This window comes from Coregonus clupeaformis, chromosome 21, assembly GCF_020615455.1.
Source record: "Coregonus clupeaformis isolate EN_2021a chromosome 21, ASM2061545v1, whole genome shotgun sequence".
Taxonomy (NCBI): domain Eukaryota; kingdom Metazoa; phylum Chordata; class Actinopteri; order Salmoniformes; family Salmonidae; genus Coregonus; species Coregonus clupeaformis.
Window position 1 is genome coordinate 50,754,408 of NC_059212.1, and position 60,948 is coordinate 50,815,355.

Genomic DNA, 60,948 nt, shown 5'->3' on the forward strand with positions numbered 1-60,948 from the left:
AGTGGATCCCGTAGGACATCTAAGGTCAAAAGGAACTCACAACTTCTTCTTCGTGTGGCTTTCCGGCAGACTAGACGCTGTGTCGCGTATTGCTGCCTATCACATGTTGGAGTGCAGATGCACATTTTGGTCACCAAAAACATAAGGGGGAAAGGGGGATGGGAAAAACTTAAATTGCACCACCATCCAACCCATCCAACCCTATCCCCAAAAACCCACCACCCCATCCCTCTACTTTGGCCCTAAACAATCATACACCAGCTGTTGGCCTGGGAGGATGGAACTCCTTCTCTCAAAACTTCCTTTAGGTCTTCGGCACTAAAATGTCTCATGCCCAAATATTTATCTGCTGCTGCAACTACCACATCTATCTTCTGTGATTTCCACTCCATCAGTGCAGTGCAGTAGATCACCATGGCTATAAACGCAAGAAATCCAACCTTACTAAAACTCATCCTTTCTGGCTCTCTCTCTTCAGGCCTACGCACCCTTGGGCTTTCCTCTACTCTACACTTAAAGCACCGAAGCGGGTTCGGAACATGGGCCCTCACAGAATAGCAAATATAACCTGATATAACATAACCAGGTAGAAACTCTGTGTCAAAGCTCAACAAGACAGACAGGGTATTCTCAGTCTCGCCATTGCCACCGGGTCTACGTCTCACCAAACGGCAGAAGTTACAAACACCAGGAATATTCCTTTTTATTTGATCCACCTCTACACTGCTACCCCACTGATCACCCCGTTTAGTGGGGCCGTGCTCCGGAGAGAAAAGCACACCACAGGTTGAGCCCCGAGCCGCGTGACTCGAATCGCCCGCTTCCTCTGCGGAAACTTTCACAGATGTAACCACTGCCAGTTTGTCTTTTACCCAGCTTGACACAATGTATGGGTTGGCCAAAAAGCAGGAATCCACTCTTTCCAAAAATACTACTACTGGTCCAAAATCATCTCTGTATAGGATTCACAGGGCAAATGTTGGAAGCCTCTACCACACGAGTCTCCGCAGGTAGGCCCACTACATCTTGTACTGGCTCAACTTCAGAGCGCTCGCCACTGCTGACTGACTCCATTTGGAGATCATCAATGTTCTCAAGAGAGCATGAAAACCTATAAGTAAGATTACTTGGTTTGTAATCAGGTGACGTAGGTATGTACAACTCGAACGAAGGTGTATACTCAGGCGATTAATCTCTGATCTTAACAGCGCCATTCTTATGCTTTCGCGTCATCGCACTTCCTCCCTGCTAAATCGTTGTCCTACGTTACCTCAGGGCAGGAACTCACAACAATAACTCCCAGGGATTAAATAACGAAAAATACTGTTTATTATGGATTTTCATTTTCAAAATTACGCTGGCATACACAATGCAGTGCATGAGAATTGATGCTCACTGCTCTCGCACGCAAATTGCACGCTGTTGACGGGCGTCTCTCCGTGTGATTATGGCTTAAGGAATACTTTTTCACCTCTCTCATTTACTTCTCGAACCCCAAACCCCAGCCTGGTCTGCTTCGTCTGTTTCGCAAGCATTCCCGGATGTCTTGAGATGCTACGTGCCTCTGCTTTCACGCAGTTCTTTTCATTGTACATTATTGCATGAGTAAATGCCTCAACATGCTTCAGTTCGGGTGGCACCGAGCCAAACTCAGCTAGGCAAACCGAACAAGCGATGCTTGCACACTCCCTTAAAAAACCTTAGCTTGGAAAACAAGAAAAAAACTGCAATATTACTGTTGGTCCATTTTGAAACGCCGTAGACAGTATACACTTCCTCAAAATAGTCAGAATTAATCTAATATAAGTTAAGAAATCTGTCATTAATTTTGAAGTTTTTGTCAAGGAGATCTTAGTAGCGCAATTTTACATCTAAGTAAGATGTTGGGTGCAGTATTTCTCAATGAAAAATATGCATGAAAACAAGTCGTCTCTCGTTGAATGACAACAAAGACTTTATTGAAGAATCCCTACTGTTGACCAATCACCGACGAAGGGGCGTAGACTTCGGCTACCGAATTCAGCTACCGACTTCGGTTTGCCTCGAGACATTTTTTGGTGTGCCCGAACATCCGAAAAAATAAATCTTACCGAACTCCAAAACAAACAACAATGTCACAGAATGTCATCATAATATACACTACCAGTCAAAAGTTTGGACACACCTACTCATTCAAGGGTTCTTCTTTATTTGTACTATTTTTTACATTGTAGAATAATAGTGACGACATCAAAACTATGGAATAACACATATGGAATCATGTAGTAAACAAATAAGTGTTAAATAAATCCAAGTATATTTAATATTTGATCATCTTCAAATAGCCACCCTTTGCCTTGATGACATCTTTGTACACTCTTGGCATTCTCTCAACCAGCTTCACCTGGAATTTTTGTGACTGCACTTGAAGAAACTTTCAAAGTTCTTGAAATGTTCCATATTGACTGACCTTCATGCCTTAAAATAATGATGGACTGTCTTTTCTCTTTGCTTATTTTTTGCTGTTCTTGCCATAATATGGACTTGGTATTTGACCAAATAGGGCTATCTGCTGTATACCTACCTTGTCACAACACAAGCTATTTGAAGTATATTTTGATTTGTTTAACACTTTTTGTGTTACTACATGATTCCATATGTGTTATTCCATAGTTTTGATGTCTTCACTATTATTCTACAATGTAGAAAATAGTAAAAAATTAAGAAAAACCCAGCAATGAGTAGGTGTGTCCAAAATTTTGACTGGTACTGTATGCATGAACCCTTCCAAACCGGTTCGGCTGGAAGGCATGCGGACACCTTGGGTACCAGGTGGAGTGACAAGAAAATGACAAGAAAATGGCGTAGTGAGTGGGTTGAGCGTTGCTAGCTATTTTATTGATATAAGTTGGGGAAGCATTGAGAGGCCAGAGATAGCCAGACTTGTAAATTGGGCTAAGTAACAGACGTTGGGTTTTGGAGAAATGCTCTGCAGGCAATACAGTGGATGAAGACGCGGCAAACAGATAGACGTGGTTATGGACAGCGAAGAAGAAGGAGAAGAGCCGAGTGCAGAGGGAAGATGTGTCTTGAGGTAAAATGGCGCCAAGTACAAATCGTGCTGTCTCTGATGGCTCAGAAATGTAACCTGACAAGAGTGAGGATGCGGTGGTAGGTATGGTGAAGACCTCCGAGTCCGAGCCTCACCCCGATGGTCATGCAAAGGACGATTCTGGCCCAGTGGGAGTGACATTTTTTGAGAGAATGGATCCCTGCCTTTTGGCTGATCTACATGTAGTATCAGGCTGGGGAGAAAATAATTTGGGTACTGTTAAATAGTTGAAGGTAGCTCGAAGTGGACTTGTGATGATTCTTCTGTGTTTCTTCCACCCAGAGGGAGCGGGAGTTTCACTTCATGCACCTCGGGACAAGACCTGTGACTTGCTTTGCTCTCTGGAACAGGGCTCCTTTGAAATTAATGATAACTGGGGTGGTGTTAATTGTTGAGGTGGAGCAACTGAAATGGAAGATTCCATGTGAATAACAGCGCCGGAGAAGATGGCTGCCGTTTTACAACCCTCTAACCAATTGTACTATTACAGTGGGGGAAAAAAGTATTTAGTCAGCCACCAATTGTGCAAGTTCTCCCACTTAAAAAGATGAGAGAGGCCTGTAATTTTCATCATAGGTACACGTCAACTATGACAGACAAAATGAGGAAAAAAAATCCAGAAAATCACATTGTAGGATTTTTTATGAATTTATTTGCGAATTATGGTGGAAAATAAGTATTTGGTCAATAACAAAAGTTTCTCAATACTTTGTTATATACCCTTTGTTGGCAATGACACAGGTCAAACGTTTTCTGTAAGTCTTCACAAGGTTTTCACACACTGTTGCTGGTATTTTGGCCCATTCCTCCATGCAGATCTCCACTAGAGCAGTGATGTTTTGGGGCTGTCGCTGGGCAACACAGACTTTCAACTCCCTCCAAAGATTTTCTATGGGGGTTGAGATCTGGAGACTGGCTAGGCCACTCCAGGACCTTGAAATGCTTCTTACGAAGCCACTCCTTCGTTGCCCGGGCGGTGTGTTTGGGATCATTGTCATGCTGAAAGACCCAGCCACGTTTCATCTTCAATGCCCTTGCTGATGGAAGGAGGTTTTCACTCAAAATCTCACGATACATGGCCCCATTCATTCTTTCCTTTACACGGATCAGTCGTCCTGGTCCCTTTGCAGAAAAACAGCCCCAAAGCATGATGTTTCCACCCCCATGCTTCACAGTAGGTATGGTGTTCTTTGGATGCAACTCAGCATTCTTTGTCCTCCAAACACGACGAGTTGAGTTTTTACCAAAAAGTCATCTGACCATATCACATTCTCCCAATCCTCTTCTGGATCATCCAAATGCACTCTAGCAAACTTCAGACGGGCCTGGACATGTACTGGCTTAAGCAGGGGGACACGTCTGGCACTGCATGATTTGAGTCCCTGGCGGCGTAGTGTGTTACTGATGGTAGGCTTTGTTACTTTGGTCCCAGCTCTCTGCAGGTCATTCACTAGGTCCCCCCGTGTGGTTCTGGGATTTTTGCTCACCGTTCTTGTGATCATTTTGACCCCACGGGGTGAGATCTTGTATGGAGCCCCAGATCGAGGGAGATTATCAGTGGTCTTGTATGTCTTCCATTTCCTAATAATTGCTCCCACAGTTGATTTCTTCAAACCAAGCTGCTTACCTATTGCAGATTCAGTCTTCCCAGCCTGGTGCAGGTCTACAATTTTGTTTCTGGTGTCCTTTGACAGCTCTTTGGTCTTGGCCATAGTGGAGTTTGGAGTGTGACTGTTTGAGGTTGTGGACAGGTGTCTTTTATACTGATAACAAGTTCAAACAGGTGCCATTAATACAGGTAACGAGTGGAGGACAGAGGAGCCTCTTAAAGAAGAAGTTACAGGTCTGTGAGAGCCAGAAATCTTGCTTGTTTGTAGGTGACCAAATACTTATTTTCCACCATAATTTGCAAATAAATTCATTAAAAATCCTACAATGTGATTTTCTGGAATTTTTTTCCTAAATTTGTCTGTCATTGTTGACGTGTACCTATGATGAAAATTACAGGCCTCTCTCATCTTTTTAAGTGGGAGAACTTGCACAATTGGTGGCTGACTAAATACTTTTTTTCCCCACTGTATGTGTGTTTTTCCGCGTTATTTGTAATTTATTTTGTACATAATGTTTCTGCCATCGTCTCTTATAACCAAAAAGAGCTTCTGGATATCAGGACAGCGATTACTCACCTCGTATTGGACGAATATTTTTTCTTCAACGAGGCGGCCGCGAAGGATATCCTACAGACACCCGACAAGGCCCAAATCCCCGTCATTCGCGTGAGGAAGAGACGGAGATATCGTGGACGTAGGTCCTTGTAAGGATCCGATGGCGAGCGAGTAAACTGCCTCTTCCATCAATCCTATTAGACAATCTTCAATCATTGGATAACAAATTGGATGACCTAAGATTACGGTTATCCTACCAATGGGACATTAGAAACTGTAATATCTTATGTTTCACCGAGTCGTGGCTGAACGACGACATGGATAACATACAGCTAGCGGGCTATACGCTACATCGGCAGGATAGAACGGCTGACTCCGGTAAGACAAGGGGTGGCGGTCTGTGTATATTTGTAAACAACAGCTGGTGCACAAAATCAAATACTAAGGAAGTCTCGAGGTTTTGCTCGCCTGAGGTAGAGTATCTTATGATAAGCTGTAGACCACACTATTTACCAAGAGAGTTTTCATCTATATTTTTCATAGTTGTCTATTTACCACCACAAACCAATGCTGGCATTAAGATAGCATTGAATGAGCTGTATAAGGCCATAAATCAACAGGAAAACGCTCATCCAGATGCAGCGCTCCTAGTGGCCGGGGACTTTAATGAGGGGAAACTTAAATCCGTTCTACCTAATTTCTACCAGCATGTTAAATGTGCAACCAGAGGGAAAAAAAACTCTAGACCACCTTTACTCCACACACAGAGACGCATACAAAGCTCTCCCTCGCACTCCATTTGGCAAATCTGACCATAACTCTATCCTCCTGATTCCTGCTTATAAGCAAAAACTAAAGCAGGAAGCACCAGTGACTCGGTTAATAAAAAAGTGATCAGATGACACAGATGCTAAGCTACAGGACTGTTTTGCTAGCACAGACTGGAACATGTTCCGGGATTCTTCAGATAGCATTGAGGAGTACACCACATCAGTCACTGGCTTCATCAATAAGTGCATCAATGATGTCGTCCACACAGTGACCGTACGTACATACCCCAACCAGAAGCCATGGATTACAGGAAACATCCGCACTGAGCTAAAGGGTAGAGCTGCCGCTTTCAAGGAGCGGGACTCTAACCCGGACGCTTATAAGAAATCCCGCTATGCCCTCCGACGAACCATCAAACAGGCAAAGAGTCAATACAGGACTAAGATTGAATTGTACTACACTGGCTCTGACGCTCGTCGGATGTGGCAGGGCTTGAAAATGATTACAGACTACAAAGGGAAGCACATCCGCGAGCTGCCCAGTGACACAAGACTTCCAGACAAGCTAAACCACTTCTATGCTCGCTTCGAGGCAAGCAACACTGAAGCATGCATGAGAGCACCAGCTGTTCCGGATGACTATGTGATCACGCTCTCCGTAGCCGATGTGAGTAAGACTTTTAAGCAGGTCAACATTCACAAGGCCGCAGGGCCAGACGGATTACCTGGACGTGTACTCCGAGCATGTGCTGACCAACTGGCAAGTGTCTTCACTGACATTTTCAACATGTCCCTGACTGAGTCTGTAATACCAACATGTTTCAAGCAGACCACCATAGTCCCTGTGCCCAAGGACTCTAAGATAACCTGCCTAAATGACTACCGACCCGTAGCACTGACGTCTGTAGCCATGAAGTGCTTCGAAAGGCTGGTCATGGCTCACATCAACAGCATTATCCCAGAAACCCTAGACCCACCCCAATTTGCATACCGCTCCAACAGATCCACAGATGATGCAATCTCTATTGCACTCCACACTGCCCTTTCCCACCTGGACAAGAGGAACACCTACGTGAGAATGCTATTCATTGACTACAGCTCAGCATTCAACACCATAGTGCCCTCAAAGCTCATCACTAAGCTAAGGATCCTGGGACTAAACACCTCCCTCTGCAACTGGATCCTGGACTTCCTGACAAGCCGCCCCCAAGTGGTAAGGGTAGGTAACAACACATCTGCCACACTGATCCTCAACACGGGGGCCCCTCAGGGGTGCGTGCTCAGTCCCCTCCTGTACTCCCTGTTCACCCATGACTGCATGGCCAGGCACGACTCCAACACCATCATTAAGTTTGCCGACGACACAACAGTGGTAGGCCTGATCACCCGACAACGATGAGACAGCCTATAGGGGAGGAGGTCAGAGACCTGGCCGTGTGGTGCCAGGACAACAACCTCTCCCTCAACTTGACCAAGACAAAGGAAATGATTGTGGACTACAGGAAAAAAAAAGGACTGAGCACGCCCCCATTCTCATCGACGGGGCTGTAGTGGAACAGGTTGAGAGCTTCAAGTTCCTTGGTGTCCACATCACCAACGAACTATCATGGTCCAAACACACCAAGACAGTCGTGAAGAGGGCACGACAAAGCCTATTCCCCCTCAGGAGACTGAAAAGATTTGACATGGGTCCTCAAATCCTCAAAAAATTATACAGCTGCACCATAGAGAGCATCCTGACTGGTTGCATCACCGCCTGGTATGGCAACTGCTTGGCCTCCGACCGCAAGGCACTACAGAGGGTAGTGCGTACGGCCCAGTACATCACTGGGGCCAAGCTTCCTGCCATCCAGGACCTCTATACCAGGCGGTGTCAGAGGAAAGCCCTCAAAATTGTCAAAGACGGCAAGCGGTACCGGAGTGCCAAGTCTAGGTCCAAAAGACTTCTCAACAGCTTCTACCCCCAAGCCATAAGACTGCTGAACAGCTAATCATGGCTACCCGGACTATTTGCACTGCTCCCCCCACCCCATCCTTTTACGCTGCTGCTACTCTGTTAATTATTTATGCATAGTCACTTTAACTCTGCCCACATGTGCATATTACTTCAACTACCTCAACTAGCCGGTGCCCCCGCACATTGACTTTGCACCGGTACCCCCCTGTATATATAGCCTCCCTACTGTTATTTTATTTTACTTCTGCTCTTTTTTTCTCTCAACACTTTTTTTTGTTGTTGTTTTATTTTTACTTTTTTGTTAAAAATAAATGCACTGTTGGTTAAGGGCTGTAAGTAAGCATTTCACTGTAATGTCTGCACCTGTTGTATTCGGCGCATGTGGCCAATAAAATTTTATTTTATTTGATTTGATGTGTCTGTGACGCCTGCCGTTTGGTGCGACGCAAACACGCTGGCGAGCGTGGTGAAACTGAGAAGCCACTGTCTGTCCTTTTGAGTTTTACCTGACAAAGTCATGTTAGGATATGTCAGTTATCCCGTGAGAGATTTTGTGCCGAACCCACTAAGTTGTTTCAGATGCCAAGCTTATGGTCATGTTACAGCAGTGGGTAGGAGGGAGATTCCAAGATGTGAGAAGTGTGCAGGAGGGCATGAGACAAAGTAATGTGTAGTATCAGTGGAAAAAACTGTGTGTGTTGTAAGAGTGCGTCAATTCAAGTCTGGTATTGGAATGAAAGACATCAGTGAAGTTATTGCAAATCAAGCTAAGTTTATTAAATGCAAATGTATAAATGATAAGTATGAGGGTTCGTATACGGGCTCACTGATGCACCACGCAGGGAGATCAGAGAACTGGCGGCTGTCTCACATGTTCTTCCTTAAATACCCTTGACAGAGATAGTTACTGTTTCTGAACAGGCCTGTCAGAGCAGAGGCTGGGCGTGGTTTAGACTTGCCGCCTGTTCATTGGCGCGCGGGTTGGTCCCAACCCCTAGGCGCTGAGTTGCCAGGCGTAGTTCTGTCTCTGGCAGATGTCCTCAAATTGATGTCCTTAATCAGCCCTGTTTCATAGCAACTTTACTCCTTGTTCTGTTCTTTTTAGTAAAACCACAGAGATACGGCCTATCGTGACTTAACAGCTGATAACTCCACTGACAGTTAGTCACACTCACCGCTTCCTTGAGTATAATATCTATACCCTGGGTATCTGATATTGAGAAACCAACAGTTTCTGTCCAAAGGTTGAACTTTTGTATTTCAACAAACAAATTAAATCCCAACAATCCCCCTTTTCACACCTGCTAGGTGTGATTAGCAAGCTTTAAGCAAAAAGTGGGAACTTTTAGAGTCCCCCTTTTGACACCCCCAAAGGTGTCACATACCAAAAATCATCACAAAAATGAGGGAAAATATAACACACCAATTCAATTAAAAATCTGTAAGTAGTAGAAAACCATCAAGTCCTCCCCTACACCTAACATGTACTGAGTTGGCTACCAGCCACCCAGGAATCCTTTACCTTCACATCAGGAGGAACAACAATTACAGTGGAATAAATATAAAAATGTTTACATTGTATCAGCCAAACAGTGATATATATTTTTAGGCAAACCATGGATCGTTCAGCTTGGTCTCAGGGTCAGCAGCAGACTCTTCTTTGTGGGCCTGTAGCAATGGCATCATGCCCGAAGCCTGCACGACGTCTACTACTGACTTCCTGAGGCAAGGGACGATACAAGCAGAACAGCACATTAACAGTAAAAACACAAGTATTAGGGTCAGGAATCCAGTAACCACCATAGATGTATACTCACCGAACCAGCCACCCATCCAGGAGAACAGCCCACCACTCCCTACACCAGCCATACCTGTCATTTCAGCTGACAGTTTGTCCAGGCCAACCAGGGCCTTCGTGATGCTTCCATCAGGACTAGTATTGTTAGGAATAAACGTACAGCATTGTTCCCCAAACATTATACATACTCCTCCCTGGTTGGCAAGCATCATATCAAGCGCTAACCTGTTCTGTCTGGCAACCCTGGAAGTGGCTTCTAGTTGTTCTGACATTCCAGTCAGGGTGATGCGGGTGTAGTTAACAAAACGCTGTTGATTATAGTAAATGTAATTTATCCAAGACCGTTGTTTGGCAGCATCAATAGCAGGACCTATAATAGGCAATAAGTGCCATAAGCCATCATTCCTGTTAAGTGCCTGGAATTGTAATGGCACTCCCACGGGCACACCCAGTATATTGGTGCCAATATCCTCTCCTGCTGACCATGGAGCACTACGCCTTACTCTTCTCGACTCCCTGTCGGGAGTTTTTTGAGAAATACCCAAAAGCTGGTCTGAGGAAACATCAATAATGGTCAGAGGTACAATTAAACTTGCCAGTGCACATGTGCCCTTCCAATCCCCCTCTAGGATTGGAGTCAGCCTTCTATTAGGGCCACAGATCCACCAGACATCAGCTACTCCCTTTGTCTGGTTCTTGCCTTCTACAGGCCACGTGCTGTTCATAGTTATGTTTACTACACAGTCCCCAGGTGGCAGCCTACCATAATTATTTCCCGCACCTGTCCCCGTGATACAACTGTAATTACCCCCATAAGCTTTAACACCTGCCGGTGCTTTCTGTGGGGGAACCTCGGGGAAAATTAAACTTAAGGTCTTGCACAGGGTTGTGTTTGGCGCTGAGTGATAGAACTCTTCTAATATGCACTGCCATCCTTCCCCTTCTCCTAAGGCGAATGGGTGGGTTGCCAACCCAGGTCTCGCATGACCACAAACAACACAATCCTGCTTCCCAATGTCCTAGCAGTATACCTCATGTATGCCAACCAGGTGTTATCATTCCCTCCATAGCCAGTCTCTGTTCCCAGCTGATCGCTGTCCGTTATATCCCTAACATTAATTACCTGTACAGGATCTGATTCCCTAGTGGGCCGAGTCTGAGTCGGTTCTGGAGTGGTGGTGCCGTTCAACTGGGTCTGTTTGTCCCTCCTCGCAGGTTTAGGCGTAACTGCAAGGGTGAACACCCCCATGGTGTCTGGTCCGGATCGCACTGCTGCTAGGGTGTACACCCCTGCATCTGTAAGTTTAATGTCTTGGATGGTTAGCAGAATTTCATCGCCTTTACAAGCACCCCCTCTGGGTCTCTGCACACCCTTTATTATTGAAAACCTTCCCGCTTTAGAAGCGTCTTTTAATGCATATGGATAACCCCTTCTCCATTCCCAAAATGTGCCAACATTTGTGACCACATAATCCCAGTATGGACACCATTTCCCTTCACACAGATAAATGTCCCTTTACAATACATATGGATATAGTTTGTTGCAGTTATCCTTCTGATTGTAAATGCAACCTATGTCCCCAGTTCCACTAGCCCTATTTCTCCATGACCAAATTTTACATGGTTCCAGGGACACCACTTGAGATTCCCCTTCCTGTAAGGTAATGACTATGTTATGGTACTGGGTGGGGGCTGTGAACACTGCTTCCCCTAGGCTCAACCCCACTACTAACCACAGTACCAGCATCACTCCCCTTCTGCTGCTAAGTCTTGTTGTACCTGATCTAGAGTTCTCCCCGGAGTTATATCTTTAGCACAATGTGTCCTGTGATACCACATGTCTTTCTTGTCTGTGTTTACCCTCAGTGAGTGGCTTGATACCCCCATTTATGGAGTTATCAATACCAGAGTTCTCAACCAGTTCGTTCGCCAGCGTGGTGATGGTCACTCAAGCGCTTTGGTCACGGGCCCGTCCGGTGCTATGTTGTTGGAGATGAAAGTACAGCACATATATCCAAACAGAACACAAACCCCGTCCCGCTCAGCCAAAAGCATATCTAAAGCTATTCTATTCTGCCATGTCATTAAGCTAGTTACCGCTGTCTGCTCAGCTAATCCCTTTATTGCATCACGAGTGTGGTTTATAAATCTTTATAATTTATCCAATCTACGTTTTTATTAATTGTTGACCACCAGAAAATACTTGATTCAAACTCAACTGCGATCTGATTCCTAGCTTTGAATTTTTCTGGAACCCCTCGAGGTGCTCCTATCCCATCACAGGATCCTTTCCTCAAAGGATCCCAGGAGGAGGTCTTACTTTCTACGTGACAACTCACCAGTCTCTGACACGTTTGATTGTTTGCGTATGTAGGTGAGTTCACAATCAGTTATCACCACACATCCATCAGATGTCAGCACGGGCCTGGTTTTGGTTCCTAAAATCCTCTGGCTCCAACAAAGAGGAGAGATTAGTCTTGGTCTCTTTTAGTTGTGACATTCTCTGTGTGGGAGCAGGAGCTAAGATGCCCTACCCTGTATCCTATCTTACTAGTCCTAGAAAAACAATTAGAATCCCCTGAGACTTCAAACTGAGGCAACCCAGGTTGGGATGACTTTGTTATCGGGGGATACAGATAGTGCAAGTTACCATAAGACTCTTCCACCACATTCCCAGGTGGCTTGCATGGAGGATAAACCTGACACAGAGTTAAAGCCTGTCAAGGGGAACGGAGTAGTTGTTAACCTTGGTTTGGCTGTCCTACAGGCATAACAGTCCTCTTTAGACCGTATACTGAATTCATTCCAACCACAGGTTAAAATCTATTTACTCCGTCTCCATCTGTACTACTTCCTTCAGGTCTATAGTTTGCACTGTCTCACTACCTCCCTCAGAGAGATTTACTCTATAGGGTGCCCCAGTTGAAGAAGATATCTCACTTGTCAGGTCTGTAATCTGTTTTAGCATAATTCAGACTTTCAGACAGTACCTACCCTTATATGGGTCGCACTGCCATTTCTGATAATTCCCTACTTTCGCAATACTACACCTGTCCCTAAACTGTGTATGGAGATTGGTGATGTCCTTCCCTAAGGTCCCTAGTATTTCCCCTTTCCCTACGTCTAGCTGTCTCCTATGCCTTTCAAACTTGTGTTAGGTTAACTACCACTTCTGGCTGAAACAGGAGGGTCCGTGTGTGTTAGGAATATGGCCCCCACAATCAGACAGCTACCTACCGTCAGGAGACCTGTGAATCCCCACCCTCGCCCTGAGAACATGTCAGACGCCAACCCATTGCTTCACCTTCTACCGAACTCACACAGGGATGATCAGACAGGGTAAGGGAATCTTCATTAAGGAGCCAACCCCTGAGCCCTAGTGGTGATCGGTTCTTTCTCCTAACTCTGTGTTTGTTCATCAGGTGTAACTGGGTTTACCTTTTTGCAGTGTGTGACATGCACCCAGGTGGATCTAATAGGACTTGATAGGGCCCTTCCCAACAGGCCTGCTTCCGGACTGGATCCACACCCAGTCCCCTGGTGAGATAGAGTGGGTCACCTTCTCCTTTAGTTCACCTGTGGGGCACAAAACCTCTGACATACGGGTGTGGTTAATAAACTATCTTCACACATACATGTTGAGCTCTCAATTTCTATTGTTTTTTATTTTTTATTATTTAATCCTATCATTATTATTTAATCCTATCACTCAACCTTTTTGACACATGATTTGCCCATGTGTCAATATTACCACCTTTCTAAACCATCCTTATGTAATTTATCATCCAATTGCCATGCCTATCATTTTTGAGATTGTCTTTTGCTTCTTTATTGCTCCTCCCACTTCCTTTGTCTTTTATGGCAGCTAAATTCAACTTTCATCCAGTTCAGAATCAATTAGTAATCCAATCAATCAATCTCTTATCTTGTAAAAACACTTATGCTTAGTTCAAACTCTGTTCTACCCAGGCTCTCCCGGGCTTGACCTGAAGACTAATTGTTGGACATGACAAGTCTATTTCTAGTTCACCTAAGTCTTCTGTCTAGCAACAAAGAATAAAAACCTCTATGTTCATGATTAACCCAGTTATATCTAATAGCCCACCAAAAAACCTCATCATCTGTAAATCACTACCAATGTCATATCCCTCGTTACTCTCTACCATTTGGATAACATCCCTGATGTATGTATGCCTCCTTAGAGTTCCAAATTACTTTACCATGGGCTGCCATTGCCTTCCCATAGATAAGATCACTTAATTTACCCGTATGCAGTACATAATGGAGTACCCAAGCTTTTACAGGAGTTTATCATTACCAAAAAGCTCATCATTTGTTTTTTGTTTTAACGGTTTAGGCGCTTCAAATATAGCAGTTTTCCTGGATGAGTTTAACATTCGCCCCTCCTGTGTTATAGTGTGTCCTAGGTAAATGACCTCGCTCTGCCAAAGTTGAAGTTTCTTTTTGCTCACTTTGTGTCCCTGTTCTGCCAGGAAGGTTAACAATTGGATTGTATCCTTCTTACATCCCTCCTGAGTGGGATTAGCCAATAGAATATCATCTACATAAACTAACATTTGCTTCCTTCCCTAGGTTCAAACTTTCCCAAATTCCTAGTTATAGCCTGGGCTAAGATTGTAAGACTTTCCGAGTAGCCTTGAGGCATCCTAACCTAAGTCCATTTCCTTCCCTGAAAAGTAAAGCCAAACCACCCCTGACTATCCGGATGAACTGGGATACTAAAGAAAGCATTAGCTAAATCTATCACTGTAAAATAGGAGTTCTCTGGTACACATGGAACTCTGGGAATGATATTTCTATTAACCCCCTGCAAGTCCATGACCATCCTCCAGTCGGCGCTAGGTGCCTCCTTTCTAACAGGAAATGCTCGAGAGTTTCATTGTACCTCATCTACAGGAATTATCACCCCTCCCTTAAGTAAATGCTCAAATGTAGGTGTTATCCCTGTAGCTCAGGTGGTCCTCTGTAGCTCAGCTGGCAGAGCACGGCGCTTGTAACGCCAGGGTAGTGGGCTCGATCCCCGGGACCACCCATACACAAAAATGTATGCACACATGACTGCAAGTCGCCTTGGATAAAAGCGTCTGCTAAATGGCACATTATTATTATTATTGTTATCCCTTTTATTGCTTCTGGTTTCATAGTATATTGCTTTTGGTATGGTCTATTATCGAATCGAGGAATCACTTGTACTGGAGCTACCCCCTTAATTAGTCCTACATCTGCTGTCCTTGTGACCATAATTTGAACGGAATTGCTGCTAACTCAGCCTCCTGTTCCTGAGTTAAGAAAATCTCTTCCTGTCATCCGTTAAAACTTATCTCCAGGTGGACTCTGGGCTGGGTTTTTGCTCTCCAATTCAACTTTCTTCTATATCTCCCAGTGGAGTGGCCATACTGATCCCCATTTGGTGTATTCTGCCAGTCAGTAATGTTTTTTTCTCTTCCCTGTTTTATCCATTTACCTAGTGATAACCATTCCTCTGAATGTTCTTTCACTAGGGCAACATGGGGGCTCGTCCTTTCTCTGTACAGCCTCTGGCTCTGTGAACCCATTTTAACCCAATTTGAAAAAACAACAATCACAAATAGCCAGGCCTCACTCAATTTGATAGCTCACTTTTATGACCTAAATACTGCCTAACTGAGATGAGCTAATCTCTTTCTCCTGGTTATAATCTAGAGATGGTGATACACACAAAACATGATATCCCCAGTCTTAACCCATCAATAATTGTTTGTATCATTCTTAATTCCTCATATCTAATTCATTAAACCACTCAAAATTCCTTGAGTATACAATGATTATTTAATTGATTACCCTATCTCTGCTACATGTGATCTCATCTCAAATGATCCATTATCAATTATTTACTCAATCCCCTAGGAAAATCTGTCTCCCTTTATATTGTTCCTGTCCTCACTGTACTACGTTAGCTCTTCCATGATAATTAGTTCAATTTAACCCTCTATTTGCTTTGTACTATATTATACATTACGTCTAAAACAACATTACTTATGGTCAGTTTATTCCGCCATCATATTATCCAACAACGCCACAATCTTAAACTCATATGGGGCGGCTGGCAGTTTAGTGACCAATAGCGCCGCGCCAACAACCGAGAGGTCGCCGGTTACAATCCCCGAGCCGACCAGGCGAAAAATCTGCCGATGTGCCCTCGAGCAAGGCACTCAACCCCAATTGCTCCCATAAATCGCTCTGGACAAGAGCGTCTGCCAAATTACCAAAAATGCAAATGTAAATATTCTCTACTTTCTCACCCATGACGCACGTCTGCGTTCGGTGAGCAAGTTTAGAACATTCTCTCGTCAGATACCCACATGCGTTCCCAGCCAACTGCCAGTCTTTTCTGGCTCCAAAAGCCACACTTTCGCTCTCTCCAGCCCCTCCCTCTGTCTCACTTCCTCTTCTATTTTCTTCAGTTCTTCTCGTCGTTTCTCCTCTTCTTATAGTAGACAAGCCTCCCCATTCTTCTTCTCTTCTCTCTTCATTGGTACTTTCTCTCTCTTCTTCACCTTCTTCTTACCTTCCGCTCCCACTTCCCCTCAGTCGGCTCAATTCCGACACTCCTTTATTCAGATCAGCTACTGCTTCCAATAGAGCACTTACTTCCTCCCTTCTATCTCTACGATTCACCCACACCCCTTTCTCTCCTTTATCTGTTCGGTGTTGATAGCTGATTTTTCCAGCAACATCGATCACGGGTGCCATTGTTTTTAGGGGCACCTCATAAGGTGGTGGAGCCGTGGGAAGTGCGGGATATAGTCGTGAACAGCCTCTTTCATCTGACATTTTCTTCAGTTTTTCAAGCATCGCCAGTCCGATTCTCTCTTTTATTCGGGCTTTCTCCATTGCGTCTTTGGTCTTCCCACTCCTGGATTCTCCTCCACTTTTCCAGTCCTCTTCTGTTTTTCGTATCTTTCTTCTCATTGCTTCTAATATTGCTTTTGGTTCCCCCTGCATAGGGATACCGTCCCTTGCATGTATCGAACCATCAGTCAGCCATTTTTTGTACAATTTTTCTCCTCTTCTTTTCCACTCCTTACCATCCTTTCCCCCATTAACTTCTAAGGTTGATTTTAAAATTTTCAATGTTGTTTCTGCCATTCTTATTAATGTTGTTATGCGTAATTAAATTCACGCCACTAGATTATGTAATCATTCGTTTTGTCTGTAGGATATATGTTAATTTTTATATTACTATTTACTAGGATAATTTTATCTTGTTGTCATAATTTTAGTCACTTATCACAATTCTATACAGTAATAACATTCAACACATACAATACATGAACACAGTTATTATTCCTAATTATGGGTAGTCCCAATAGACAGCGTATTATACTGGCTACAACCACATATAATTTCCAATTCAGTTTATATAGGCTCCAACCATATGTAAACTAATTTTGATCGTCTATATAACCACAGGGCTCCAACCCTTGTGAGTTAAACTTAATCACATACATAAACAGTTATTTCTCTCGTGTTGGCTCCAACTACACACGGTAACTTCTAAAAACTACAGGGCTCCAACCCTTTTTCTCTCGTGCTGGCTACAACCATACACGGTAACTTATAAAAACTACAGGGCTCCAACCCTTTTTTCTCTCGTGCTGGCTACAACCATACACGGTAACTTATAAAAACTACAGGGCTCCAACCCTTTTTTCTCTCGTGCTGGCTACAACCATACACGGTAACTTATAAAAACTACAGGGCTCCAACCCTTTTTTCTCTCGTGCTGGCTACAACCATACACGGTAAAAGCATTAATTATACAGGCTACAACCATATATAATTAGGCCATGGCTTTAACCCACATATTTATCAACCAATTTGCATTTGTCAATTAGTATAATAAATTTAGTTAATTTTAATGTATTAAATAGAATTCACTTACATCAAACAGGTGTTTCACAAAATAATTTGGATAATGCCAATATGCAGATTTCAGTTGTATAACAATAGGTATCTGCTAACCTTTTATAGAAGACCGGTCTCTTTGTGAAACACACCGTCCGACGACAGCGATGTCCAATGGGCTGGACGAATCCCAGCGAAGTTCCGCTACCAGATCACGTCGGGGTCACCAATTGTAAGAGTGCGTCAATTCAAGTCTGGTATTGGAATGAAAGACATCAGTGAAGTTATTGCAAATCAAGCTAAGTTTATTAAATGCAAATGTATAAATGATAAGTATGAGGGTTCGTATACGGGCTCACTGATGCACCACGCAGGGAGATCAGAGAACTGGCGGCTGTCTCACATGTTCTTCCTTAAATAGCCTTGACAGAGATAGTTCCTGTTTCTGAACAGGCCTGTCAGAGCAGAGGCTGGGCGTGGTTTAGACTTGCCGCCTGTTCATTGGCGCGCGGGTTGGTCCCAACCCCTAGGCGCTGAGTTGCCAGGCGTAGTTCTGTCTCTGGCAGATGTCCTCAAATTGATGTCCTTAATCATCCCTGTTTCATAGCAACTTTACTCCTTGTTCTGTTCTTTTTAGTAAAACCACAGAGATACGGCCTATCGTGACTTAACAGCTGATAACTCCACTGACAGTTAGTCACACTCACCGCTTCCTTGAGTAGAATATCTATACCCTGGGTATCTGATATTGAGAAACCAACAGTTTCTGTCCAAAGGTTGAACTTTTGTATTTCAACAAACAAATTAAATCCCAACAGTGTCAATTGTGGGGGAAAGGAAGGGAACTACTCAGAAATTTCCGACTTGCTGATTAATTGAACGCAGCACATGTATAACTACAACCAGTTAGCATGTCGGAAATGTCTGAGTTTCCTAGTTCCGACTAGCACGTGAACGCGGCTCTAGTCAGTTGCACAACTGAATACATTCAACCGAAATGTGTTATATGCATTTAACCCAACCCCTCTGAATCAGAGAGGTGCGGGGGGGCTACCTTAATCGACGGATGCCCATATTGCTGGAGATCAGAAGTGTCCAGTACAAGAGAGACAGGTTGAGGTTGCCAGGGTCAGAGTAGAACAGAAGGTGTCATATGCTGAGGCAGTGAAGAGAGTAGAGGATGATGGGTCAAGGGTGAGTAGTAGGCCTAAGCCAGTACAGAGTGATATAATTTGTGCATCAGTAAGGTTGGCTTCTTAGCAGTCATTGTCATGTTTATCAACTTACATTTACATTTTAGTCATTTAGCAGACGCTCTTATCCAGAGCGACTTACAGTTAGTGAGTGCATACATCATTTTTTATACTGGCCCCCGTTGGAATCGAATCCACAACCCTGGGGTTGCAAACGCCATGCTCTTCCAACTGAGCTACATCCTGCCGGCCATTCCCTCCCCTACCCTGGACGACGCTGGGCCAATTGTGCGCCGCCCCATGGGTCTCCCGGTCGCGGCCTGCTACTACAGAGCCTGGATTCGAACTAGGATCTCTAGTGGCACAGCTAGCACTGCGATGAAGTGCCTTAGACCACTGCGCCACTCGGGAGACACAACTGTACCGCAGAAATGGAACGTAAATCACAGAAAATAGATGTTGTGGTGGCAGCTGCAGAGAAGTACTTGGGTGTACGATGTTTTACTGCAGAAGAGTTAAAAGGTGTGTTGAAAGAGTCCCATCTTCCCAAGCCGTCGGCCTGGTTTAGGATCAGTTAGGGTCAATTTTTACTTTTTTATTATGAAATAGTGGTATATAGGTGTAGGATTATTCGTTGGTGCAATTTTTTCATTTCCCCCTTCCTTTTTATTTTTGTCTCATAAAATGCTACTTGTGGCTTATTTGATCGAATAGAAGTACGTAATGCTTAGGTTGTTACGAGTGACACATGACATCCCGGCAACTTCTTCTTCGATGAGGCTTAACGGCGGTTGGCATCCAATAAATGTTGCATTACCGCCACCAACTAAACTGGAGTATAACTCCCTTATAATTTGCTTGAAATAATGGGAAATAAATTAACAAATACCCTACCAGCTAACTCCACACTCATAGAAACCCACCATCCTTCTACACTATTTAAAACTATCTAGTCCTACCTCAGGCCAACAGCCTGAAAGGATGGGATACCACCACCCTGTAACTCTTCTGACGTCACACCCAAATACTTATCTGCAGCTGCCACCACAACCTCTATTTTACGTATGAACGCTAAAAAGCCAATCTTACATCACTCGTTGGCCTATACCTCTATACTGATCTACTACTCTCACAAATCCTCTCAGGATCCCTCCCCCTTCACCAATCTTACTCAACATACGACACCCTCTGCTCTATTCTAACCTCTCCCACACTGGACATTTCTGATCCCCAAATTGCCCTGGATAAGAGCATTGACTACATTTTAGTCAATGCTCTTATCCAGGGCAATTTACAGGAGCAAGTAGGGTTAAGTGTTTTGCTCAAGGGCACATCGACAGATTATTTTCACCTAGGCAGCTCAGGGATTTGAACCAGCAACCTTTCAGTTACTTGCCCAATGCTCTTAACCACTAGGCTACCTGCCACCCCTACAATTAACACATACCGCTTATTTCCCCAATGTAAGCCAGTTGAGAACAAGTTCTCATTTACAACTGCGACATGGCCAAGATAAAGCAAAGCAGTGCGATAAAAACAACAACAACACAGAGTTACATATGGAATAAACAAAAACGTACAGTCAATAACACAATAGAAAATAGAAAATCTATATACAGTGTGTGCAAATGTAGTAAGTTATGGAGGTAAGGCAATAAATAGGCCATAGTGCAAAATAATTACAATTTAGTAGTAACACTGGAGTGATAGATGTGCAGAAGATGATGTGCAAATAGAGATACTGGGGTGCAAATTAGCAAAAATAAATAACAATGTAAATAACAATATGGGGATGAGGTAGTTGGGTGGGCTAATTACAGATGGGCTGTGTACAGGTACAGTGATTGGTAAGCTGCTCTGACAACTGATGCTTAAAGTTAATGAGGGAGATAATTATATAATAATAATATGCCATTTAGCAGACACTTTTATCCAAAGCGACTTACAGTCATGTGCGCATACATTTTTACGTATGGGTGATCCCGGGGATCGAACCCACTACCCTGGCGTTACAAGCGCCGTGCTCTACCAATTAAGCTACAGAGTGTCTCCAGCTTCAGAGATTTACAATGTAATGTATTCGGCACATAAGCTCGTACGGGATAACTGAAATATCCTAACATCACTTTATTGCGCAGACTCAACATCAAAACTCTCAAGAACATACAATGACTCTTCTGTTTCACCACTCACATCACCCTGTCTGCGTTGCACCAAACGATGAGCATCACAAACACCGGGAATCTTTCCCTTCAATGTGTCCACTTTCACATTTACCGCTACCCCAGTAATCACTCCTTTCAATGGCGCCCTTTTCTTGAGAGGAAAACCAGTCACATCTCTGGTCCCAATTCGTTTGGGGCGAAGCGCCTGCTCCTTCTGACCAGCAGAAACACAAACAATTATCACAAGACCACTTTGGGTTACCTTCATCGATTTCATAGCACCCAACTCCGTTTTCACGTACCCTGAAACCACAAATGGATCAGCCAAAAGGCATAGGTCCACTTTCTCCTAAAATGTCACTCCTACCATCACAGAATCATCTTAATCCTGACCATCGTTGCAAGCCTCGGGCTCTGAGGACTGCCACCTCCGATAATTCACCCTCATTCACTTCCATTTCTCCTCCAGACCTTGATCCGGCATACGGCTCACTCTGCTTATACTTTCTACCATTCTTCTTCGACAAAACATCTCCCTTTTTTCTGCCATTTTTACAAGACTCAAGCTCACCCTCTTCCTCCCTCTCGCTCTTAGACTTATGCCTCTCTTTTCCCCTCCATTCCGCCTCCGTATTCCAAGTACATGTATATGTCTCCTTATGACCATGTTGTACTTCTTCTAACATACAACATCTCGTTCTTGCCCTATCAAGGGACGCCATTTTAAGCTCCTCTCCTTGGATGTACACCTTTCTTAAAACTACCTTGAAATGGAGATTCCAACTTGCTGCTGGTTGTCATTTAATTTAAATGTAGATTAATTAATTAATTAATCGGTAAGCAATAATGGTTTATGGAAATTGACTGAATATTTCTACATCTCACACCAGAGCTGCCAACTCTCCATCCCGGCAACTTTGAGAGAAAAAATATACTGAACAAAAATATAAAGGCAACATGCAACAATTTCAAAGAGTTACAGTTCATAGAAGGAAATCAGTCAATTGAAATATTAGGTTAGGATAATGAGGTTAAGGTTAGGAAAGGGGTTAGGATTAGGCGTAGCTAAAATGCATAGCAGGTTAGGATAATTAAATTGACAGGTTAGGAGAACTAACACAGCAGATTAGGATAATTAACGTGGCAGGTTAGGAAAACGAGGTTAAGGTTAGGAAAAGAGTTAGTGTTAGGTTTAGCTAAAATGCTACAGTTGTCAACAATCGACTCGTTGTGCAGCCCAATCAGCCATGCAAAATGTTCTTGAGTGGCAACAAATCTGCCCAATTAGCTGAATCGCTTTCCATACACCCACTTCTGTTGATCTTCCCACTTCTGTTGACACGCCCACTTTCAGGCACACTCCATGTATGCATAGTTATCCATGACTCGTTTGAGTGGGTGTCAACCGCCGTTAAACCTCATCGAAGAAGAAGACTCGTTAGAGATACCACTTGAGTATCTGGTCAATATAATAGGAAATCTGTGAAGAAATCCATCCCAGAGTGACGCACAAATCCGCGACGATTTTATACGCATACGTCATTTTACTGCTTCTTCAGTAAATTTGTTTGGAGAGACAAGATGGCGTCAGAATCAGCGGAACCGTTGGCAGAACAAGACACAGAACTAGACGAGTTATTGGACAGTAAGATTTGACATTACTTCCGAGTGAAGTGTGATTATAATCAATACTGCCAATGCATTAATGCATACAAAGAATGGTGTCAAACGTGGCGCAGCGGAGCAACGTGCCTTGTTAGCGAGCTAACGTTAGCTAGTTTAGCCTAGTTGATGGAATGTGGTTGGTCCTGCCTGGCAAGTCCAAAACCAAAGTCAGGCATTCTCTTACAAAATCTCCTGCTTTTGCTGTTTACTAAGAGGTCCCTATTAGCATTACAACGCTGCAACAGATGGCTCAGTGGGGGTTTATAGCTATGATATCATAACTTTTGTCATTCACTTTGACCCCGATTAGGCAAAAATGGAACAGCATCATGTGTTAAACTAAACTCAAGCTGCCCTTGAAATTGATATTATTCTTTTTTTATGGTTGAATCGCTAGTATGTCAGCAAGTGAGATCTGGATTGACAAACAGCTCTGTTATTGTTTCTGTCAGCTGGCTAACCGATTTGAATTCATTATGGTATTACATACTAGTAGCCAATGCCACTTTGTGTATTATTAACTATAGGCTGCCAGACTACACTAGTCTAGAGGCTACTATTATCGTGGTAGCAAGAATTTAATGGAGATTATCATAATCTGACGTTTGTAATATTTCAATTAGTTTGGTGAAGTTGTATTCCTAACATCAGAAATGGTAATGAGTTTCTAAAGTAGAAGTAGTGACCTCATCATACTGAGTTTGATAATCAACTAATGCATGACTGAATTGCACATTGACCCAGACTTTGAAGAGTTGACCTTTGTCCTCTAACTACCTGCCCAATCGCTTCACCTTGCCTTGACCATGCTTCCACCTGCTCGTGCTAAATGCTGCTATCTGTGCCACTGCATCTCAGCTTTTATTGACTTTCCTCTACTAAAGGTGCGCTCGATGACTTTGAAAAGACAAAGTCGGCCCCCCCAGCCCCAGTTCCTGCTGCTGCCGTGGCTCCCCCGTCAGCCAATGGCAGTGAGGAGAAAGTGAGTGAATATTTTCCCTGGTTTCTAGAATGTGCCCTAACTTCACCAATTACCTGGTGCTTGCATACAAGAAGCTGTAGTTGTTAGTGTTCTGATTGTGGTACAGAAGGTATCTTTCAGTGTCAAGTCTGTCTACCCTTCCCTCTACATTTCTGTCTGTATATGGGGGAAGATAAATTGAACAATTTACCTGTTGATGCACATCTCTCTAGCCCCCTCTACTGGAAGACAGTCAGTTCTTCGAGGCTCTGTTTGAAGGGGAGATGGCCTCTCAGGCGAAGGAGGAGTGGGAGAAAGCCATGACTGAACTCGCACAGGAAGAGCCTGAGCTGCTGCAACACTTTCACAAATTGTCAGAGGCAGCAGGAAAAGTTGGTAAGCATCCACATATTTTCAGTTACGTTCTTACGTGCCTGTCAATGTAATACCTCGTACCCCTGCACATTGACTTGGTACCGGTACTCCTTATATATATATATATATAGTCTCATTTTATTGTGTTACTATTTCCTTTATTTTTTGCTAATTTAACTCTGCATTGTTGGGAAAGGGCTCGTAAGTAAGCACTTCACGCAGGCTTATAATAATGAACAGAGTGAATGAAATCTTTACATTTTAGTCATTTAGCAGATGCTCTTATCCAGAGCGACTTACAGGAGCAATTAGGGTTAAGTGCCTTGCACATCGACAAATGTTGCACCTAGTCGGCTCGGGGATTCGAACCAGCGACCTTTCGGTTACTTTCCCAACGCTCTTAACTGCTAGGCTACCTGCCACCCAATGTTTGATGTATTTGATACCATTACACTTATTCCACTCCAGCCATTACCACAAGCCTGTCCTCCCCAATTAAGGTGCCACAACCTCCTGTGATTTCATGGTAAAGTCTACACCTGTTGTATTCGGCACATCTGACAAATAAAATTTGATTTGATGATTAATTTGAGCTGGGGGGGTTTTTCATGTCAGTATTTTCTGCCCTGTGTTTTGCGGGGGGAAATCTCATTGAAACTCTCTTCATTTTGAACAGGTACTGATGTAGCCTCCCAACAAGAATTCACTTCCTGTCTCAAAGATACCCTCAGTGGATTGGCGAAAAATGCAGACAACTTACAGGTAGTTCAGATGATTATCTTTTTAAAAATAAATTATGGAAGGTTTGGTTGTCACCACCCTTGGACAAATATTGAAACTTTGGACCATTGGCGGAATGTCTGTTTCTTTGGTCTTCGATGCATTTCAGACTGTTCTTGTTTCTATTCATCAGAGTGCAGGTTTTGCTGGAGAGGATCTAGCAAAGACTCTGGAAGGGCTGGGATTGGATGAGGGTGGAGAGGGGGGCGGGGAAGACGGAAACATCCTGCCGATTATGCAGTCCATCATGCAGAATCTACTCTCCAAGGAAGTGCTCTACCCGTCTCTCAAAGAGATCACTGAGAAGGTTAGTGTTTTTTCTGTCCAGATGTTTGGGTTTTCCCTAAAAATGTATATAGTTAACAGGCCACTTGCAGATGTTGATTATTGTTTTTATAGATTTTCCCTTGTATGCCCTTTACACAACTTTCTAACTGGATAACTGACTGTTATTCAATCCTCATGCAGTATCCTGAGTGGCTGAACAGCAATCGTCAGTCCCTCCCCCCAGATCAGTTCCAGCGCTACGAACAGCAGCACAAGGTCATGGGAGAGATCTGCAGCCAGTTTGAGAAGGAGGGAGAGCAAAGTGGAAGGGATGGGGAGAATAGCTTTGAGAGCATTCTGGAACTCATGCAGCAGGTGAGCCAGCATGAACTGTTGGTTGTGATTCATACTGGCTGATTGTTTGCTGTGCATGGATATTGATTATGAGTTTGAATTTTCAGCTACAAGACCTGGGCCAACCACCCAAAGAGCTGGCTGGTGAATCGGTATGTTTCTCCTCTCACTTGCGCTCTCTTTCTCCTTTATCTACCAACCTTTGTTAGTGCAGCTGCAGCTGCATAGTAAGTTTTGCTCCTTGGACCGGGTCCATCTTGTAAAATAAACTTGATCTCAATGTGCTATATTTGAATGAATTAAGATTAAATGAAACCCCCTCTGTTTCCCTCCCCCATCAGCCACCTGGCCTGAACTTTGACCTGGAATCCCTGAATCTCCCAGGAGCCTCTGGGGCTGGAGCGGCAGAGCAGTGCTCAATCATGTGATGTCAGAGCAGCCAGTTCAATGGATGCACAGGCTAGGGGCTGTGTGCGAGGGGGGTGATGAGAGAGGACCATCGATCACAAGACAAGGAGGAGAACGAGACTGTTTGCACTGCTCTCCTCCTAACAGATGTTTCTGTGTCTAAATAGAAGGCACGGTGAACGGTGGCACAACAAACCAATGTGACCACCCTTCGGTAACTCACTGATCATCACATCACTGATTTTAAATTAATTGCTTTGGTTTGTCAAAAGCTCTTCCAGGTCATTCGTAGTACAGGTAGTAGCATTCCCACACACACAGCTCAACTGACTAGCAGTTGACTTATCAGGCCGTTTTTACACTCACAATTGTTTAGCCTCATGGTAGAACTGGTTGAACAGCCCTATTGGTTAAAATGGTGCCTTGCATTATTGTTATAAACCTTACAGAAGGGATAATGGGATTCTCTGTGGTGAGTTGCTGAGTGATGATTGAGTTGTTTCATAGCTGCAGTATCATCATGGGGCAGCGTACCCAACAAAGGGTGTTGAGTCAGTGTCACAGTTCCACTAATCAATAAAGTAACACCAACACCCCAGGGGGTTGATTAGGTTGTTTCTGACCACTAGTTTAGAGTGATAAAAATTCATAATTAATACTGTTAATATAACAAATTCGTGTAGATTAATATTGATGGTTGCTTAACCAGTGTACATTTGTGAATTATTTAAAGAAAAGAAAATCGAGGAGTTAAACTTAACTCGTTCTAATTTCATAATATCATAATCATAAGCCAGCTAGCTGATTTTAGAGAACGACTTTACCTTGGTTCTTGGTTAGTTATACAGTATCTTCCCAATAGCTGCTATGTTGTACAACAGACTGTAGATGGCTGTGCACTTGATTTGACCTCTAGTTTTCATGACGTCGGTTGAAACATCATTGTTACATCGACAAGATGTAAGAGCCAGTCCTGTGGCAAATTATGACATGTTTATAACTTACATTATTAGAGTTTTTAAACAGGTTGGTGCTCTGGTTTGCGCATTGGCGCTCGGATTAGACAGCCTGGGTTCGAGTCGCGGTGGGGCTAGAGCCAAGGTCGGTCAGCAACCGTCGGGGTTAAGACGTCCCCCGAATCCCGGGGGCTTCTGTCCAGTAGTGGGACCACAGCCAGACCACCAAGATGATTAACTATTTTGGGACTGCGATTATAACCCTCTTAGCTTTTTATGTGCTACAAGTTATGTCCACGTTATGGAAAAACGTGACCACAATGTCGAAATAGGATTTGTGCCATCAGGAGAAAATGGGCCTCCTGTAGCTCAGTTGGTAGAGCATGGTGCTTGTAACGCCAGGGTTGTGGATTCGATTCCCACGGGGGGCCAGAATGAAAAATGTAAGTCGCTCTGGATAAGAGCGTCTGCTAAATGAAGAAAATGTAAAATACTGTTTCACACGATTATATTGAAACAAGTACCACTACTGGTATGTGACCCTGCTTTGATCTAAAGAAAAATGATCCAAATAATACGAATATATAGCATTTATTTGTTAAGGGACAGATGCAAGTAGTAAAACAGTTCAAATGATTTCCTATAATCTTTAAAAGTGTTGAAGTGATGTGCAAAAATGACTTTTCCCAGTGGCCTTTGATTAGTAGAGTTAGAATTACTGTGAAAGTACCCCCCTTGTGTTTGACAGTGGTTTGCTATTCCTTTGGAGTGAGTGGAGTGGAATGACATTTTTGATATTTCATATGCCAACATATGCATTGACTGAATCTTGGGGAGTAGCCCTGTAGTTAGTAATGATTTTCATTAGTCGAATTGGGTACTACTTTTTTAGGCTACCGTATGTACTCTTTCATACTCTGCATCCAGACATGTCCTGGTCGTGTAATTTATTGGCAGCTGGCATCTAGAGCAGTCACCTTATCACCTCAAACATGTATTTATTTATTTAACCAGGTAAGCCAGTTGAGAACAAGTTCTCATTTACAACTGCGACCTGGCCAAGATAAAGCAAAGCAGTGCGATAAAAACAGCAACAACACAGTTACATATGGGATAAACAAAACGTACAGTCAATAACACAATCGAAAATAGAACATTCAATGTGTGCAAATGTAGTAAGTTATGGAGGTAAGGCAATAAATAGGCAATAGTGCAAAATAATTAAAATGTAATATTAACACTGGCGTGATAGATGTGCAGAAGATGATGTGCAAATAGAGATACTGGGGTTACTGCAGAAGGAAAATGATCAGTCCATGTAACTTTGTCGGAGCTGATAGCCTCTGCTCTCAGGACTGGTGCTATTCAACCAATTATTTCCACCCGATTAGCAACATTTCTCTTTCCACTGGCATCATTAAATTATCATCCTGAATATATTGTATAAATCAACTAACTCTGTGGAATATGTAGGCCTATTATGAAATAAACTAACAATGTTTATGAAATAAACAAACCAACTCTGCTGTTTTCCTTTTGTTTTATGTTCTGGTCAGATCTCAAGAAATATCATTGCTGGTTGAAATATTGGGAACCGGAAGTCCTTGTAATGTCATATGTCCAATTTATTTAAAAAAATACATTGAGGTTTTATGTGCGATATATATTTAACGAGAATGAATTCAGTACAACTCATTAGGATGCCAGCCAGCCCCATCCATAGACTAGTAGTGGTTCCATTACATCATCACCGCGCCGTGGAGCTTTTTGCGTCAGCTGTATCCTATTGCCGCATTCACAACAGCTAGGAAATGGGAACTCGGAAGTCTCCCGACTTCAGTGAGTCCAAGACAACTGGGAGCTCGAGCTCCGACTAGGAAAAATAGTTTTGAACGGTAATTCAACTCGGAATTCCAAGTCAGGATCTCGGACATCTTTTTAGAGCTGTGACTTTCCGACCTGAAGATCGTTGACGTCATGATTTGGCCTCGTTTTTCCCGAGTTCCCAGTTGTCTTGAAAGCACCATTAATACTAACTTTATTGTTCCCAAGCAGGAAGACATTGCACCAACACAGGTTGACGTGTCAGGAAACAGTCGGGGCTAAATAAGCAGTTGGGAAACAAGTCTGCGAAAATAATAGTTTTAACGAAGTTTTGTATATCTTCAGAGTGAATTTGATACATCCATATATAGTTATCGTTGCTTTCCTATGATGTTGACCAAATTCGAGACGAAGTCGGCCCGTGTGAAAGGTAATGTTAGCAGCCTGTTAGCTAGCTAATGATGTTGCCCATGTAATATGTTGTCTTTCTTTAGTCGTTGTAAATTGACAAGAGATATTTATTGATACGATTAGCAATGTCATGTCACATTTTAGAAAAATCTTTCATGACTTAGTTACGACCAAGGAAACGTATGCTATTTTAGCTAATGTTAACTAGCTAGCCAGCTAATGTTAGCAAGATTTAGTTAGCAAGCTAGCTAGCCAGTCATCCACGTATTTTAACACTTTCAGCTCATATCTACATTTACATTTACGTCATTTAACAGACGCAATCTCAAATCCATGCAATGAATATAAATGCATGTGATCTGCATGTTTATCATTGATGGTTTACTTGATGACAATTTTGCCATTCATTGGTGTCTATAGACATAGACCGTGTAACTAATTAGTAAGCCAACTTTCTAAAACCATTTCTCATCCGTAGGGCTGAGTTTCCACCCTAAGCGGCCCTGGATCCTTGCTAGTCTTCACAATGGAGTCATCCAGCTTTGGGACTATCGGATGTGCACACTGATTGACAAGTTCGATGAGCATGATGGTAAAAATGAGTTTTTCACATTTCTAAACATGAAAATGTAATCGACTTTGATTGGTTATTGATGATGAGGGCTCCCGAGTGGCGCAGCAGTCTAAGGCACTGCATCTCAGTGCTTGAGGCGTCACTACAGACCCCCTGGTTCGATTCCAGGCTGTATCACAACCGGCCGTGATTGGAAGTCCCATAGGGCGGTGCACAATTGGCCCAGCGTCGTCCGGGTTTGGCCGGTGTAGGCCTTCATTGTAAATAAGAATTTGTTCTTAACTGACTTGCCTAGTTAAATAAAGGTAAAATAAATACAAATGATTATGTTTGGTTTTATTGTGAAGGACCTGTCAGAGGAATTGATTTCCACAAGCAACAGCCTCTGTTTGTGTCTGGAGGAGATGACTACAAAATCAAGGTTAGACATTCATACACCCTCACATTCTCCTTCATACATGTTTCCATTGCAGAGAATACATTCTAAAACATACAGGAAAACTGTGATTATGATGTCACTGCACCATTTACTATTTATCTCCCTTTACTAGGTGTGGAACTACAAGTTGCGGCGTTGCCTCTTCACTCTTCTTGGACACCTGGACTACATCCGCACCACCTTCTTCCATCATGTGAGTTCTTCTTATTTTTACACTCAAAATGGCTAGCCTACATCAATTCTGTTGTCACTTACATGATGACCCAGCCTTTGAATGTCATGTTTTTCCTGTAGTTTCATGTTCTGGCATATAATCCCATATACAGTGCATTTGGAAAGTATTCAGACCTCTTGACTTTTACCACATTTTGCTACTTTACAGCCTTATTCTAAAATGGATTAAATGTAAAAAATAAAATATATAAAAATACCCCAAAATGACAAAGCGAAAACAGGTTGTAGACATTTTTGCAAATGTATTTTTTTTTTAATAATAAAAAAATGCCTTATTTACATAAGTATTCAGACCCTTTGCTATGAGACTTGAAATTGAGCTCAGGTGCATCCTGTTTCTATTGATCAGCCTTGATGTGTTTCTACAACTTGATTGGAGTCCACCTGTGGTAAATTCAATTGATTGGACATGATTTGGAAAGGCACACAGCTGTCTATATAAGGTCCCACAGTTGACAGTGCATGTCAGAGCAAAAACCAAGCCATGAGGTTGAAGGAATTGTCCGTAGAGCTCCGAGACAGGATTGTGTGGAGGCACAGATCTGGGGAAGGGTACCAAAACATTTCTGCAGCATTGAAGGTCCCCAAGAACACAGTGGCCTGCATCATTCTTAAATGGAAGAAGTTTGGAACCACCAAGACTCTTCCTAGAGCTGGCCGCCCGGCCAAACTGAGCAATCAGGGGAGAAGGGCCTTGATCAGGGAAGTGACCAAGAACCCAATTGTCACGCTGACGGCGCTCTAGAGTTCCTCGGTGGAGATGGGAGAACCTTCCAGAAGGACAACCATCTCTGCAGCACTCCACCAATCAGGCCTTTATGGTAAAGTGGCCAGACGGAGGCCAGACGGAAGCCACTCCTCAGTAAAAGGCACAAGACAGCCCACTTGGAGTTTGCCAAAAGGCACCTAAGGACTCTGACCATGAGAAACAAGATTCTCTGGTCTGATGAAACCAAGATTGAACTCTTTGGCCTGAATGCCAAGCGTCACATCTGGAGGAAACCTGGCACCATCCCTACGGTGAAGCATGGCGGTGGCATCATCATGCTGTGGGGGTGTTTTTCAGTGGCAGGGACTGGGAGAGTAGTCAGGATCGAGGCAAAGATTAACATTGACTCTGTACCGGTACCTTGTGTGTATATAGCCTCCCTACTGTTATTTTATTTTACTGCTGCTCTTTAATTATTTGTTTTTAAATTTTTTGGTTAATGGCTTGTAAGTAAGCATTTCACTGTAAGGTCTACACCTGTTGTATTCGGCGCATGTGGCAAATACAATTTGATTTGATTTGTAGCATCATACCCAAAAAGACTAGAGGCTGTAATTATTGCAAAAGGTGCTTCAACAAAGTAGTGAGTAAAGGGTCTGAATACTTATGTAAATGTCATATTTCCGTGTTTAATATTTAATAAATTGGCAAACATTTCTAAAAACCTGTTTTTGCTTTGTCATTATGGGGTATTGTGTGTAGATTGATGAAGGAAAAAAACAAACAATTTAATACATTTTAGAATAAGGCTGTATCCTAACAAAGTGGGAAAAGTCAAGGGGTCTGAATACTTTCCGAAGGCACTGTAGGCCTAATAACGCGTCATGAAACTCATTGCTTTCCTTTCTCTAGGAGTATCCATGGATTTTGAGTGCCTCAGATGACCAGACCATCCGCATCTGGAACTGGCAGTCCAGGACCTGCGTCTGGTAAGTCAGTACCTGAGCCAAGTGTTGGCACCTCACACAAACACTTGCATGTGTCTATTGTTTTTCTAATTGTAAATTCTGATATAATTTCTGTGTTTCTCTCCTGCAGTGTCCTGACAGGGCATAATCATTATGTGATGTGTGCTCAGTTCCACCCCTCTGAGGACCTGGTGGTGTCGGCCAGCCTGGACCAGACCGTGCGCGTGTGGGATATCTCCGGTGAGGGCGTGGGGATGGGACTCAGGATTGAGGGTGGGCGGTGAGGTTTGGGGATGGGGCTGGGTGGTATGGAGTGGAAGGCGGGGACAAAACACGTCCTTAACCCCTCCTTCCTCTCCTCCTTGTAGAGAATTAATCTCTGTGGGCTTTTTGCAGAAACACCTCTCTCCTTAGTTGAGATGGACAGTTGAATAGAGTGAAAATGATAGTTTTAGAAAGCGTAGTTATGAACAGAACTAAAGACCTTTCACTGAAGATTTGTAGAGGTGGTTAAATGAGGTAAGAAATGTAACACTTTGTTAGATGATGTGAGAAAGACGGAGAGCGAGATTATGGGAGAGGTGTTTCTGTGCTTCTGCATGTTTTAATATCTACTTTTCTTTGATGGTGTTTCTTGCCTGTCTTTCCATCATTCTTTTACTCTTCTCATTCACTAACCCATTTTAGGTCTAAGTGGCCTACCTCATTCGCAACACACTACACATAATCCTGTTCCTGCCACCTTTTTTTCATCAGTGTTGGCATGCATGGCTTCAATGACAACTCCCTGCCATCTGCAGTGTTCCTATTGTATGCCCCATATCTGCTCAGATACATCACTCACACTCCTGTGCAGCTGGGAGGTGTGAAATTCCCTAATTTATTCTCACTGTTCTGTGTGCTTTGTCAGTGTGCATTAATTCCCCCAGATTACATGATAGCCAGCCACTGTCGCCAGCACCCCTCAACTACCCCAAGTAAACTGTATTAGCCATCAGCTCTGTGCTACCACTCACTACTAACTGCTCTCATTGATGAGAAGAACCCATCCTTCGTAAACGTACCAATTGTTATTATTACCCTTCACAAATTAAGCAATAAGGCCCGAGGGGGTGTGGTATATAGCAATATACCACAGCTAAGGGCTGTTCTTATGCATGACGCAACGCCATTAGAGTGGTATATAGGCCAAATACCACAAACCCCAGAGGTGCCTTACTGCTATTATAAACTAGTTACCAATGTAATTAGAGCAGTAAAAATATGTTTTGTCATACCCGTGGTATACTGTATGATATACAACGGCTGTCAGCCAATCAGCATTCAGGGCTCAAACTACCCAGTTTATAATAAGTAATAAACATGCACGATATAATGCTCCACCTGCGCAGCGCACAATGTCTCCATGTCACAGTCAGTAATACTATAAGTAGCCGCAGACTTGATCAATATCATCTTTGCATTTCCTGACCAATGCTTTAGATTACATTGACTGGTAAATTATAAGCTTGTTGGTCAGGAAGCATGAACTCGTGGCATGACACAAACCTTGCAGCAGTAAGATGTTTTGTTTGTAGCAGTATCTAACCTAACCCAAGCATGGACTCTCCAAAATACTACTCACCCTCCTGACATTCAACGCTCCATCAGAGCACCTCTTTACAACCCCAACCACCACCTCCACCAGCCCATCGGCCAAATCCACCTCTTCCCACTTCCACCTGTGTCATCTGTCCCCATGCTCCCACAGGAAACATCCACACCTGCACATCGGTTCCTAGTGCAGTTCTCCTTCATGAATCCTCTTCTTGATCCTGTTGGGTTATCTGTTCACCATGTGATTTCTCTGTGCTGGAGACAGTGACGCAGACAGTTCTCTCTAGATTAAGTGTGTGTTCTGACTCGAGTCCTGGGTGTCATCTCTTTGTGATTGCTTAACTTAGGGCTGTCCCCAAAAAAATCATGGTCCACCGAAAGTCGTCTGTTCTTTCGACCAATTGATTGGTCGAAATTTTAATTAATGTATTTTTCCGTATATAGACACACCCTGTGTTTTAATTAAATCAACTATATATGCATTGAGCTTGTCTGATGCGTTAAGCTCACTGTTCGATAAAATAAGACACATGACTCGGGAGCCAGAGATCAAGATAACCAGAAGGAAAACATTTATTACCTGTCCTGAACATCCTCCTCCCGCTCCTGCTGGCTTTTGCAGATTCTGCCGTTACACTCCAGAGGTTGCCGGTAATAGGCTACACGAGGAGACTGCAAACTTTCTCATGTAGAATGCCAATTTATCTGACCATTTCTACCAATCTGTGTGACAGTTATGGTTTTCATATACACTTTTTCGTGGAACAGTTTCATTTAATTTATAATAACGTCTTCGTATCTGTCTTTGTCATGTGGTTAATCAAAATGCTATCCAAATCTAAATGACAAACCTAAAAAGTAACTTCTATTGCCATTCCCAACTATGTAAAAATAGCCTATAAAGCCAACAAAACATTGCAGGTAGAAAATATCCTGATAAAAAGAAAGCTCCTATAAATCACATTGGCTACGCATGGCCTGTCTGCAACGAACTTGAAACATTGTATTAACTTAACTTGGGTCCAGCCTGAAGCTCCTTGCAACATTGTATAACATATTCTGGGCACTCAGAGCCCTCAGACACAGTTGTAGGCTATTTGTGCAAGGGATAAGAAGTAATCAGGTAGGCAATTTTATGACGTTTCCACTGGATTAGAGCATTACATTTTTCCCTTTCACGCTGAGTGGTTATCGAAAGGGAGAGAGCTGGGAAAAAAATAAAAATTTAATCAAATACATTGAGGATTTATTGTCATTCTCAATGGATGTAAAAACTGACTTTGTTTGAGTTGAAGAAAACCATTACTTTGAGAAGCTCCACAGCTCATTAGTGGTGGTGCATTAAGCCAATCAGAAATACTATCAGATCCCCAAATGGGCACATTTACACTGAACAAAAATATAAACGCAACAGGTCCCATGTTTCATGAGCTGAAATAAAAAATCCCAGAAATGTTCCATACGCACAAAAAGCTTATCTCTCTCTCATTTTGTGCACACATTTGTTTACATCCCTGTTAGTGAGCATATCTTTGCCAAGATAATCCATCCACCACCTGACAGGTGTGGCATATCAAGAAGCTGATTAAACAGCATGATCATTACACAGTTGCACCTTGTGCTGGGGACAATAAAATGTGCTGTTTTTTTGTCACACAACACAATGCCACAGTAGTCTCAAGTTTTGAGGAAGCGTGCAATTGGCATGCTGACTGCGGGAATGTCCACCAGAGCTGTTGCCAGAGAATTTAATGTTAATTTCTCTACCATAAACTGCCTCCGTTTTAGAGAATTTGGCAGTACGTCCAACCGGCCTCACAACCGCAGACCACGTGTAACCACGCCAGCCCAGGACCTCCACCTCTGGCTTCTTCAGCTGCGGGATTGTCTGATGGGGTGCTGAGGACTATTTGTCTGTATTAAAGCCCTTTTGTGGGGGAAAACTTATTGGCTGGGCCTGGCTCGCCAGTGGGTGGGTCAGACTGCCAAGTGGGTGCGCCTGTGCTCCCCAAGGCCCACCCATGGCTGCACCCCTGCCCAGTCATGTGAAATCCATAGATTAGGGCCTAATGAATTTTATTCAATTGACATTTCCTTATATGAACTGTAATATTTGTTTTCAGTATATATGCCTACATTTGCAAGCAGGCCAGGTAGCCTATACGTCTATGCGTAATCAGGTGCGCGTCCTTACCCAACATTGACAGGAGCGCTCCAAACAAAAGACAATGACTAAATTGACAAAACTCTTAAATGGAAGAAATAAACCAAAACTTGTGTGCGCTTTGCAAACAACGTCCACTCCGACAATGAGATCGGTACAAGACTGGAATAATAATAATAATAATATATTGAATGCATTAACAGACATTACCATAACCAACAGACATTACCATAACCAACAAACATTGTAGATTAGAAATTATAGGCATGAATGGTAAATGTACTACTGGTGATATACACTACCGTTCAAAAGTTTGGGGTCACTTAGAAATGTCCTTGTTTTCCATGAAAACATGCATGAAATGAGTTTGAATAGGAAATATAGCAAAATTAATAGGAAATGTAGTCATTGACAAGGTTAGAAATAATGATTTTTAATAGAAATAATAATTGTGTCCTTCAAACTTTGCTTTCGTCAAAGAATCATCCATTTGCAGCAATTACAGCCTTGCAGACCTTTGGCATTCTAGTTGTCAATTTGTTGAGGTAATCTGAAGAGATTTCACCCCATGCTTCCTGAAGCACCTCCCACAAGTTGGATTGGCTTGATGGGCACTTCTTATGCTCCCACAACAGCTCAATAGGGTTGAGATCCGGTGACTGTGCTGGCCACTCCATTATAGACACTACCAGCTGACTGCTTCTTCCCTAAATAGTTATTGCGTAGTTTGGAGCTGTGCTTTGGGTCATTGTCCTGTTGTAGGAGGAAATTGGCTCCAATCAAGTGCCGTCCACAGGGTATGGCATGGCGTTGCAAAATGGAGTGATAGCCTTCCTTCTTCAAGATCCCGTTTACCCTGTACAAATCTCCCACTTTACCACCACCAAAGCACCCCCAGATCATCACATTGCCTCCACCATGCTTGACAGATGGCATCAAGCACTCCTCCAGCATCTTTTCATTTGGTATGCGTCTCACAAATGTTCTTCTTTGTGATCCGAACACCTCAAACTTAAATTCGTCTGTCCATAACACTTTTTCCCCAATCTTCCTCTGTCCAGTGTCTGTGTTCTTTTGCCCATCTTAATTGTTTCTTTTTATTGGCCAGTCTGAGAGATGCCTTTTTCTTTGCAACTCTGCCTAGAAGGTCAGCATCCAGGAGTCGCCTCTTCACTGTTGACGTTGAGACTGGTGTTTTGCGGGTAGTATTTAATGAAGCTGCCAGTTGAGGACCTGTGAGGCGTCTGTTTCTCAAACTAGACACTAATGTATTTGTCCTCTTGCTCAGTTGTGCACCGGGGCCTCCCACTCCTCTTTCTATTCTGGTTAGAGCCAGTTTGCGCTGTTCTGTGAAGGGAGTAGTACACAGCGTTGTACGAGATCTTCAGTTTCTTGGCAATTTCTCGCATGGAATAGCCTTCATTTCTCAGAACAAGAATAGACTGACGAGTTTCAGAAGAAAGTTATTTGTTTCTGGCCATTTTGATCCTGTAATCGAACCCACAATTGCTGATGCTCCAGATACTCAACTAGTCTCAAGAAGGCCAGTTTTATTGCTTCTTTAATCAGCACAACAGTTTTCAGCTGTGCTAACATAATTGCATAAGTGTTTTCTAATGATCAATTAGCCTTTTTAAAATGATAAGCTTTGATTAGCAAACACAACGTGCCATTGGAGCACAGGACTGATGGTTGCTGATAATGGGCCTCTGTACGCCTATGTAGATATTCCATAAAAAATCTGCTGTTTCCAGTTACAATAGCCATTTACAACATTAACAATGTCTACACTGTATTTCTGATCAATTTGATATTTTAATGGACAAAAAATTTGCTTTTCTTTCGAAAACAAGGCAATTTCTAAGTGACCCCAAACCTTTGAACGGTAGTGTATGTAATGGGGAATTGATAGACACAATCAAACGTAAACAATTCACACTATGAAGTTATGAAACCATGAACGTGCACAAATGGGCGGGAGAGAGCGCATTCTGGAGAGAGACTTGCATTGTTCAGCCACACTCCCCTTGGACTGTGCCATCCCCGCGGCCTTCGCAATGTATTAGTCTACTGCTTGACTTTTTTATTTATTGCCGGCCAACAGCCTATCGACCAAACAATCGACTAGTCGAATAATTGGGGTCAGCCCTAGATTAACTGTAATCCAATGACAGGGTAACTGTGATGCTCTTTGTGTGTTGTTGATTAATTAACCCAATCAACTCAATGACTGTTTGATGTGCTGAATATGGTGATAGTGTTCCTCCTGTACTCGAGTTAGAACCACAGTGAGAACACCGGTTGTGTCGTTGCTCTTCAGTGCCTGTGTGTGTGTGTGTGTGTTTGGGAATTCAACAGCTACGTATGTGTGTTAGAGATCTCTGATGATACTATCTTTCCCTCTTGTTGATGGTATCTATTTTAGTGTGTCTTAATGTGTATCATGTTCCATCTCCTTCCTCCCTCCCCTGTATCTGGGTGCACCTGTGTAACATATATATGGATTCCCCTTGTGTGTGGTGCTATGCATGTTGGTTCCAGGTCTGAGGAAGAAGAACCTCTCTCCCGGTGCTGTGGAAACTGATGTGCGAGGCATCTCTGGCGTCGATCTGTTCGGAGCATCTGATGCTGTTGTCAAACACGTGCTCGAGGTAAGTCTGTTTTGAGTCTCTCTGTAAGACATTGATGACTATTGATGGTACTTTTGTTGTACTTCAGAATTGCTATAGGCAAAGATCCTATATACCCTCTAAGGAGAAGGAGAGCGGTGTGAGCACTGAGCAGATCACTGAAATTAATAGTAATGTTATTGGTAGGCCCAGGAGTTTGTGCTGACTAAGAAAAAGTCTGGGCCACATGAGGGCCAGTTATGAACCATGTGCGTTTCCCTCTCCCTGCAGGGTCACGACCGTGGGGTCAACTGGGCCGCCTTCCATCCCACCATGCCCCTCATCGTCTCAGGGGCCGACGACCGGCAGGTCAAGATCTGGAGGATGAACGGTGAGTAGATGGGTCGTTCCACAAAATTAGTTCCTTTTGCGTCCCTTTGATATTTTAGGTAGAAATTGTGCACCAATATTGAATAAAAAATAGCCTGATATATTTAATGTAGTGCTCTTTACTATAGACCACATGGAAAATTCAATCAATCTTGCAATTCAATAAAGTCATTTTGACATGTCCCTCTGTGTACCCCTTTAACTCACTTAACCCCAACATTTCTCCCAAGTTTTCACCATCATTAACCCCGTATCCATCCAAAGTACAAATATTCTCGCTCTTATCCATAATAATCTCATCATGTAGACTAGCCTACCCGCACAGTATCTGCGAGCTTTTGGCTAGCGCGCACATGCCAAGACCAGAGTAGTCCTATTTGCTATTTAACGCAACAGTTGAAAATGCGATGGAAACATTGAACTTTTGAATTTTTATTTGGTACATGAAAACTTAAGCGATAAAAATAAATGTGTGCACTACTTCATCACCCACTGATTTTTATCCGCAAAAAGTCTGTTTGGTGAAAACACACCACTGGTGGGAAAATGCGCAAATTCTTTATGCAGATTCTAGAATATTTGCAGGAAACTCTGTCGCTAATTGGATGGAAACCTCGCTACTGTAAAGCCAGTTATTTTGTTGCTTTAACAGTCATTTCTGAACATTATTTATTTCATGTGATTTATATTTTAAGGTTAAAAAAAACAACCTGTCCCTCGTTTTAAGGTCAACCCTGTTACGTAACCTGAACTTTTGTTTTAATAAGGTGAGACTATTCCTTTTTAACAATTGTTTTCAAAAGAAACATTGAACATCTTGTCAAATCACACTGTAAAATCAGGTGCGCTGATTCTACTCTTTTTGGGCATTTTCTGTTTTGTGGTGGAAACTGAGTGGGTCGAGCATAACACGTCAACCCTGTTACCCAAAGATAGATGGGCTAGAAATGTTTTAACAATTTCATTTTTTGTCCCTCACTGTTGCACACAAGAAGCGTCCATTCGCCCTGTTACTTTATTTGGCACTTACTATAGTCATTTTTTTTATTTAACCTCGATGACAGAAGGTTTGGGTTATTTTTTTTACACTGCCCAAAAAGGGACTCATTTCGTGGAACGACCCAGATAATGAATTGTCTTCTATGTACATGTTTATGAACTGTAGAAAATGTTTTAAATAAAGGTACAGTGCTATTTAAAGAACATGCTTGGTTGCTGATTTTTCCTAGATCCTAGCAATTTGATAACTTGATTGTCTTACTTTCTCCCCCTCCCCAGAGTCCAAGGCGTGGGAGCTGGACACCTGCAGGGGCCACTACAACAACGTGTCCTGTGCTGTCTTCCACCCCCGCCAGGAGCTCATCCTGTCCAACTCTGAGGACAAGAGCATCCGTGTATGGGACATGTCCAAGAGGACCGGTGTCCAGACCTTCCGCAGGGACCACGACCGCTTCTGGGTGCTGGGGGCTCACCCCAACCTCAATCTATTTGCTGCTGGTAAGTGACTTACACATAATGATAGCAATGAATTGAATTGTTATGGGGCTTTTTAATGTGCTCAAAGTAGATTACATTGTAAGGCGGGTGGAGGTGGTAGTCTTGACTCTTGACCCACCTCATATGCAGATAGGCACACATACTGAATATTGCTGCACTTAATTTCACTGTCTTTCAGTGACAGTGTGTTGTTGAAGACATTTATTAATTAAAGCGGAGTGTATAACCAGGCTGTTTGTCCTCCAGGTCATGACAGTGGTATGCTGGTGTTTAAGCTGGAGCGTGAGCGTCCGGCCTATGCTGTGTACGGCAACATGCTCTACTACGTCAAGGAACGCTTCCTGCGCCAGCTCGACTTTAACAGCAGCAAGGACACTGCTGTCATGCAGCTGCGCAGGTGTGTGTTTGCGTATACATGCTCATATAATACTGCGACGTCTGTATTGTCCTTTATCTGAATTCTGAAGGATGAGACTGAGTGACTGCTTGCGATTTTGTAAAATAATGCGGGAGGTCAGCTGGTTTTGTCATTATGTGGATTCTAACCACCGTTCTGTTTTTCTACTAGTGGGTCAAAGTTCCCAGTGTTCAGCATGTCTTACAACCCCGCAGAGAATGCTGTCCTGCTCTGCACTGTGAGTCTCGCACTTTAAAAAAAAAAACGTGCATGCACATAATAGGTTATACAGTACATACACACACTCATAATTTAGACAGTTTCTTTAGTTGTTGAAAATGTAATGCCGTGTCTCTTGCTCGTGCAGAGGGCAACCAACCTGGAGAACAGCACCTATGACCTGTACTCCATTCCCAAAGAGAGCGACTCTCAGAACCCAGATGGTAAAACTGCACCTTTATTCTCTCTTATAGCAAGACGGCATCTGTGAAATGTGAATGTAATTCCAGTTTCACATCCTGCTTTTTAGATGATGAAAATCCACTAAACCCATGTTCATTCTTTCTCCCCCTCATGCAGCTCCTGAGGGGAAGAGGTCCTCTGGTCTGACCGCAGTCTGGGTCGCAAGGAACAGGTTTGCTGTTCTGGACCGCATGCATTCTGTAAGTGTGTGTGTGCACATTATTAAATAGGTTGTATTTTCTGGACCAATGGCTGTAGTTAAGTATGGTTATTGTACAGTTGAGTGGTCCGAGGATGACTAAAATAATTGTTGTACCCTGCTCTCCCTCCAGCTGCTGATCAAGAACCTGAAGAATGAGATTGTGAAAAAGGTGCAGGTGCCCAGCTGTGAGGAGATCTTTTACGCCGGGACAGGCTCCCTGCTGCTGCGCGACGCAGACGGGGTCACCCTCTTTGACGTGCAGCAGAAACGCTCTCTGGCCACCGTGAAGATCGCCAAGGTCAAGTATGTGGTGTGGAGCGCTGACACCAGCCACGTGGCCTTGCTGGCTAAACACGGTATGTACTGTACTCACTCAGAACCATATCAGGATATTATCTGTCCAATACTTTCTCTCCAGCTTTGCTGCCAAGATTTTGGGCCCTCTTGCTGTTTTTTAAACTTATCACGATTCACTCTCTATAGCTGTTGTCAACAACCTATCCTAGATTTACACCCTTTTTAGCTGTTCACTCGCTCTCTAGTACCCCAGATTTACCTGGTATTAAATCTGTTGATAAATCTCTGCTTTCCTCTACAGCCATTATGATCTGCAACAGGAAGCTGGAGAGTCTGTGCAACATCCATGAGAACATCCGTGTGAAGAGTGGAGCCTGGGACGAGAGTGGAGTCTTCATTTACACCACATCTAACCACATCAAATACGCCCTCACCTCAGGGTAATGCACAAGACACCACTAATGCACACTTTATTCAGAGTATATTCAAAGTACAGTATATTGATTCATTCACTTCCTAGTCCTTCATCAATTTGTGAACATACTGGAAAATGAAAGCTGTTTACTCCTTCGGTGATGCATTTGATAGACGAGAGGTGTATCCAACTTTTCTAATCACACTCTACTCTGTCTGTAGTGATCATGGTATCATCCGGACTCTGGACCTGCCCATCTACGTGACCCGGGTCAGAGGCAACAGCGTCTACTGTCTGGACCGTGAGTGCAGACCCCGTGTGCTGACCATCGACCCCACGGAGTACCGCTTCAAACTGGCCCTGGTCAACCGCAAATATGAAGAGGTGAGGACGATGTAATTAGATGCTCCTATCTCTTAGTTAACATGCTTATCTCTTTTTTTTTCTTTTAGACTGACTTTGTGACCCCTGACCTTTGTCTCCTCCAGGTGCTGCACATGGTGCGTAACGCCAAGCTGGTTGGCCAGTCCATTATCGCATACCTGCAGAAGAAGGGTTACCCTGAGGTGGCGCTGCACTTCGTCAAGGATGAGAAGACCCGCTTCAGTCTGGCTCTGGAGTGTGGCAACATTGAAGTGAGTTTGAGACCCCAGGTTTCATTCTGAATCTCTTGAGATCGTCTGTGTGAAACACTGGGTGACGTAATTTTTCCTCCATGTCTATAGGTGGCGTTGGAGGCTGCCAAGGCTCTGGATGAGCGGGGCTGCTGGGAACGGCTAGGCGAGGCGGCGCTGCTTCAGGGTCACCACCAGGTCGTGGAGATGTGCTACCAGAGGACCAAGAACTTCGACAAGCTCACCTTCCTCTACCTCATCACCGGCAACCTGGCCAAGCTCCGCAAGATGATGAAGATCGGTGAGAGAGACGCCATTCTTTTATTTTTGTCTTTTGTTTGACTGACGGTATGTCTGTTTGTCAGAGTTGTGTGACTAACGTCTGTGTTGTGTTGCAGCTGAGATCAGGAAGGACATGAGTGGACACTACCAGGGTGCTCTGTATCTGGGGGATGTCAGCGAGAGAGTCCGCATCCTGAAGAACTGTGGCCAGAGTAAGTCCCCTTTAATTCTCACACACACACACAATATCTCTTTCCCACTCCCTCGACATTTAACACAAGACTCTTGTTTCTGGTGCTTTTGGTCTAAACTGCTTCTCTGTAACTCCGACCTCTGTGTGGCTGTCTTCCATATGTAGAGTCACTGGCATATCTGACTGCTGCCACCCACGGGATGGACGAAGAGGCAGAAGCCCTGAAAGAGACCTTTGACCCAGAGAAGGAGACTGTCCCTGAGGTGGACCTCAATGCCCAGCTGCTGCAGCCACCTCCTCCTATCAACCCCCTGGATACCAACTGGCCCCTGCTCACTGTGTCCAAGGGCTTCTTCGAGGGAGCCATTGCAGCCAAAGGTGAGTCCCCAGCCCTGACACTCCATGCACTAATTTGAGTTTAGAGGTAATGTAATGGCGTGTATTGAGTTTAAAATGTTTTAACGTTAATGTTGGAGTGGGAAGTGGTCAGAGTATTTGTTGTGTAGAGATGTTAAATGTGTTTGTGTGTGTGATGCAGGGAAGGCTGGTCAGATGGCTGCAGACATGGATGTTGATGCCCCAGGAGGAGAGGGCTGGGGAGATGACGCAGAGCTTCAGCTGGAGGAGGGTGAGTCAGTCCCTCTTCAAATACCCTGAAAGTAGAGACAAAACATCTCAGATGGACCCTGTCTCTTACTCCATCTCTTCTTATGTTCCTCTCATTTCTCTCCTCTGTTTCCATCAGATGGCTTCATGGATGCCCAGGATGGATTAGGAGAGGAAGGAGGTGCAGCGAAGGAGGAAGGAGGAGGCTGGGAGGTAGAGGAAGATCTGGACCTTCCTCCAGAGCTGGTGAGATTATTCGCTCTTCTTTGACATCAGTTCTCTTGACAATTTTGCTTAAGGAATGCAAATCATAGCAGGACTGATGACATGTCAGTTTGAGAATGTTGTTTATTTTCTCTACCACTAGGAGTTGTCAGCTGGTGCTGGAGGAGGGGTTGAAGATGGTTTCTTTGTCCCGCCCACTAAGGGCATGAGCCCCACCCAGCTGTGGTGCAACAACTCCCAGCTCCCTGTGGACCACGTCCTGGCTGGCTCCTTTGAGACTGCCATGAGGGTAAGCTCACACACTTACACACACACACACACATTTTATACAGGTTTATACTTTATACTAAAGTCTCTCTCTTCCTCTACTTTTCAGTTGCTCCATGACCAGGTTGGGGTGGTGCAGTTCGGGCCCTATAAGCAGCTGTTCATGCAGACTCTGTCCCGCGGGCGGACCTGCTACCTGGGCCTGCCGTCTCTACCCTGCCTGCGTGGCAACCCCCAGAGGAACTGGAAGGACTGTGGGGCCAAGCAGGGGCTGCCTGCCGTGGGTCTTCGTCTCTCTGACCTCATCGCCCGCCTGCAGCAGTGCTACCAGCTCACAACCGCCGGCCGCTTCGAGGAAGCCGTTGAACGATTCCGCGCCATCCTGCTGTCTGTGCCACTGCTGGTGGTCGACAACAAGCAGGAGATCGCAGAGGTACGCAGACTTGTTTAGAGTGAAATGATTTCATTGTGGTCAATGTTATTTACTGAGGTTAATCAAGTGTGGGCCGGATGGTAGTTGGTGGTGATTACCTGATTGACGTTACTGTCTCTCTTAGGCTCAGCAGTTGATCACAATCTGCAGAGAATACATTGTTGGCCTCACCATGGAAACAGAAAGGAAGAAATTGCCTAAAGACACATTGGACCAGCAGAAGAGACTGTGTGAGGTATTGTCATTGTGTTTATCACTACTTCCCCAATCACTCAATATCCCTAATCATAAGAGCTTACTACCCTGTAGTCTTCTTTTAATGATTGTATTTGTTTGTTTGATATTTTCAGATGGCAGCTTACTTCACCCACTGCAGTCTCCAGCCAGTCCACATGGTCCTGGTCTTACGCACGGCACTAAATCTGTTCTTCAAACTGAAGAACTTCAAGACAGCCGCAAGTTTTGCCCGTCGCTTGCTTGAACTAGGGCCCAAACCAGAGGTTGCACAGCAGGTAACAATCTGACTGTTTGTCTGTATGTACAGTGCATTCCTAAAGTATTCAGACCTCTTGACTTTTTCCACATTTTATTACGTTACAGCCTTATTCTAAAATGTATTAAATAATATATTTTCCTCATTAATCTACACACAATACCCCATAATGACAAATCGAAAACAGGATTTTGAAATTTAAGCAAATGTATTACAAATTTTAAAAAACGACCTTATTTACATAGGTATTCAGACCCTTGGCTATGAGACTTGAAATTGAGTTCAGGTGCATCCTGTTTCCATTGATCATCCTTGATGTTCCTACAACTTGATTGGAGTCCACCTGTGGTAAATTCAATTGATTGGACATGATTTGGAAAGGCACACCTGTCTCTATATAAGGTCCCACAGTTGAGTGCATGTCAGAGAAAAACCAAGCCATGAGGTTGAAGGAATTGTCCGTAGAGCTCCGAGACAGGATTGTGTCGAGGCACAGATCTGGGGAAGGGTACCCCAAAAAATTCTGCAGCATTGAAGGTCCCCAAGAACACAGTGGCCTCCATCATTCTTAAATGTAAGAAGTTTGGAACCACCAAGACTCTTCCTAGAGCTGGCCGCCCGGCCAAACTGAGCAATCAGGGGAGAAGGGCCTTAATCAGGGAGGTGACCAAGAACCCGATGGTCACTCTGACGGAGCTCCAGAGTTCCTCTGTGGAGATGGGAAAACCTTCCAGATGGACAGCCATCACTGCAGCACTCCACCAATCAGACCTTTTTATGGTAGAGTGGCCAGATGGCAGCCACTCCTCAGTAAAAGGCACGACAGCCCGTTTGGAGTTTGCCGAAAGGCACCTAAAGGACTCGCAGACCATGAGAAACAAGATTATCTGGTCTGATGAAACCAAGATTGAACTCTTTGGCCTGAATGCCAAGCGTCACGTCTGAAGGAAACCTGGCACCATCCCTACAGTGAAGCATGGCGGAGGCAGCATCATGCTGTGGGGATGTTTGTCAGTGGCAGGGACTGGGAGACTAGTCAGGATCGAGGGAAAGACGAACAGAGCAAAGTACAGAGATCCTTGATGAAAACCTGCTCCAGAGCGCTCAGGATCTCAGACTGGGGTGAAGGTTCACCTTCCAACAGGACAACGACCCTAAGCACACAGCCAAGACAACGCAGGAGTGGCTTCGGGACAAGTCTCTGAATGTCCTTGAGTGGCCCAGCCACAGCCTGGACTTGAACCCTGGAGAGACCTGAAAATAGCTGTGCAGCGACGCTCCCCATACAACCTGACAGAGCTTGAGAGGATCTGCAGAGAAGAATGGGAGAAACTCCCCAAATACAGGTGTGTCAAGCTTGTAGCGTCATACCCAAGAAGGCAAGGCTGTAATCGCTGCCAAAGGTGCTTAAACAAATACTGAGTAAAGGGTCTGATGAATACTTATGTAAATGTGAGATTTCAATTTTTTAATATTTAATACATTTGCGAAAATGTATAACCTGTTTTTGCTTTGTCATTATGGGGTATTGTGTGTAGATTGAGGGGGGGGAAAAAACAATTTAATCAATTTTAGAATAAGGCTGTAATGAAACAATGTGAAAAAAGTCAAGGGGTCTGAATACTTTCCGAATGCACTTTACATTTAATTATTTCCATATCACTTTTTTACCATCTCTATTGCTGTCTTTTAGACACGCAAGATCTTGGCAGCATGCGAGAAGACGCTGACAGATGCTCACCAGCTGAACTACGACCCCCACAATCCATTTGACCTGTGCGCTGCCTCCTACACGCCCCTGTACCGTGGACGCCCCGTAGAGAAGTGCCCTCTGTCTGGAGCCTGCTACTGCCCCCCCTACAAAGGCCAGGTCTGCAGGGTCACACAGGTCAGTCAAGAGAACTGCCCTACTGTGTTATGTACAGAAAGACCCTCTATTTAGAAGTGTGCCGCTTTGGTGTAAATGTTGTATTAATTGCTTTGTAACTGGTGAGTCTTAACAGATTTTAGACATCCTCTCCCCAGTGATATCTGACCTTTAACCTTATTTCCAAGGTGACGGAGATCGGAAAGGATGTGATTGGTCTGCGTGTCAGCCCCCTGCAGTTCCGTTAGAGGACACGAAGAGGACCAGGAATGGGGAAGAACGGCATTGATCCGTTCAGTGAAACACATACACACTTTATTCTATATATACAGTTTCTTTCTCACTAGGGTTGAAGAGAACAAAACGTGGTTGAGGAGAGAGAACGCTTGATAGGATGACATGCGATTTATTGGTGAGAGAATTATCTTGATGTTAAGCCTTTATATTTTTCAGACTGACTGCTTTACCTTTCCTGTGAGGCTGTACTTGAGTGCCATGTTCTCTGCTCCAGCGATTGAGAATTGTGGTTTTATTAGAACCCTACTAGACATCCCGGTCTGTCTCTTTCTGACTTCTATACACCATCAAATGTAATAATGCAAAATGAGTATCAATGCTTTGTTTAACTCGTGAAATAAAATTGTTGTGTGCTCAATTCTTTAATTCCACAAGTGTCATTCTAGCTTGTTTCAAGTCCTGGTTTTCAAAATTGACACCCCAATCAAAGCTTTGACAGCTCTGGATGAAAGTCATGTCCTACAAATGTTGCAGGTAAAGCATAAAAGGGCCAAGTTGCAGTTTTTAATGTGCATCTTTGGAAATAGAATACATGCCAGAGATTCGAAATGCCTTTTAACGGTCTAAAGTCTAAACTAGGCTTTTAGCCAATCAGCATTCAGGGCTCGAACCACACAGTTTATCATTTCTATTAGCCCATGATTTTTTTATGGTGAAATTATGGGCACGTTTGAGTGGTAAGGCAAAAGTAACAGACTATTGACGAGGGGGGAGCTGCATCTGCGATAGCCGAAAGTCAGACACTTAATTTCAGAAAGAAAACGCCATGTAGAAATGTTTAACCATTTATTAAGCAATGTAATAATGCTAGTATGAAGAAGAAAAAAAATGGTATACTCACTAACGGTAAGTCGCTCTGGATAAGAGCGTCTGCTATGACTAAAATGTAAAGTCGACAAACTCTGCTCCTTCAGCTCCCTGCCCAAGCAAAGCGTCAAAATAAAATAGCATACAGGTAGTGCGCGCAATCCCCTCACAGGAACATAGAACCTAACGTTTTCGTTCCTCAAAATCATTATCACGTGGTTAATCATACAAATCTGAAGTGAAATGATAATCTATAAGTAAAAATGTAACTATGGCGAGAGCACTAGCCTCTGTCATATGGACACATTGATACACTGTGATCCAATGGCGGCTAAAGAAATGAGAGCATAGAACTCCGAGATGCAGCAATAGCCTAGACTTAAAACATCCATCATCAACTAGTAAAATGCAAAGGCCTAAAGCTGACAAATACAAACAGTAGAAAATATGCTGATGAAAGAAAATTCTGGTGCTTTCAATCACATTCATCTCTGTATTCCGCCTGTCTGCCTCCCTTTCTATGCGTATTGACTTGAGCTATTGCTAGTGAAGTGCAACATTGTATTAAATCAGGGGTGTCAAACTCATTTTAGCTCAGGGGCCACATGGAGGAAAATCTATTCCCAAGTGGACAGGACCGGTAAAATCATGGTATATATAACTTAAAAACAACAACTTCAGATTGTTTTCTTTGTTTTAATACTATCAACATAAAACATAAAGCTGGAGCCTGAGGACAGTGTGTCCAAAATAGTACAAGCACAACATCACTATTAATCATAAAACACCAAGTTTATTTGAAAATTCTAAACAAAAAGAACACACAAACACACAATGCCTCAGTGATTCACATAACTGTTTCACAGATCACAGAACTATATCAGGGTGTCATTTCTCAGGCAGAAATGTAGATACAAATAATGAAATCCTGTTCCCCAAACAAGTGCAAGAACCACAGAGTCAAGAATAGGTTAAATATACAAATAAAATAAAATCAATTAAAAACAATAGCACATCAACATAAAAACATAAAGCTGGAGCCTGAGGACAGTGTGTCCAAAAGCACAACATCTCTATTAATCATAAAACACCTCAAGTTATTTGAAATTCTGAGGACAAACAACACACAAACACACAATGCCTCAGTGATTCACAGAAGTATATCACAGATCACAGAACTATATCAGGGTGTCTCATGCAGCACTTTAAGTGGGGTTGCATAGTTTATTTGACTCCTGATACCTGGCATCTTTTAGCTTTCACCAGCGCATCAATATCCGGCGTCACATCCTGAGTGGCAGCCAACTTCAGGATGTGATTCAAGTGCTTGTGCGTGAGCCTTGAGTGCAGCTTTGTTTTATTTATACTCATTACAGAGAACTTGCTCACAAATATATGTGGTTCCAAACATGCACAACAGTTTTGCAGCGAGGGCTGTCAAGTTGGGGTAACCTGGCAAGAGATTCTGATAAAATGTGTCCAAGCAGGCTGCGGCAAATTTGCCCTTCAAATCCGAGTCACACTGCAAGTCTATTATTTCAAGTTGGATGCTGACAGGCAGATCAGAGGGATTCACGGTGAATGGCGAACAAAAAACTTTGAAGTCTTTCTCCAGTTCACCAAAAATCTGAAAGCGTTGCTCAAACTCCCTTAACAGTCCCGTTATTTTATCTTTGAACCGCTTCATGTCTGCCACATGTTGGGTCGCGCACACATTTTTCAGACAGGGGAAGTGAGTGTGACAGGTTAAAGGACATATTCATAGCCTGTTATACACTAAAAAGTATTAGTAAGTTCATGGTATGTAAGGATCTTAAAATATCTAAGGTTAAAAAGATCATGCATCCAATACTAGTTCATAGAGATTGATAAAATTCATAAATGTGTTAAAATCCGTCAAGTGTAAAAGGGTAAAATATTGTAAGAGGAATGTGTAAACTTTATATTGACTACTTTATTTTGTGGTGCCTAATTTAAGGGTAAAAGTGTTAATCTGTGATCTACTAAATGCTCTTAATCTATGAGCCTGAGATCGATTGCTCTGGTCTCCACCCAACTTTCTGGGGAAATCGCGGTCTTTTTCTCATTACACTAAAGTTTTCAGTGAGGAAACAACTGCGTCACTCTCGTGATTATTTCTCCCCTTTTTCAGGGGCGTAACATGAGCTGCATCACCACCGGCGAGTTGCGTCTCCCACAATGACAGCTTCAACTTGAAAGAACGTATGCTGTCATAATAATAATAAATAATAATAATATGCCATTTAGCAGACGCTTTTATCCAAAGCGACTTACAGTCATGCGTGCATACATTTTTGTGTATGGGCGGTCCCGGGGATCGAACCCACTACCTTGGCGTTACAAGCGCCGTGCTCTACCAGCTGAGCACGGTGGCAACTTTGTTGCGCCCTTGCAGCTGTTTGTTTAAGTTATTCAGGTGCTCTGTAACATCCACCATAAATGCAAGGTCCTGCATCCATTCTGCGGAATTAAATTCTAACACTGGTTTGCCCTTTTCTTCCATGAACTGTTCAATTTCTTCTCGTAAATCAAAGAAACGCCTCAGCACAGCACCTCGGCTTAACCATCTTACCTCAGTGTGGTATGGCAGGCCATAGATGTGGTCTTTCTCTCTGAGAAGGCTGTCAAACTGACGGTGATTCAGGCTTCTGGATCGGATGAAATTAACAGTTTGGATGACCACCTTCATGACGTTATCCATCTTTAATGACTTGCAACACAAAGCCTCCTGGTGCAAAATACAGTGAAAAGTCCAAAAATCACGTCCTCCATTTGCAGATTGCACTTTCTCTCTGAACTTTGTCACAACGCCTGCTTTTTCCCCGATAATTGAGGGCGCACCATCTGTAGCCAGGCTGACAGCGCGGGACCAGTCCACTCCGACCCTGTCCAGCGCGCCGACGAGTGCAGTGAAAATATCAGCTGCTGTCGTTGTATCTGTCATCGGCACCAACTCCACGAACTCCTCGGTGACGGTCAATGTGTCATCAACTCCGCGGATGAAAATGGCCAGTTGTGCAACATCTGTAATGTCCGTGCCTTCATCAATTGCAACCGAAAACGCAATAAATGACTTTACTTTTTGCTTCAACTGGCTGTCCAAATCCACTGAAAGATCGGAAATCCTGTCTGCAACTGTGTTTCTTGTCAGGCTGATATTTGCAAAAGCCTGGTGCTTTTCAGGGCACACAATCTCTGCTGCCTTCATCATGCATGTTTTTACAAATTCACCCTCACTAAATGGTTTTGAAGCCACTGCGATTTCATTAGCAATGAGGTAGCTAGCTTTCACTGCAGCGTCACTGATGTCTTGGCTGTGAGTAAACACAGACTGCTGTTTCTTCAGACCCACCAACAGTTCATTCACCTTCTCTCTTCTCCGCTGTCCTTGAAAGTTGTCATATTTGTCGGGCATGAAGACTCACATAGTGGCGACGAAGGTTATATTCTTTCAGCACTGCAACATGCTGTGAACACACCAAACATACAGCTTTCCCATTCAATTCCATGAATAAATAGAAGGATGACAATTTTTCTTGGAACACTCTGCACTCTGCGTCCACTTTTCTCTTTTTTGACAGAGACATATTGGGGCAATGAGGGTGCCAAAGCACATAATGTTAAAAGTAGAAGCCGTAATAAATATCGCGGGCAAAACAAAGTATCTCATCCGGACTGGCTGCACTTGCTTGACCTATTTGCTCTGCCCCGGTATAAATAGTTTGCTTGCTTAACACAATTGCTATTGCGCCATCCAGTGGACACAATTGGAACAGCAGTTTCTTTTATTGAAAAATTGCAGCTCATTTTTATACTTTACAAAATCATCTCACGGGCCAGATTAAACCAGTTTGCGGGCCTGATCCGGCCCGCGGGCCGGACGTTTGACACCCCTGTATTAAATGATCACTTGGGGTGTGTTTGTAAATTCAATCCGGAGTGCCAGAGAGCGCTCTGGGCGTTCGTAAATTCAGAGCCTTGTCAGATTGTCCGTTCTAAATTCAGAACGTTCGGAGCGCTCAATAGACGGTCTGGCCTTGGTGTAGGATTGATCCGATCGTTCTGACCCTTACAACTTCCTAGCTTCTTCCAGCCACAAATGAGAGAACACCTCACTCTGACCATTTTACTCGCCTTAGCAGAGCTGGTTAGGCTATTTTCATGTTACCCGGAGCGTTGGTGACTGTAACTGTGCTGCTGGCAACAATTTAATTATGCTTTTTTTGCCGTCGTTTACAGACACTGGCCATATTCAACGGGTGTTGAGCGTTCGTAAATCTATCAGTTATTCTGCGCTCTGGCACACTCAGACGAGAGTGCTCTGAAGTCGGAGTAGATAGCCAGAGTGAATTTACGAACGCACCCTTGGTCTGGCCAGAAGCTGTTGCTAGCGAACTTGCAACATTGTGTCAACTAGCCTATTCTGGGCCCTCAAGAGTTTTCTGCGCCAGTGATCTCGGGACATAATTCTTTTTTTTATGACGTTTCCACTGGATTTACGGGATCATCACATCATTCAATTTTTCTCTTTCACACGGCTTGGTGATTATCGGCCTCACAATCTGCTTCGAGACACGGCAGAGGCCGGATCATTCCAGCGATTGTGATGGGGAGTTCGATGGTGAGGCATGTACCTGTACCTGGGGCAAAGACTTTGTGTTTTCCTGGGGCAAAAGTTCAGGATATCACCAGGTTGCTTCCCGAGGCTGTGAGTCAGTCACCGGGAGCTGATACTGTCATGGTTCATGTGGGGTCAAATGACATTATGAAGGGCTGCTCAGAACAGCTGAAGATGGATTTTAAAGAACTGATGGGTCTCTACTTGACACCAACAAACGCCCCATAATATCTGGCCGTCTGCCCTCCCTAAATCGTGGCATTGAACGGTTCAGCAGACTTTTATCCCTCCATAACTGGCTACGAGACTATTGCAGCTCTGTGGGTGTAACATTTATTGACAATTTTGATACCTTCTGGAAACAAAGCTCGTATTATAAGGAGGATATGATCCACCCAAATAATTTGGGTTCCTGGATCCTTTCACAGCATTATAAGGATGCGTTGAGACAATGACCCAAGTCCAGCTCATTTAATCTCTACCATTCTGTCGCTGAGTTGATATAATGATTCAGCAAATGTACATTATCCTAGGGGCATTGGAAGACACAATGTAAATAGCCTAATTTATGTCCCTCTTACTGCCCGGAATGCCTCTGCTGATCCTACAGCTATTTATGCAGTAATCATATGCCTACGAACCAGAGTAATACTGTTAGCACTGAGGTGGTGTGCCCAAGTAGGAAGTCCACTGTGTGCAGCTCACCCTGCACTCATAAAAATAACCTGAGTATGTCTACCTCTGCTAAGCTTCCCAGTAAAGCAAGAAAAATAATAAAGTATCCCAGAAAAGTGTTAAAAATATCCCATGTTAACATATGTAGCTTAAGAAACAAGGTTCATGAAATCAATAATTTGCTAGTAACAGATGACATTCATATTCTGACAATCTCTGAAACTCACTTAGATAATACATTTGATGATACAGTGGTAGCAATACAATGTTATAACATTTACAGAAAATACAGAAATGCCAATGGGGGCGGTGTTGCGGTCTATATTCAGAACCACATTCCTGTAAAGCTTAGAGAGGATCTCATGTTAAATACTGTTGAAGTAATATGGCTACAGGTTCACCTGCCTCCCCCAAAGCCCATTCTAGTGGGAAGCTGCTATGGACCATCAAGTGCTAACAGTCAGTATCTGGATAACGTGTGAAATGCTTGATAATATATGTGATATCAATAGAGAGGTATACTTTCTGGGTGATTTAAATATTGACTGGCTTTCATCAGGCTGCCCACTCAAGAGAAAGCTTCAAACTGTAACTAGTGCCTGCAACCTGATTCAGGTTATCAATCAACCTACCAGGGTAGTTACAAACAGTACAGGAATTAAATCATCAACATGTATTGATCATATCTTTACTAATGCTGCAGAAATTTGTTTGAAAGCAGTATCCAAATCCATTGGATGTAGTGATCACAATATAGTAGCCATATCTAGGAAAACCAAAGTTCCAAAGTCTGGGCCTAATATTGTGTATAACAGGTCATACAATAAGTTTTGTAGTGATTCCTATGTTGTTGATGTGAAGAATATTTGTTGGTCTGGTGTGTAATGACGAGCAACCAGACACTGCACTTGACACATTTATGAAATTACTTATCCCAGTTACTAATAAGCATGCACCCATTAAGAAAATGACTGTAAAAACTGTGAAATCCCTGTGGATTGATGAGGAATTGAAAAGTTGTATGGTTGAGAGGGATGAGGCAAAAGAGATGGCAAATAGGTCTGGCTGTACAACCGATTGGCAAACGTACTGCAAATTGAGAAATCATGTGACTAAACTGAATAAAAAGAATTTGAAACTACACTATGAAACAAAGACAAATGACAAAGAATGATAGTAAAAAGCTTTGGAGCACCTTAAATGAAATTTTGGGCAAAAAGGCAAACTCCGCTCCATCATTCATTGAATCAGATGGCTCATTCATCACAAAACCCACTGATATTGCCAACTACTTTAATGATTTTTCATTGGCAAGATTACAAACTTTGGCATGACATGCCAGCAACAAATGCTGACACTACACATCCAAGTATATCTGACCAAATTATGAAAGACAAGCATTGTAATTTTGAATTCCGTAAGGTAAGTGTGGAAAATTATTATTGTCGATCAACAATGACAAGCCACCGGGGTCTGACAACTTGGATGGAAAATTACTGAGGATAATAGTGGACGATATTGCCCCTCCTATTTGCCATATCTTCAATTTAAGCCTACTAGAAAGTGTGTGCCCTCAGGCCTGGAGGGAAGCAAAGGTTATTCCCCTACCTAAGAATAGCAAAGCCCCCTTAACTGGCTCAAATAGCCGATGAATCAGCCTGTTACCAACCCTTGGTAAACTTTTGGAAAAAATTGTGTTTGACCAGATAAAATGCTATTTTACAGTAAACAAATTGACAACAGACTTTCAGCACGCTTATAGGGAAGGACATTCAACGAGCACAGCACTTACACAAATGACTGATGATTGGCTGAGAGAAATTGTAAAAGATTGTGGGGGCTGTTTTGTTAGACTTCAGTGCGGCTTTTGACATTATCGATCATAGTCTGTTGCTGGAAAAACTTGTGTTATGGCTTTACACCCGCTGCTATATTGTGGATAAAGAGTTACCTGTCTAACAGAACACAGAGGGTGTTCTTTAATGGAAGCCTCTCCAACAAAATCCAGGGAGAATCAGGAATTCCCCAGGGCCCCTTACTTCTTTTCAATCTTTACTAACGACATGCCAGGCTTTGAGTAAAGCCAGTGTGTTTATGTATGCAGATGACTCAACACTATACACGTCAGCTACCACAGCGACTGAAATGACAGCAACACTTAACAAAGAGCTGCAGTTAGTTTCAGAATGGGTGGCAAGGAATAAGTTAGTTAAAATAATTGTATTTGGGACAAATAATTTACTAAACCCTAAACCTCAACTGAATCTTGTAATGAATAATGTGGTAATTGAGCAAGTTGAGGAGACTAAATTGCTTGGAGTAACCCTAGATTGTAAACTGTTATGGTCAAAACATATTGATACAACAGTAGCTAGGATGGGGAGAAGTCTGTCTAAAATAAAGCGCTGCTCTGCATTCTTAACAGCACTATCAACGAGACAGGTCCTACAGGCCCTAGTTTTGTCGCACCTGGACTACTGTTCAGTCGTGTGGTCAGGTGCCACAAAGAGGGACTTAGGAAAATTGCAATTGGCTCAGAACAGGGCAGCATGCCTGGCCCTTGGATGTACACAGAGAGCTAACATTAATAATATGCATGTCAATCTCTCCTGGCTCAAAGTGGAGGAGAGATTGACTTCATCACTACTTGTATTTGAGAGAGGTATTGACATGTTAAATGCATCGAGCTGTCTGTTTGAACTACTGGCACACAGCTCGGACACCCATGCATACCACACAAGACATGCCACCAGAGGGCTCTTCACAGTCCCCAGGTCAAGAACAGACTATGGGAGGCGCACAGTACAATATAGAGCCATGACTACATGGAACTCTATTCCACATCAAGTAACTCATGCCATCATTAAAATTAATTTAAAAAACAGATAAAAATACACCTTATGGAACAGCAGGGTCTGTGAAGCAACACAAACACACAATAACATACGCACTATACACACATGGATTTTGTGTTATAGATATGTGGTAGTAGAGTAGAGGCCTGAGGGCACACACTTAATATGTTGCGAAATCTGTTATGAATGTATTGTAAATGTATAACTGCCTTAATTTTGCTGGACCCTTGGCAGCAGCTAATGGGGATCCATAGTAAATACATATCTTGGTGTACGAGGAAATTCTACTTATGCAACATAGCTACTGGACCGCAGGCTGACAGAATCATTATCATATAGCAATACTGCAGGAACTCATGTAGGTTTCACAATCTCAGAATAAATCAATTGCAACATCGTAGCAGCAGAGGATCAGAGTGAAGCTGGGATCAATTGAGAAGCAGTAGCAGCACCGATGCAGAATTGGGCAGCCAACAGCTCAGAGCTAGCCCTCAGCGCTGACGAAGGAACCAGAGCCGTGATGAGTTCCAGTAGCTTGTCATTGGTTGCAAGCATCAATGTTGAACAGAGGTTCGCCAGGTTCTGCCAGTGCTCAGCACGCAGGCAGCACAACATGAAAGACAAGACAAAGCAGTGTTAGTTCTGGTGATGACGACTGATGTTCCATTATAATTATTTCATCTCAGGGGTGTATGAGAGTACGGTTAACATGTGAGAGTCCATAATGCAAAAAGAACTTAAGAGATCATGCAAAATAAAAAGGGAAGGAACATTAAGTGTATTTCAGCCTGTAGAACCCGTAAAGCCGTCATACGGACCGCCTCTGGAAAAGCGTAATGTAAACCCAACACCGTTGCCTTAATGTGAACTCAAAAGTGTGCTACTGAGAGAGGAGATACTGTTTGATATGCATGTTCATTGATTATCCATAGGCAATGAAGAGTAGGCAGACATGGATTCCTGAGCAGACAGCATGCAGAAAAGGCCTTGACGCCCAATATGAACAGAATACCTGCTATCAGAGCATGATAAGGCTGCATTTGTTGAAATTGGAATAGAAAAGGCATACATGGTTATGTAACAGAAGACATTGTACAGAGAGAAGAGCAACCATGACATACATTACATGAACATGAGTGGATTCTGCTATTGAGTGGATTCTGCTATTTCAGCCACACCCGTTGCTGACAAGCGTATAAAATAAAGCACACAGCAATACAATCTCCATAGACAAACATTGGCAGTAGAAAGGCCCATACTGAAGAGCTCAGTGACTTTCAACATGGCACCGTCATAGGATGCCACCTTTCCAACAAGTCAGTTTGTCAAATTTCTGCCCTGGTCAACTGTAAGTGCTGTTATTGTGAAGTGGAAACGTCTAGGAGAAACAACGGCTCAACCGCGAAGTGGTAGGCCACACAAGCTCACAGAACAGGACCGCCGAGTACTGAAGCGCGTAAAAATCGTCTGTCTTCAGTTGCAACACTCACTACAGAGTTCCAAACTGCCTCTGGAAGCAACGTCAGCACAATAACTGTTTGTTGAGAGCTTCATGATGAATGACGCTTCACCATCTCGCAGTGTGACGGACAAATCTTGGTTTGGCGGATGCCAGGAGAACACTACCTGCCCGACTGCATAGTGCCAACTGTAAAGTTTGGTGGAGGAGGAATAATGGTCTGGGGCTGTTTTTCATGGTTCGGGCTAGGACCCTTAGTTCCAGTGAAGGGAAATCTTAACGCTACAGCATACAATGACATTCTAGATGATTCTGTGCTTCCAACTTTGTGGCAACAGTTTGGACAATGCCCCCGTGCACAAAGTTTGTTGAGATCGGTGTGGATCTCGAACACCTTTGGGATGAATTGGAATGCCTACTGCGAGCCAGGCCTAATAACCCAACATCAGTGCCCGACCTCACTAATGTGCTTGTGGCTGACTGGAAGCAAGTCCCTGCAGCAATGTTTTAACATCTAATGGAAAGCCTTCCCAGAAGTATGAAAATGTATGCACTCACTAACTAAGTCGATCTGGATAAGAGCGTCTGCTAAATGACTCAAATGTAAAACGTAAGAGTGGAGGCTGTTATAGCAGCTAAGGGGAGGACCAACTCCATATTAATGCCCATGATTTTGGAATGAGATGTTCGGCGAGCAGGTGTCCACCTACCTTTTCCCATGTAGTGTACCATCATATAGCATTAAAAAAATGCAGTATTACTAACAAACTCCCCAAAACCGCAACTAAACGTTACGTAACCGCCTTTACTATCTAAATAGCCTAATGTCCTACTAAAATTGCTCAGCAGTAGCTGATGCATCTGCAGCACAACCACGTGCACAGTGAAAGTGACATGAAAATCAAAACCTAGACCTACAATATAGTCTACCTGTGCTGAAGGCTTTTGAATTTCGTGGTCGCACATTTAGATCCGTGGTTGCAAGTACGATTCGCAAATGTGTAATTTAAATTTTGCAAGCTTGTATCATGATGTGTGAAATATTTAACAACGGTCGCAAACTTGTAACTTGACATTTGAATACATTCAATAAGATTTGCAAGTATAATTTATTTTCAGAATGATTTCAAAGCCATTTACAAGTATGAATATTCTGCTGTGAATCAAAAATAGTGTTATTTGCGCTCTGGGGGTAGGACCTTTTACTCCTGACCAATCAGTTCCCGCTACCAAAAACACAACCGTCTAACCATTGGCTGGATTGATCCATCAATCAAATCTCAGAGTTGTAGCTCCCTACATTAGCAAGAGAGGATGAGGTAAATGAAACCAAAACGATCTACTTGAAAGTAATAATCGATTTTGTTTTATTTGTAAAAAGGCATGACAGTAGTTTGCTTATCATGTGAACTACAATGGTACATTTCAGACAAACTCCAGACCAACCATTGCATTGACAGCCGCTATTGCATTAGCTAGCAGTGATGGTGGGAGTTAGCTAGCTTTCCCCCAGTAGTTTTAATTTAGCCAGCTTTCTAAATGGCATTTATAAATCAACTTAACTAGCAAATATATTTGTTTTCCCCTCGCATCTAAAGCTGCCTGATAAAGCTAGCCAGTTAATATTAAAGCTAGGATGAATGGCAGGGATGTAGCTCAATATCGCAATATCGGCTGTCAATGCAATGGCTGGTCTGGAGTTCGTCTGAAATGTAGCATTATATTTGACATGTTAAGTAAACTACTGTCATGCTTTTTCACAAACAAATTAAAAATAAAACACAGATAAGAGACGATTACCTTCAAGTAGATCGTTTTGGTTTCATTTACCTCCTCTCTTGTTAATGTGGGAGCTACTTCCTGAGATTTGATTTGATTTGGTGGTCCTCTGTAGCTCAGCTGGTAGAGCACGGCGCTTGTAACGCCAAGGTAGTGGGTTCGATCCCCGGGACCACCCATACACAAAAAAAATTATGCACGCATGACTGTAAGTCGCTTTGGATAAAAGCGTCTGCTAAATGGCATATTATTATTTATTATTATTAACAAACATTACAGGCAAGGGCTAGGTAGTTGTGGTTTTGGCAGAGGGAACTGATTGGTTAGGAGTAAAATGTCCTGCCCCCAGAGCACAAATCACATTTTTACTTGCGAATATCTTTCTACAAACTTAAACTTTTTACAAGCGTATTTATCTCTTGGTAACGTGACAGAACTCCAAGCACGTGCAGATTCAAAATCTTCACGTGTATTTTTGATTCACAGCAGAACATTCATACTCGTAAATGGACTTGTATTAATTCAGAAAATAAAATTATACTTGCAAATCTTATGATTGTATTCAAATGTCAAGATACAAGTTTGCTACTGTCGTAGTAAATATGACCCATTTTAATGTTAGGAGCTTGTTTTCAATCAATGCTGTTCCTATGCAAGAACAATGGACAGAGCCAATATCTTCTCAAGGACAACACCCACACCACAGGCCACAATCTGGTTGCTCCCCACGAGTCTTTCCTTTGAGAACATACACACATTCACACACACATCTCCATGCATACGCACACTCATCCTCATGCCTCACGAGTTACGCACACACACAAACTGCACTTCTTTCTACTGGTCGGGTGCCAAGGGCAGAGGACTCTGCCGTGCACCAAAGGGGCTTCTACACTGGACAGAGCAGACCCGCCTCCTACGCCTCGGGAACCAATCAAGGGACTAGAAGAAGGACCCCTTCCTTTGTGTTACATTGTATAAAGTAATGCTGTAAACTCTGTTTTTTATCCTTCTCAACTGTCTCCATAAGAGGCAATTGATTGGGTCCATGCATTGGGCCCATGCATGTAGCTTGAGCAGTACCAGCTATCTCTGTGTTTAATAAACTGCCTTTTGCTTAAGCATATTCCTCTCTGTCTAGCGTCGTTGGTTTGTACTTCCTCTCCTTATGGTTTCACCAACAAAAATGGTAGCAGAGGATGGTTATTAATTCGATCTAAAAGTTGGTGCGAGAGGAAAAGGCAAATCATCGATCTAAAAACAGACGGAAGAGTGACCTGAAAATCCTGGAGACATCAACTATTCGTCTTGGCTCAGGAACCTGATCAGAGCGCGCTCTTCTAAAAAGGTATGCAGAGCCTGTTAAAACGAAATCTTGCATATTGTATTATAGACCAATACCAAATTATGATCAGTAGTACTGAGCGTGAGTATGAATACTTGTTAAATAATTTCC

The 60,948-nt window shown here is 43.2% G+C and overlaps 2 protein-coding genes and 1 pseudogene across 2 annotated transcripts; 2 read left to right on the forward strand and 1 right to left on the reverse strand.

Moving 5' to 3' along the window:
- The first annotated feature begins 22,399 nt into the window (after positions 1-22,399).
- LOC121535615 (peroxisomal biogenesis factor 19) lies at positions 22,400-28,343 on the forward strand. Its single transcript, XM_041842846.2, has 8 exons — positions 22,400-22,692; positions 23,597-23,694; positions 23,907-24,069; positions 24,725-24,810; positions 24,962-25,135; positions 25,297-25,470; positions 25,557-25,601; positions 25,791-28,343. Exons 1-8 carry the CDS (start codon positions 22,629-22,631, stop codon positions 25,875-25,877), a joined length of 891 nt encoding a protein of 296 aa, XP_041698780.1. The 5' UTR covers positions 22,400-22,628; the 3' UTR covers positions 25,878-28,343.
- A 503-nt stretch (positions 28,344-28,846) lies between these two features.
- Positions 28,847-47,636, forward strand: LOC121535613 (coatomer subunit alpha). The gene is made up of 28 exons (XM_041842845.2): positions 28,847-29,067; positions 29,527-29,640; positions 29,970-30,043; positions 30,174-30,254; positions 31,917-31,993; positions 32,103-32,212; positions 38,274-38,383; positions 38,633-38,732; positions 40,010-40,228; positions 40,475-40,625; positions 40,797-40,863; positions 40,993-41,068; positions 41,205-41,287; positions 41,420-41,645; positions 41,888-42,026; positions 42,223-42,385; positions 42,490-42,636; positions 42,727-42,916; positions 43,014-43,109; positions 43,256-43,468; positions 43,629-43,718; positions 43,836-43,942; positions 44,064-44,210; positions 44,298-44,621; positions 44,746-44,856; positions 44,972-45,133; positions 46,808-47,002; positions 47,170-47,636. Exons 1-28 carry the CDS (start codon positions 29,025-29,027, stop codon positions 47,227-47,229), a joined length of 3,675 nt encoding a protein of 1,224 aa, XP_041698779.1. The 5' UTR covers positions 28,847-29,024; the 3' UTR covers positions 47,230-47,636.
- Positions 47,637-50,273: 2,637 nt separating this feature from the next.
- On the reverse strand, positions 50,274-51,672 carry LOC123481542 (annotated as a pseudogene).
- Between the last annotated feature and the right edge of the window lie 9,276 nt (positions 51,673-60,948).

Coding starts and splice junctions, on each gene's coding strand:
- LOC121535615 (XM_041842846.2), top strand. CDS start 22,629: ATGGCGTCAGAATCAGCGGAACCGTTGGCAGAACAAGACACAGAACTA. Junction 23,695..23,906: donor CCAATGGCAGTGAGGAGAAA/GTGAGTGAATAT, acceptor ACATCTCTCTAG/CCCCCTCTACTGGAAGACAG. Junction 24,811..24,961: donor AAAATGCAGACAACTTACAG/GTAGTTCAGATG, acceptor TCTATTCATCAG/AGTGCAGGTTTTGCTGGAGA.
- LOC121535613 (XM_041842845.2), top strand. CDS start 29,025: ATGATGTTGACCAAATTCGAGACGAAGTCGGCCCGTGTGAAAG. Junction 31,994..32,102: donor CAGTCCAGGACCTGCGTCTG/GTAAGTCAGTAC, acceptor TCTCTCCTGCAG/TGTCCTGACAGGGCATAATC. Junction 41,069..41,204: donor CGACTCTCAGAACCCAGATG/GTAAAACTGCAC, acceptor CCCCTCATGCAG/CTCCTGAGGGGAAGAGGTCC.